Below are 70,589 nucleotides of genomic sequence, written 5' to 3'. Positions count from 1 at the left end.
TGTGTTTTAGACCATTCACCGGCTTCAGCTTTGAAGTTGAGATGGGGTAGGGAGAGGTTTTAGAGCAAGGCAGGTGTGGGCTAAGAGGGTCTCACTAAGCCTGTGACAAAAAGGCACTGAGACGTTGCTCCGTCTCCCCCCACGATCCACAGGGACTGGAAAAGTAGGCCAGGCTCGGTGTCAGGCTGCTGTGAGGATCAGGACGCTCAAGTTGTTGACTTGTGATCAAAGTTGTTTTTCACACTTTGGCTGTTGGAAACTCTTGCAGAAATAGAGATTTAAAATATATATATATATCTCACATAAGGACAGATGCAAGTACAAAAATGTAGGTCACATTTTTATTAAAAATGTTTTTTCCAGCTGAACACTATGTCATCTACCTTAATACTGTTTTAACAAACCTTTTTTTTGTTTGTTTTTTTTGACAGAGGTTGAACCGTTCTCTCTGCCTACATCACCAAACAGAAACATGAACATAAAGCACCAGAAAAAATGGTCTGATAAGACACTGATATTCTGAACCTATTAGACAAAAACAGGACCTTAAGTGGCTCCTGCCACTGGAGACCACATTCGCTGGCTAAACATTGGACTCCATCTGCTCATGCACTGCACATATCATTTCACTTACTTCACGTCATGGAGTCATTGGTGTGAACTGTGCAAACATTTCAGTGATCTGTGTGCAACGCATCCTTCTTGAGTGATAACATTATATATATTTAATCCTTCCTACATTTTGTTATGTTAAATGAGATAGCCTAACACAAAGTAGTGAATATATGTGAATTGTAGTGAAAATGATTATGCTTTTTATTTTATTTTTGTAATAAAAAACTAAAAGCTGTGTCATGCATTGGTAGTTGCCCTCGTTACCTTAATACCCCTAAATACAAAAAGTCATCAAACTAATAGACTCTTCTGTGAAGGTCTCGAAGAAGAATTGGTTCTTAAAACAATTTCCCAACCTTTGAATGTTTCATAAAGCAGTCCTTTCTGGAAACTGAAAGGACTGTGACAAAACTGAAAGCCTCCAACACTGACAGACTGGGAAATAAAAGTAACCATAAAAAGCAGCAAAGTGTCCCAAAAATCTCAAGGATTTTAAGTTAAATTTATTAGTTCTAAACTCAAGAAATCTGTCAAATATAGAAGAGTGGCAAAAAGCCTTAAAAAAATGTTACTTCACATTTTTCTGAGCAAACTATCTCTAAAGTGAAACATGGTGCCGGCTGCGTTATGCTGCATTACTTCAGCATGGACAGAGCAGCTGGTCAGAATCGATGGAAAGATGGATGAGACAATCCTAGCGTGGAGGTTCACCTTAGAGCAGGACAACAAAGCCAAATGTACGACCAAAGTTAAAATGGAATGGTTTTGATATAAAATTATTCATTTTAGAATGGCTATTTCTAAATATAATTAAAAGTTTGGCAAAGCCTAAAAATTGATCTTTGCAGATACATCAAACCTGACTGACCTTGAGCCATTTTGTAAATAAAGGGCTGAACATTTCTAGATGTGCAAAGCTGGTCTCAAAAGACCTGGCAGCTGTGGCAAAACGTGATTATTGTCTCACGGGAGAAACAAATGCCCGCCACACTTTCCAGACAGAGTTTAATTACTAAACAAACAACTGGAAAAACGTCCCTTTTTCTTTTCACTTCACTATCATGTGCTACTTTCATGCAATCGGGACGCTCTCATCTGTTGACAAACTGTGCGGCGGCTGGATGTCCCTGAGAGAGACGGAGGCACCGAAGCGACCAGGAGAAACTCACGCTCGTCACGTGTAGTTTTCTTCCCCGAGTCCATCGCCGCACGTCCTCAGACGGCGAATCACGGCATCCCGAGCCGTGTGAGCGCGCTCCGAGTCCGGCGGTGTCTGGGATTGGGTGGAGGGAGGGAGTGGTGGCGGAGGAAGGAGTCACGGGATTGGTAGAGTTCAGCGCCAAACTTGTTGACTCATAACTGAGCTGCTCCTCTCCGTCCATCTCGACACGGAGCTGTCCGGGGCCAGTGGTGCTGAAACTGTCAAGCTATCCGACGCGCCTCCAGGGCTGATAGCACATTCCTCTGATTCCAGGTTCAAGCATTTCCCAAAGTTACGCTCATTTTTTTTTTCTTTTGTATCCCTTTTTTGCGTCAAGACTCAAGGCGTCTGATTTGAATTTGGAAGAAATCTCCCCACAACCCCGCCGCTCTCTCCAGGAGCGCACCGAGTCTGTAACGTCAGCCGCTCAAACCGAGGACTCTCCGGACCGCAGCCATGGCTTTCATGGTGAAACACGTGGTGGGAGGGCAGCTGAAGAACCTGACAGGCGGCCTCACGGAGGAGAAATCCGAGGGAGAGAAAACAGAAGCCTCCGCGCAGGGAATGACTCAAGAGGAATTTGAACAATATCAGCAACAATTAGAGGAGGAAAAGTAAGCGCTGACTGAAATATGTTGTGTGGAATAGCAATGAACAGGAAGTTAATTTATTGTTGTTTTCCTTTACGAAATATGTCAAAATTATGGCTTATGTGATTCTATGGGTAAAAAGCGAGGAGCGCTCTGTGCGCGGCGCGCTTTTTTACGCACCAGTGCAATAATAGGAGCGCTCCTCACACAGCTGCTCCTCTCGCCCGGAGGAGCTCTCCATCTCTATGCTCGGACAAAATAGAAAAAAAAAAAACCCTCACGTTTACATTTATTTATTTATTTATTTATTTCGCAGAATACCTTTACTCTGCCTGGGGCGAAAGATGTTCCTGATTGTTGTGCGATAGGACGCATGAAAAATCAGGTGGAACCAAATTTGCATAACTTACGTTAATTAATTCAGAGGCGACTTTCGTCATTTCTGTGTGAATCTTTGCTCTAATACGTTTTAGTGTGTGTAGTTTTCCACAAAACTAAAGCCACTGATGAAGTCATGAGATGTAAAAATGCAAGAATAAAATATAGCAAGCAGGTCGTCAAAGTTGCCCCAGCCTTTAAAGCTGGACTCTACGAAGCCCTGTTAGATGATCAGTGTTTGTTCATGATGCTGCATATTAGGACAGAGAAAATGTTCCCTTTTCCTCTGCTGATTCTGGCTTCCTATCACCATCAGCTAGCACCTCCCTTCTAACACTTTCATCAAAACTGTCTTTTGGGACCATGTGCAGACATTTTAAGAGTGAGTGGGAGGTGAAGCCATTAACACTCAGCAGAGCCCACTGAGCTCCACAGGAGAGATGCCTGACACTCTTCCATCATGACGTGACCTTCGGTGGGAAAGAATTATTAGTCAGAAGGTGTTAAGCTTGAACATAGATCAGGAGAAGCTCCTCCTGCTTAGGTTAAAACAGAGTGAGACTTTTGAGGTGAAGTGTGGGCTGCTCACACTGCTATGATGACACATACAGACATTTCATCACCCTGAGTCGCCAGGACACAACAGTGACACCCTGGGTCAACTGATGCCCTTGAGAGACAGAAGACACAGAAGCTGCACATTGGTGTGCGCTGCATGGCCTTTCTATGTTTGGCATGTTAATCTGAAGTGATCTCCGGATCACACGGAGAAATGAATGCTCCATCTCAACGAGAAGAGGACCTTTCCTTTGAAACAATGCACGTCACTTCTAGTGTTTCTTTGAATTTTGATGCTGCTGCTGATTTTATCCAAGTGTTCACATTTCAGCCGTATCGATGGATCATTTTGTCCTAAGGACGCACTTGGTTTTCTGATCTTGCACAAAATGTTCTCATTTTGTTGTTGTTCTGACTAGATGTTTGACCTCTGGCTGTTCAAGCAAGTTTGATTCAGATTGTGTTGCCCGACTGGCTCGCAATGTCTGTGGCTCACAGCAGATTTACCACTTAACATTCTAGCAGTTGGAAGTGGAGAAAACACTTCCTGCCTGCCCCCTGCTGGAGGCAGCACAAACTGAGGAGACAAATCCTATCTATATGGCAGAATGTTGGAGGGCACTCCAACTGTTAAGGTTAAGAAGGAGGAGGATTGAGGGCTTGTTAAGAGCTTCCAAGTGTTGAAAAAGAAATATGTATATTGGAGAGGCTTTTAATTTCCTACTTCTTTCTCATTTCCTGAAGTTGTCATTTTCCTTGCCCTGCTAATGTGGTATTTAGTGGCTAAAATATCTCACTGCTAAATGAGAAATAAATAAATATATCATATGGAATAAAATTTTCCCAAACACATGACTCAACATATAGTGAACTTTTAAACTATTTTAAGTATATCTGATTACAAGTGTACACTTTGTTATCCACAAGTATAATATATTAGATTATGTAAAAATCCAACACAATTTTTCCTTTTTCGGCTTGCTGGGAAGAGCTGAAACTGAACAAATGTTATACATTAAACTACGTCTTATAACATTTTTGTTGACCTATTTTAAAATGTTGCAAATTAGACATGACCACTGAAAATACCAGTGTAAAGATTTTTAATTCTACATTTACTACTCCTTTGTTTCCAAATGTGTGCCTCAAAGCTCTGATTCTGGACATTTGGACAATTTTACTGTGAAGATAGAGAAGCAAACATGTCACCAGGAAGAGCAGAAAATCAAACAAAACTACCATTTCAAGATGATAAATTAAGGAAGGTAATTTTCTTAACACATTTTAACAACATTTTCTGCTCTTTTAAATCATTTCAAATTGCTGCAAAACTAGTTAGTCTACAGCTTGAATCGTGTGAGTTTGGTATTGTTGTGCACAAAAAGAGGTAGTCTTGTCAGCAGAAAATATTAATAAATGTCTAAAAACTATTAGTAATTGATCATCTTTAAGACATATATTTATTCATTTCAACATGTGAAAAGCAATAAAAAAATGATAACATTTGCATCGGTTTTCTTCTAGCCTGTATGAATTAATCTATCGACATCAGATGCTCAGTGAAGGTCTAAATTCAGGCTTTTCAACCAGCAGCTATCATACCACACACACATATCACAACACATGAAATTTATTTGCATCACAATAATGACTAAAATATATTAAGCTTAATATACATTGATGTCTACCATGTACTGTGCTACTTACAAATCAGAAAATATCCAGTGATCACCTCAGTGAACGAGAGGAGGTTGAAAACACAAAATTATTTCCTAAATGACGATGACATTCTGATTTTGTGACAAGGTGGTTGCTGTGTGTAGTACATAGAAATGAGTTACAAGATGGAGGATCTGGTGGAGCACATGTTGCATGTTTGGCCATGTGCTCTCGATCTATTGGTGCTTCATCACACTGGTAAAGAGGACAAAGGATTTCGGAGGAGTGGGATTTGCAAATATCTCCAGAATTCTATTCCTGGATCATGAGAACGATCATTCATACGAATGATGTTCCAAGATAACAAAGAAGGATTAGTTGACAAGAAAAGTCGTAACTTGTCACAGACTGTCCAGACCAAGTTAAGTTTTGGGTTAACTTTGGGTTCATTAACAAGTAGCTGGAGCAGAAGAGAAAAGATATTACATCCTTCCTTCAGTGTGGCAGATGTGGAAAGGGGTGAAGAAATCTCCATTTTGTTAGTCCACAACAATGGCACTGTTGTTCCACATTACCCTCCATGACCCAGCCTGGTAAAAACAAGCCCCTTCTTCTATGCTTTGCTTGGTACAGAGCAGAATCTCTTAGCTATTGAGAAACGATTGCTTGCTGGAGGTCTGGACTCTGTTGAAATCTTTAATTTTACCCAATCACTAACGTTTGGCCGTGACGTATGAACTGAATGGCTTTGTTCTCTTCCACCTGAAACTACAGGCAGACTACAATTCTAAAACACAGCGGAAAATCGAAGTTATCGTTTACAACTTCTATTTCTGTTCACTGGTTGGCCTGGCTGAAATTCTACCACAGAAATCCAGCTCTATAGGAGAAATCCCATCGCGTAGGAAGGCAATGATCAGGCTATCCATGACCCAGACCAAGTTAGAAACTTGAAACTCATTTTTTCCATGTTCAGATTAATTGATAGAGGCTTAATATGAAGGAGATATTGCGACTGGCATGGTAGGTTCTGATTTTCAAGAAGCCTAATAATTATTAGGAGGCAACCTTTCTTTGCCGTGTTTGGTTCAAAGTAGAGCTTTTTCTCAAGCTTTTACTCCTTACAGAACATTCTGCCTGAAGGCTGTAATTTTCTTCCTGTCTTGCAGACAAGAACGAGAAGCTAATTTTGCCCAGAAGAAAGCAGAGAGGGCTACAGTCAGAACCCATTTTCGCGAAAAGTACAGACTACCAAAGGTAATTTAAAGAATGCATGTACTTCAGCTTCTCAGACAAACATGTGAAACTAACATCGGCATGTTTTCTCTTCCTGTGTTTCTCCACCTCAGAATGAGCTCGACGAGACCCAGATCCAGCAGGCAGGGGACGACGTAGTGCTGCCCACAGAGCTGGCCAAGATGATTGCTGAGGACAACCAGGAGGAGACGCACAAGCAGTCTGTGCTGGGCCAGCTGTCCAACATCCAGAACGTGGACATCGACCAGCTGAAGGACAAAGCCCAGGCCACACTGGAAGACCTCAAGAAGCAGACGGAAAACTGCAATCTCATGTGAAGTGGGTCTGACCTGTTCCACAGAGTTTCACTTGTGCAGATATTTATCAGAGGCAGAGCTTCTCCAGGTGTAGACATTTTCTCATTGCTCTGGTTGAATGTCAGTTAGCAGAGTTGCATAATTATAGTTTTATGGAGATCAAAATCAGACTGGAGCCTACGAGATCTTTGGCTCACCTAACCAGTTAAAACCATTTTGAGTCTTAATCATCCTGAATGTTGTTCATGTTTTACAAAAAAAGAAAAAGTAAGAAAATGAGCCAATATGCACTCTGATAAAACTGAAACCAGTGAGATCATTTCTGCAGGTTTGAGCAAGTTCTTCTCTTGGTAAATTTGTACAGTGCACCAGATCCTTCATTCCCTGTATTCCCATTCTCCTTCGCTCTCTGTACCTGGCCAGTGACAACACCATGCAGTTCTGCAGCAGAGGTCGTAGCAGTGTGTATGTGTGTGATTTTTCCTCAGCAGAGGAATTTTATTGGCTAAGGCGTGCATCTCCAATAAAGTCAGGACCGCTGGGGTCAGCTGCTTGGTTGGAACAAGAACACACATGCACAAGCTTAACACTCAGGGCCGGCCTAAGTTAGAACTGGGCTCTAAACAAAATTTGATTTAGAAGACCTTCACCCACACGCCAGAGTTTCTACAACCACTTTTAGTTTGCATTACGTCTTCATTCTTTTTAATGAAATATTGGTTGATAAAAAGTGTTTTAGAAGGTGAAAACAGCCAGTAGACCCTGGATATTGGGTACTTTTTCTGACTTACTCATAAGCTTTCTCAGCGTAGTAGAGTTAGGCAGAATGGGTGAGTCTGACTGGTTTTGCTTTCATGCTACAAAAAAGTTGTCAGTTATTTTCAAGTGTATTCTTCAGCCATTGTGTATCAGTTTTGTTTCTGAGTGTAGTTAAGAATTGTGTCGAACTATGACAATTATTAGCCATAGCAATGCTTCAGCGGTTCTTATTGACTTTCTATTGAGAAAGAGGAGCGATTCTGAGCTCCAGTTAAACTCTGAGTCATCTCCTTTTGGGATTAACATTAGCTTACAGTATAACGCAAACATTCATAAGTACATCAAAAAAATATTCTTAAAATTATCAGGTATAAAAGCAGGTACAAAATGTCCCTAGAACGGCATTGAAATACCTCCTACCTGGTCTTGTGGCAAGTAGTTTCATCTTGAATGCAAAAGAGTCGGGTACAAAAGCAGACTACAAAAGTGTGAAATGGTAAATTAACGAATTGACCAGCACTCTGGTCAGAATTAGAGGACTCTTTGAGGACCCTGCAGGCCTGGGGGCCCTAAACAGCCTTGAGCCGGCTCTGCACACCAGCTCATGTTAATTATACAAACAAAATCATACAATTTAATGGGCAACAACTGTTTAGGACAACTAAAAGGTTCATCTTCCATGGCATTTGTTTTTGTTGTTGTTTTTGCAGCCTTTCTTGTGAGCCTTGTTGGTCAAGGCTGAAGCTCCAAATAAATGAATCGCTTTCTGAGCGGTTAATTTATTAAACAATTTATTTCTTTATTTTTAGTTTTACTAAAACCTACAAATAATTACTCACTTGTTTAGGTGTGAAGACTTGCAGTGATGAATGCTTTACATGAACATGTAACTGTGTGCAAAGTTAATCTGGCTTCCATACAATACCATTTCTATCCACTATATATATACAGTATATATATATATATAAAAATTGTGTGTGGATCTGTTTATATGCTGCTTTCTGATGGCTGCTCAGATTGGTAGAAAGGAAATGCTTTCAGTCGTACGCCAAAGCCTTTGTTGATAACACTCTGACCAACACAGAGGAAATGGCACGGATGTCAGATTGTTTGCCTCTGGTGTGTGTATAAATCCAGCTGAGTCTACATGCAGATATTTATGTTCTATGTAGAGTTCTGTGCTGTTTGGCTCCAGCAGGTTGATTCTCATCATTTCCAACAACGCGTTGAGTCTTGTAGTGTCGTCATCCGTCCCGTGATCCTCGCCTCGTCCTCCATCTCATCTGCCATCTCAGTATTCGCGTTTTTCGTGCTGGTGGTTGTTGTGTTGTTAAGCCAGTGTGATGTGCTAAACGGCGTCTTTGTGGAAGGAAAAATAACGAAACCGTTCCTGTAGCTGGGAGTGCTTGCAACATAACAGAGCACACAGTCAGTCAGTGTAGGCTTAAAGTGGAATCCTGCCTGCGATGTAAGGAGGGGATTCAGTGTTGCATTAATGTGAAATACATTTTATTTTATGTGTCCAAATTTTAGACTTTTGTTCCAACTTCTGTATGGCAGGATTTTTGTGTTTTATGTAAAAGAAGCTTACTGCTGTGTGATTTCCCAAAATTAAACGGAAATTTTATTTTGTTACGTGCCACGCTGCTATTGAATGAAGGCCGAGGCAAGACGTTTTGAGTGCAGTGGTTAATTTCTTGTGATAGAGACTATTATATTCGTAACATATAAATAACATAGGAGGAAAGTTGCAATAACTTATTTTTAAACAAAGCTACTAGAATCTGCCATTAAAGATCAGAACATGGTATCAATAGTTGGAAGCCAAGCCATAAATTACAAACTATTTGTTTTATATAGGTGTGAAACTTGAAATTAATAACTCAATAATCCTAATACACAAGTGTAAATTCTGTGCTGTTATTCTGTGAATCTGATTTTTAAGGAAAATGCTGCAAATGGCAGTCTCTTCTTGATCTTTGGCTGTTTCACTGTCTGTCTGTAACTGTGAGAGTTCTTCGGTGATGTTCCTTTTTGAGTTTTAACTGCAATAAACAAATTTTTATGATGCTGTGGTTCATCTTACTTTTGTCTGAACATTTTTGGTAAAACTGCAGCCGCTTGAACACCAGAGGGAGACAAAAATACACAATGCACAGTGACGGCAGGCAAGGTGGAGATTTTTACTCCCATTTAGCATTGGATAATAAGAATTCACAACATGGTACATGTCCTGTGAAATAGAATTTAATATAGGTGGAATGTTAAATTAATTTTAGTTTATGCAACAAATTACTTTATATAGAAATTAAAGAGTCTACAGCAAATCCAACAACATTCCTTCACTTTAAATGCAAAACATCCAATTTGATCCAAATAAAATGCAGTTCTAGACAATTGAAGTATATAATTATTAGCAAGTTGTTGTTAAATGAAGGAAATTAACCAAATTTTTATTCTCTATGTTTTTAATTAAAAAAAAAAAACAGAGAGAGCTATGAAGTTTTTATCAAATTCATGAGTCCCTGGTCATCATGCCTCTCTACAGAAAGAGAAATATTTGCAGTTTACCCATCAAAGTCAAAAGTACTAGGACATAAATCTCCATTACTTAGTTTCTTTGTTTTTCATTTACCATTTGCAAAAGTTTTCACATACACTTAACTTTTTCACTTTTTGCCACATTGCAACCACAAACTCCAGTGTATTCAATTGGAATTGTGTTGATATTCAACTACAAAACTGAAGCTGTTTGTTCACTAATGATTAACAATCTACTGAGGGATTTCACAGAACAGTGGTACTTAGATTAAATTAGACATAATTATACTCTGTTTACTGATTACTTCTGAAGTGCATGTTTAAACATGCAAATTATTTATTCATGTGTTTGTTTGTCTAAAAGAAGTTATTGTAGCCTTGGGTAAATTTCATCTTGGGCATCCAACTGTTCTGGGCAGCTCCTGCAAAAACTGGCACAAGCTACATGAGGGGGTAGACGTGGACCAACTTTACCCCCTCAAAAAAAGAAGTTAGTTACCATTTCAATGGCAGGAAAGCCTGAGCTATTGCTGGTTTTCAAGTGTGGTGTGAAAGGGAATAGCTGTAAAATATATTGATGCTGAACCCCTCCCTATTGATAGGCTGCAGTGCGTGAACAATCTTCAGCCTGGAAAGACACTGGGCCACTGCATGGCCAATCTGACACAATTAGGGTGAAACGGGCCAGAAAATAGCATTCTCCCCTATTCTCCTCTCTCAATCGGGGCTTAAAACTGAGCAGAATGACAGAGAGGGAGGGGTAGGGTGACAATTAGCGAGGAGCTGTAAGAGAAAGCAGCCATTCCTGCTCTGGTGAAAGCTGGAGCAGAAAAGTTGCAGATGTGACCTTTCTGTAATGGAATGCATTTTGCAAGCTCCCCTCCTGGCTGCTGTGTTTTGCGAGAGGAAGCCAAGGGGGAAAGACCACACAGATTCGTGGTTTTGTGCAAGCAAAATTATAACCAGTTTTCATCCAGCCTGTCTCTTCCTACAGTGCCTGGTAAAAATCTGCATAGCTCTTGAACATTTTCACAATTTGTAACATGCCAACCCAGAACTGGGTACACAAATGCATCTCAGCCTTTCCTGGATTAATTATTTGAAGAACCACATTTAGCAGCAGCTACAGCTGCCATATTTACAGCTACGGTGTCTGAACTGGATTTAGGTCTGGACTTTGACTGGGCCATTCTAACAAAGGAGTGTATTTTGAGCGAAACCATTTCAAGATTCAAGATTACGTTATTGATCCCCACAGGGAAATTATTTTGTCCAAATAGCACAGAATAATAAAAAAAATGTCAGAGTTAAGAAAATAGGAGATAATCAAAGTTTACTCTCACATGTTTGCAGTAAGTTGAACTTGCCTCAGATGTTGTTGTTGTTGTTTTACTGTGGTGCCTTGTATGTAGCTCCATCTATCTTCCCATCCACTATGATGAGCTTTCATGTTCCTGATTAAAAAAAGCATCCCTACAGCATGATGCTGCCACCACCAAGTGACCATGTACAATGTTAATTTCCCTTACTTCCTTCTACATATGCTCTCTATTCCCTATGGCATGTGGCTACATACTACAAATGTTATATATATATATATATATATATATTCTTCAGAATAATCATTGGCTTCTTTGCTTCATGTCTGACCTGTCATCATTCAGTAGGTTTGCCGTTGATCCATATCCTTTTACATGGTTCTGAATTAAAAAGTGGTCCTTGAGATGTTCAAAGTTTAGAATCTCAACCTGCTCTCTGCTTGTTGTTCACAAATGTCCTCTAATACAGTGGTTCTCAAATGGGGGTACGCGTACCCCTGGGGGTACGTGGAGGTACTGCAGGGGGTACGTGAAGCTTTTCAAAATATCTTTAAAAAATCAGTAGGCTCCTCATAATAAGTCTTGGGAAAAATTATTTTGTAAAAAGTTCGATAAAATATAAATGTGTGTTCATGCACTGAAATTTATATTCAGTACTTAGTTTCAATATCCTTTAAAATAAAACGGTTTGACTGGTTTTATACCTTCCTGGTGGTCACCGTCTTCTGTTTTTCTTTTTTGTTTAACCATGCAATGTTTGTAATATGGATGTATTTGTCAGGTTCACTGATATAAGTTGTTTGGCTTTAATAAATCAGACAGTGATTTTACAGCACTGTACCTCTTTTTAATTCCAAAAATGTTTTGCCCGTGTCAGGGGGTACTTGACTAAAAATATATTCTTAAGGGGGTACATCACTGAAAAAAGTTTGAGAACCACTGCTCTAATAAATCACCTTCACAGAACAGCCGTGGTGATACAGTGGTTAGGAGTTGATTTTATTCACTAATTTGGCGACTTTTGAAGGCAACTGATTGCACTGGGTTTTTTAATGAGGTGTAAAATTAAAGGTAAACACAAACGCCACAAACCTGACAGACTTTTTTTTTTTCTTTTTTTGCGATAAATAAATAAAACTTATATTAATTTCCTTCTAACTCCACAACTACGCACTACTTTGTGTTGGTCTATCACATAAAATCCAAGTAAACCACACTGGAGTGTGGGCTTGAATTTGACATGTCAGACAGTCTGATTACTTTAGCAGTGCGCTGCAGTTTTCCGGATTTGTGGCGCTGGAAGTGGGTTTCCAATCTGCGACCAATCATTGACCAGGATAGTAAATGAAAGAAGAGAAAAGGAGGGGAGCCAGAGAGGGGGGGGACTTTTTCCTTTCTTTTTTTTCGACAGAGGGAGGGGTGTTGTGGAGAAATGCTCGGCGAACCGTGAAGCGTTACAGCCAGAAGCAGGACAAAGACGCGCGTAGCGGGCAGCATGATAGAACTATGTCTTCAAAAACAACTCTGGGAAGCGTGGATGGATGCTGAAAGTTATATTTTTGTGTGAAACGAACCGAGGAGTTGTGAGAAACATTAGTACTAAGAGCGGAACTCTTGCTGACTTTGGATAGCTCTCAGACTGCAGCCCGGAGGATCCCGGTTTGGAAAGCGCACACTTCCAGAGATGACTGTTTCTGCGCTCTTTCTCTACTTCGCATCCGCTCCTGGTTGTTTCTGCTGTTACGAAGCCCAACAACAGGAAGCAAGACCAACACGGGTGCAAGTTTGTGGAACATTTGTACAAACACCTCGTTGGTAACAAAACCTCTGTCGGACCTTCGCTTGTTTGACTTGTTCCGATCCTGATGTGCACGTCACACGCCTCAAACTTCAGCCAAGCATGAGATGTCAGTGCAGCTCGCTGGCGCTTCTCCTGTGGCTGCTGGTGGCTTTGGACGCCCAGCTAGTCTGTTGGCAGGCGATCCTGAAGTGCCACAACGAGCCCGAGTGTGAGCTCGCCTACAACCAGTACTTGGCGGCATGCGAGGGGAACATCCACGGGACGAGGAGCCAGTGCCCGAGCCACTGCATCCAGGCGCTGATCCGGCTCAACAACACCCGCAGCGGGCCGGATCTGGAGACCTGTGACTGCGTTCAGGACCCGGACTGCCTCGGCGCGAAGCGGGCCATAGAGCCGTGCCTGCCCCGCAGACACCCCAGCGATGCAGGGGGCATCGGCTGCATGGAGGCCCGCCAGCGGTGTGAGGAGGACAGCGGCTGCCACGCCTCCCTTTCGGCCTACCTGTCGTACTGCGGGCAGCTGTTCAACGGCAGGCGGTGCACCTCCAGGTGCAAGGCCACCATCCAGCAGATGCTGTTCATCCCGAACGGCATGCTGCTGAACCGCTGCGTTTGTGACGGCGTGGAGAGACCTTTCTGCGAGGTGGTCAAGGACAACATGAGCAAGCTTTGTTCCATTGGGGACCACAGCGTTGCTTCTGACCAACCTGAAGTTGAGATCTACGACTATGAGGATGATGATCGAAAAGTTGACAGAGAGGAGGGTTACACTGACAGCTCCTCTGCGTGCCAGAGGTTACCCAGCTTCATGATGTTTGTCTTTCTATGGATATTATTCTGAGGAGATGGATTGCCGACTGGAATGTTCGGATTTATCAATCAAAGGGAGATCTTTTTCTTTGAGAGTGCAAACCCCATGATGAAGGTTACTGCTGGGCTTCTCTGACATAGAGCGCAGAAGTGTTGTCAAGAATACCGTAACTATTTTCTTTTACGTGATAGGAAATGACCTGAAGCAGACTTTGTTGGGAACATTTTGAGTGCCTTTAAACAGCTCTTGTTTACTTGGTTAGCTTTCATTGCTTCTTAAAGTGTGGCTTTATTAAGACTTTAGGCAAACACTGGAGCCATCCAGCCTCTGTTTGCTCTCCTCTCCATTGCAGAGGCCTTAGCATTGTTGCAGTAACCACACTTCAAATATTTGTGGGAACCTGGACAGGCGAGGGTGTGGGTCTGACTACTTAAATTAACTGAAGTGCTTCTCTAGCACTCCTGCTTGTCCCCCTCCCCCATCCGAGATTGTTTTATTGAACTCTTCCTGACTTTTCCCCACCCTTCTCTTCCTCCTCTCTGCAGCCTGGATCCCCTAAAAGCTTGTAAAAGCTCCCTGACGTTATTATTGCTTTCACACGGCCACAACACTTTGAGAAAATCTGTCAGCTGCCAAAATGGGTGAACATAAAATGTCTGCATTTTGTTCTCAGCATTTGCTGACGTCATCAAATAGCAGAATTTTCTTTTAACCCAATTTGTAGTTTAAAGCACAAGGAAATGTCTTCATTTAGTGGAAAACATGACATTTAAACACAAGGGGAGTAAAATCATTATCTAAAACACACACTTCACAATTACATTAAAAAGTTATGCAAATATAACATTTTAAAAAATGAGCAACTGAGACATCCAGGCACCGTGGGGAGTTAAATGTGTGTTTCTGCATCTTATTTAAGGATATCTTAATAGATTTTTTGTCACCAGTTTCTTTTGTAAATATCTGTAAACAGGCAAAGCCCAAACTAGCACAAGAGATTGTTACTTGCACAAATTCACAGTGAGGTTTATTGCTTTCAAACACGTGCCTTGAATGCTTTTACAGTACTAGTTTTAGGCTGAGTGAATTAGCCACGCACCACATTTAAACCAAGGTGCTAATGTGACCCATATAAATGTCTGCACCAATAGAAAACATGATTCAAACCAGACATTTTTTCACTCTCATCCCATCTCTTCTTTGTCCGCCTTATTTTTAGTCATGGAGGGAAAGTTGCAGTGATGCCGCCATCTTTGCCACTTGAAATTAAATCTTGAACCATGTTGTATGTTAAGTTATAAATCTAGAATATGAAGAACATGTATCTATTTTACAATTGTGTGCAGCAAAAAAGGTTTCACCTACATCCAGTTAGGATAAACACACAAATGTAGATCAGATTCAGTGTGAAGAAGCCAGACAGTTTTGCATTGTTTCTAGAAAAGTAGCAATAACATGAATTCAGAGAAAGCTCTTCCACATGGAGGTTTTATAATAAAATATGTATGACCTAAACAAGTGTCATGTTGTGTTTTGACAAAGGAATGAATCAATATATGGAGTTTTAAAGACAATATGTCTGGGTTATTATTTGTTTGTCATATATTTCGTCAGAATCCAAGGAGGATTTTTAATCTGTAGCAAAGCCTGTAGTGATTCCACGGACATTTGGAGCTGATTGGAACAAAAGGTAGTTCTACAAGGTTTTGACTCAGTGGGGATAAACACAGCTGCACCCAACTCTTAATTTTTTCATGTATTATTTCCCTTTTCACTTCACAATTATGACTTTCTTTGTGTTGCTTTATTGCATTAAACCACAATAAATAACAGAGGTTTGTTGTAACATGAGAAAATGTAAAACGTTATACAGGTGCAGCCACTATTGCAGGGCATGGTGAAAGGATAAAGCAACGAAAAATACATATTTTGTCATCCATCTATCATGTGCATTCATTTGATTTATTTTGTAGCAAACAAAACAAGTTAAAGATATGGCACCAGATTATTTTTATTTAATAGTTGGACTATTGCAACTAACAGATCATCTGGTTGGCTATTTTTTAAAAACATTTTCAGTAACATTCTAGATATTCAAATTGTTTTTTAGTCATGTCATTGAGTTGTATCTGATTTCCCTGAGAAAACCATTTGAATGCCCAGATATTATTGTCCTGGAAAAAAATCACTTCATCAAATCTTCTACTTTCAATCATTGTAGCACAAGAGTTTTTTTCCATCACCGCCTCTCTTTAACCCACTAGAATGTTGTTTTGTTTCTTTTTAGGTGGTAAGGATTTTTCTAGTCTGACCTTTCTGCCATTAATTACTGCAATTCAACTTCTAAAGATTCTGTCATATCTGTGACTTTTTATTCAAAGTAAAACAGCTGATGTCTTCCAGGTAAAGGATTTATACTTCTTTGCACGGGGTTTGTCAGTATATCCTCATGCTCTGATTGACACCATGAAATACAACAAATGACCACCAAAAATAAGAATTTATTGTTGGTCAAACTGTCTGTCCTGTTTCAGTGTTACACTGTCTCACTAAGCCCTGCATGTAGTTGTTTTCAATGCTGATTCTTAAGGGATTAGGTCAGTGTAATTGAAACCTAGTGAGGAATTTTAAGTGTCTAGTTATTGCTCAATCCACTTTTACTGGAAACAAATGGCAATTCAGGAGTCTATGTTAAAGCTTCAGTTAAAATGATACCATCAGCCCTGTAAGAAAATCTGCTAAAAGCTTTACTTGGCATTTCGGACGCCAACAATATGACCCACTTTAAAAGCGAGTTGCCATTTGGGGCTTCTTCTCCGCCTTCTAAGATATCTACAAGTCATTGACCAACTATAAAAGAGCCATTAGGTGTTGCTGCTTAGTGTGAGCAACACATCTGTTCTATACTTTCTGTCAGAGCGGAACAAATGTGAACGGGGAATAGCAGGTGGGAAAGAATAGTGGCTAAACCATCATTTGTTTGAAGGCTGGTATATTGCCTTGTTAAAGTATTTATACTGTTTGTACTTTTTCACAGTCATGCCATCTTAAAATCAAAATCTACAATATATGTTATTTTGATATTATGTGACAATCAAGCATTAAGTAGTGGATAATTGTGAAGTGAAAGGGAAATGCCATGAAGCTTAAAAAATGTTTATTAATAAAAAAGTAGTCTGAAAAGTGTGGCATGCTGTCTAACCAGCTTGTTGAAAATGGCAAAATATGACTTCTTAAGACTTTCTTTCAAAAACAGCTGCATGTATAATAACCATAAATTACACACAGATAGACTCTACCAGTTCTGAAAGTTACTGGTTGCACTGGTTTATTTAGGGGGATCAGAGTAAACAGTACTGAATACACAGGCACTCCACACTTTTCAGATTTTTATTTGTAAAACAAAAAAGAGAAAATGAATGCCAGAAATCCCTCCATCAGAATTACATGTTACTTTGTGTTTGTCTATTGTATAAAATCTTGATCAAATACTTTGAAGTTGTTGGACTAAATGTATATAAGTTGATGCTGTGAGAAGACTTTTGCATTCCACTCCATGTGAGCAAACAGGTGGTAGAGTTTTGTGTCTTCAGCATTGAAAAGATTGTCTTAATTTTGTTTTAGCTGAGGGATGGCTCTGTGACAGTGAGAGTGATTTAAAGTGACTCATAGCTACAGAGCAGCATTATTACATCCAGTTTACAGAGGCTGTCTTCAGTTCAGTCTGTCTTAATCACTGCCATGCATCCCAAGGTTCTCCAAAACAACCAGCCCACCCCCTCAAATCCCTCCTGGCCTCCCTCCAGCCAATTCTGGGAGCAAAATCAAAACAAACATGGCCAGAGAAGCCTTGGGGACTTGAGTGTTTTTGGTGGGGCTGAGGGTTACAGAGGCAGCAGTGTGCTGGAGCCCATTTTCTAAATTATCTTTATTCAACATTCCTTTAAAACAACCCTCAACCCAACCACCCCAGCTCCATAGACCCACACTCTTCTGTCCACGGCTCCAGAGTGAGAGCCACCCCGGGGATTTCAAGGCTCTTGTCTCGCAGAAGAACAGAATGTTTCCTTTATGACAGCTGTTGGAGCACAGTGTATGGCCAGCCTGCTCTGTGTGGAGATCATGAGGTCCAGGTTATCCAGTCCAAACTGCAGAGACCTGTCTTTGTGCAGGACACTGATATCAGGTCCACTCAGGGAAGAGAAAGGGGGGATTCTGGTGTGATTGGAGCTGAAACAAAATGGAGGCCAATCAGAGCCACAGAGGTACAGGTTGCGGTTGAGGGTAAAACTGGGTTATGTTTTTCATCTCTAGATGCTCCTCCCTGAGCTGCATTACTGGAAGAGCATTCACAAAACCTTTTTGGGTTTTTTTGCAGGGCAACATAAATTGGCAGCACTCCCAGAATTAAGCAACAAAGAAATCACAAGGGTCACAAATGAAGCCAAAGTTTTCCTGGCAGCAACTAGGTCATGTCCTGATTAAAGCAAAGAAGCCGAGCCAAACGGTGATGGCACCCACAGCCAATTAGAGCTACGAGCCGAATGGTTCTCCGTCCTGGATGTTTCAAATTGGAGCTGGTAGCTCTCTCTTTTACAACAAAAGCTTTTACAGCTGGCGTGACAGGTGGAACATGTCTTGAGTTTTCTGGGATTTCATCAGTTTTTGAGCCAGTAATTTCAAATGTGAGTTCTACACGGACAAATTCCTCCAGAAATGACGAAGATTATTTAACAACATACAGATTGACAGAATTTAAACATTAATGAAACAAATGGGGGAAGCTTTCAAAGAAAAGATTTTCAAAATGTTTTGTGCTGATTCCTGTCATTATATGTCAACATTTTTTTGCTTATTTAGGAACACATGAGGAGCAGCGAATACACAAAGGTGATTGACAGTGCCAAGATCTTCTTCTTGGCTCTTATTAGCTGTTTCTGACAGTGCAGTGTATTTCTGCAGATGACAGCATGCCCATAGGCAGAGGAACTCCATTTTTTCGCAGATGATATGTCTCATATTGTAATGTCACAACATACTAATAGTTCTGACAAATATGTAGAAAGCATTTCTTATAAAAGTTACATACCGCAGCTTTAAAATTCAAAGTGTCATTACCTAATAAAACCTTAATAGGTAAGAGCATAGTAGGATTAGTTCATCGTGGCTCTGATTCTAGTCATGAGAAATATACTTAAATCTGCTTGTGATTTGTTTTACATTAAAGTTATTCATAAAAAAGCACAAATTTCTTCTTCAGTTTGATATAGAAAAATATCAAACTGATTAGTCTATGAAGTTAAATAAAATTTATTGTGGAAGGTTTTAGTTTCAGGCTATGTCCATTCAAAACAGTCATATATTAGTAATTTCTCATAACATCTTTGTTTTTCCAGGATACTCTGCTTACACCATGGAGTCCATGCTTAGCTCTGGCATATGATCCCAGCCGTTTTGCTTTCAAAGATCGACCAATATGCAGACATTTAAAAATGTAACTGTTAATATGTGGTGTCGACAGTTGGGCAGAAAATAAAACACTAACTTTGAAGATCAGATTTTTTGCATAATATGCATCTTTATTATCATTTTGTCTCCCAATAAATACACAATAAAAACAGATTTGGTATTTTATTAAAAAAAAAAAAAAAAAAAGTAAACCATACAGCAGTGTGGAAATTGCAGCTGCCTAAAAATCTTCCCTTTAGGAAAATTTTTTACAGCTGGATCCAATGTACAAAAGAACTCAGCATATCTGTTCAACTTGTTAATCTTTAACAGAAGCCTTGAAGGATCTGTGAGGAGTTCAGATACAGATCACCACCCAAACCTAAACACAACGCCAGTGCAAGTGAAGCAGGAGCCACACCTCTGATGAGGATTCAGTCAGGGATGAGAGCATGATGAGCCTGTGGTTGACCCACAATAAAGGCAATGGAGAAGTGCTTGCACAAATCTGACTAGTTAACAGTACGTTTCTAAACACCAGTGATTAAACATTACAGTTCATATTTGATTGTGTTTGCATTTTGTGCAACTCCTAAGCATGCTGAAAGGACCTGTAGATGTCGTGTGATAACTAATGCAGCGGTCTCAGTTTAACTCATTTAGCATAACAGTGTTGGTATTGTCAGACAAGCTGTCCAGAATTTCCATATCAATAGTGTGTCTGGAGGAGGGGATTGAGGCTCAGCTCGCTAACAACACACAGTAAAAGGCAGGAAACTTTCACATTCACCAGTGTGCAAATCCAAAATTCAAGAGCTACTTTCAGGACTTTAGCACCCTCCGGTCTCCCTTATTAAAAATGAAACAACAACATTTAAACCAAATCCCTTACCTGCCAATTCATTTGGTTTAGGGACCTTTAAAGCAGCAGCCAAAACATTGTCCACCTTTGGTTGGTAACCGTCACATGCCACCCAGATAGTGAGCTCAGTTGGTTAGGATACAGTGTGCTTTGGCCCCTGCAAAGGCCTGGTGTGGTGAGGTCGCCATGTCCATCCTGAACACTGATGGACGACCTACAGGGCATTCCCGGGTTTCACAGCTGCTGCTCCGCTCACTGCAAGCTGCACGCTGAAGAGGAACAGGAGACTCATGTTATTCATCAATGCCACACGCTCCAAATAAAAAGGCTTCCCATCATATTTTAGGTAATTCATAAGGGCAGGGTGGTAATCACATTTGTCATCATGTATTATGTGATGATATCTTTGAAAAGTTAATTGATTTCAGTAATCCAATACAAAAGCTCATTAATTATACAAATTTGTTATGCACAGTGATGCTTTCTGAGCATTTATCTCATTTGATTTTGAGGATTATGGTTTACATTTAATGAAACCCCATAATTCAGTTTATTAGTAAGAATACTTCATTTGACCAATAATACATTACTTTTGTAAAGTGACACGGTGGACAAACACCAATAAGGTTTTTAAACACTTATGTGAGAGGAACTTTGTGTTTTTGCCCATTCTGTTCTTTACCCTCAGTTAACAAGTCTTTGAGGGTCTTTTGTACTTTAGAAGAGGCTATATTCGTAATAAAAAAAGAACACTGCCTGCTGCTCTGCCGTCTCAGGGTTACAGTGTGATGATTCTCAGCATTTTGCTGCATTTTCTGGTGTAGTCCCAGGCCACCAGACAGGCATGGGCGTTGCTGCGACCCACTCTGGAGCAGCTGCTGTTGGATCCAGGCCAGCTGGTAAGCCCGACTGTAGTTTGGTTTCATTAAAACAACAGCGGCAGGGTAAGAAGCTACATTCTTCATAAAGCTAGAGCAGCCTGCTGACTTCTTAGTGCCCTGCCTCCTTTCCTTATTTTTTTAAAATTCATAATTCCTGAGGAATTTATTCCTGAGAACAGGATATTGTCTGGGCTTTAGGTATCCACTAGCAATCTTGGAGTTAAGCCCAGAAAATACTCTGAATTAGGACTTTGTCTATATATGTAACCACTGTGGAGATCCAGGTACCGTATATTAAAAACCAAGTAATGGTACGCTGTGGTCCGGCTGCATATGAAAATATGTAACAACATCCAGCCGCTGAGTATTTAATAGAAATAAAAAACTATTATTTCTCCAATGGTTTGTGTTTTAAGGGTCAGTCTTTTTTTTGCATCATATTTTATTTTCAAAAGTTGGGCTTTACAAGAGCACCGAGCTGCACACGAGCTGCACAGAGCTGTCCAAAAGCAAAATCAAAGAGCCTGAACGCCCTACAGGGTGGCAAGCAACACAGTAAGACGATGGCTCATATTTAACCAGTGGAAAAACCGTTAATGAAAGGATATTTTATTGCAGTTTGTGGCACCAAATGCTTGCCACATTCCTCTAACAGCCCCGCTATGTTTTTACTTATCAGCGTAGCTGCAAACACTAGAGTACAACGCTGTTGGTTTATTGAAATGGTTTACTCAGCGTAGCAGGGAAACTCACAGCTTCTGACAGATTCTGCAAGACATTCCCGATCCAGAGACACATCCCTCTCACTCTCTTCCATCTGAAAATGAAGACAAACAACAATCTACTGAAGTTCATCATCAGCATTCTATCAACCAGTTTATTACCATTTAAAAAGAAGTCAAAATAAGTAATTATCCTTAGATAATTTCTTGATAGTAAAACCAGTATATTTTACCTTGATATGCTTCTTGAGGTATTCAGCTCGGGTCATGAGGCTTTTTATCTGACAGGAGACATAAAGGTTCCCATAAATAACATTATGCGCCTTGAAAGCAAGGGTGTGTTCACTACAGGTTTCTAACTTTTATAGAGAGCACAATTTTTGCTGATGTAATTTTAGTGATGGCTCCAGAGGCAGATGTGGGGAATTCATCTAATGTAATCAAATATCAGTGCAACATGTGACTCAGAGAAAGTGCAGCTGGCCCAGGTTTTATTCCCATTCCTGGGTCATTTACTGCATGGCCTCCCCTTCTTTCAAACTACTAATGAGTAAAGGCCACATGTGACAAAAAAAAACACTTAACCCCCCACAACTTACTAAAATATCCAAGCTATATTTAAATATTTTCACATATATTGTCAGAACAAAACCCCCAACAAGTTTAACATACAATACTTTGCAAAACAATATTTTTTTTCAAACATTTATTAGGTTATATTATTGGTATGTGTGACAAAGCAATACAAAGTAGTGCATTATTGTGAAGTAGAAGGAAAATGATACAATGGACTATATCTGCTATATTTACTAATCAGACTACTAGGAGGGAGTGAACATATGTGCACACCACACATTTAAGATGCTTTGTTTTCCTTCCACTTTCAAAAAAATCCCAGAGTTTGAACAGTATCAATAATTTTGCATAAAGTGACTCTGACTACAATCTGACATTCTAACTCTTGCTAAGGTTTTCCGCATTTTTTGCAACTGGTAACAGTTGTTGGCAGGTTGCTATAAATCCTCTGGTGATCCAGAAGGTTCTTGAGTCTGTAACACCTGCATGCATCATCAAACCTTCTTGGGTTGGGGCATGCTGTGGTGGCGCAGGGGGTTAGCACACCCCACGTTTGGAGGCCTTAGTCCTCGACGCGGATGTCGTGGGTTCGACCTGTCTGCCTACTGTACAAAAAATACGAGCCACTAGCGCCGCAAAAACTCTTTATGGAAAAAAAAAAAAAAAAAAACTTCTTGGGTTGAGCTGCAGCAACATTTAAAGTTTGAACTAACAAACTGCAAACACCTAAGAACTCTGCAACGTTCCTTCTAGAATCATTAGATGAAATAATCATTTTAACCGCCGGTTCTCAGGATCCGGTACCGATCCTGATATTATCTCACCACAGGACTTTAATCAGGATCCCTCTAATCAGCAAGAACAACAAATGTGGGAGATATATATGTGTAAGCGGAACCTGACACTGAAAGACACCAGGACAATAATAACTATGAGAAGCCAGACTAAGAAACTCTAAAAGCAGGATTTTCTAAAATAGTTGTGAACACAAACTGAGGCAGCGTGTGTCGGCTGTTTCGGGTTCTAACAAACACACATGCTTTTAATTTACCCCTCTCTTCCCGAACACCGCCTCCCGATGCTGCATTAGATTATTACAACCGCATCTGAATTTACTTAAGGCAAGCACCCATAAAACTTCAAACAGGGAGGTCCATGAGGTCCACTCAGCGCCCTGCCCTCCCTTTTTTTGGTTGGTTGGTGAAATATGATGTTTTGTTGGTTCAGCTGCTAGATAAACAATGGACCAAAAGAAAACACTTACAGAGCATCAACAGCAAACCTACACAGGTAATAAAAGACTCATTTGAGGGTTCTGAGGGATTGTTTCTGTTCTAATGTAATCTTTCTAGATTATGAAAATGTACAATCATGCAAGAATTTTCTGATATTTTCATTCGATTCTAAGAATTTTAAATTTTTCTTCATTATATATAAATTTATACAAAAAGAAATTTTCTCACCAAAGAGCTCTATAATAATGCAGCTAAACAGTTTTGGAAACTCAAATTTAGCATGCTCTAGATCTGCTATAAAAGCCTGAGATGTCATATTCTTGAGTAAAATTCGGCTTGCTGATTACATGTCTGATAAAGGTCATTCATGCCTAATTACTAATTTTGGCTGGGCAGTCAAATCGAGGATGGCAGCTGGTGGTTCTCTCCGCCATATGAGAATTATAGATGGTGCTGTGGTGTTGGCAACTTTAACTGCTGCAGAAATATCTCAGAGTTGTGTCATTATATTCATAGCTTGGTTTGTCTTGTTCATGTCAAATCTTATAACAGAGTAAAAACGGACAGGTTCTCATGTTTTCAGTATCTGAACTTTTAGAGGACACAACCAGCTGTAGCTCATAAAGCTGCGTTGACAAGATAGATCTGATATGACAGCTGTGTCTCCTTAACTGTCTTCAATAAACTTCAGTAGGCACATATGTATGTATTAGCAGAAAGGGAAGGACCTAACAATGAACCATCCCTATACTTTTTCATGTGACATAATAGTTGAATGTGTTCAATTTAAGAAACTGTAAGAAACAATTTAAGAAACAACAGTGGCTCATTTTCACTGACAGACTTTACTGGCTCCATGAAATTCATTAGTGATGGTGTGTTTATTAGGGGTGGACCGATTTCAGTTTTCTGGCTGATCAGCAATTGCTGAAAAGCCTGATGCGATTTTGGATGATACCGATTTTTTTGTTTGAACAGTCGCTAAATAGAGCGACAAAGTCGATAAGTTGGCAACAATGGGGTTACTATTGTTAAGCGCACACATGAAAAAGTGAGCTGGTGGGTGAGTCTGTCAGTCAGCCCCCTCTCATAGCAGAGCAAATGTATGATATGTAGATAGGTAGATAGGTACAGTTTCCAGGAAACTGCAAAGCAGCCAAAACACTGAGTTACTTTAAATCAAGGCTAAACCCCACTTGTTTAGAGCTGCATTTGATTAAAAACAACTGGAACATTGATTAATACATCTGATGATTACTCTTGATGATTTTGATGATGGCATTTGACAAAATGTAATGTCTGATGCTTGTTTCATAGTTGGTTATGTTTTTATCATGTGAAGCACTGTGAACTGCCTTGACTTGACATGTAATGGTTGCTATGGGGACTCAGTGATCCTAAGAAGCCACTCTTTGCTCTATTTTCCAACAAAAGTCGAACTGAATTGAATATTTCTGCCTTGCTGACAATTTAGTTTTTTTTTTTTTTTTGGTTTTCTATATCTTCTTAAATGTGAAGGCCTCCATGGTTTATGGTTGCTGTTGTCTGTCTGTTTTGTTTGGTTTGCTGTGACAAAACACAACCTGATTAGACCAATCATGGTTAGGAAAAACAATAAAGTTCCTGAGTTGTGAAACTTAATTACCTGAATAACTCACTTCACGGATGTAAAATATTGTCCATAATTGTACAATTTAGTTTAGGCAAGAAACTATGATTGCTTTCACACATAGTTAACATAAATATTTAAAATCATAGAGAAGAGATTGATCCAAATGTGTGATTATAATTATGGAGGATGACTTATGTTGTTTTCCCCCTCCTTAATGTTGAGGAAAACAAATATGGTTCATGTGATGGTTATCAGCGAGCTTGTTGGTGCTAAAAGTAGAACCATTGCTTCACCCACTCACCTCATTGTGGAGCAGCTCCCTCCTGCGACCCTGGGGCTCAGCTGGATTGAGTAGAGAGTGGGATAAAAAACAAAAAGAGCAGAGAAATAATGAAACTAAAATAGGTGGGGAGTCTAGTACCTAATCACTTTTGTTCAAGAAGAGGCAAACTACTAGATTGGATTTCACTAGCGTTTTGACTGGAGGCTGAAGAAGTGAAAATTGTTCTAATCTAGGCCATTGTTTTCGCAGTCAGTTGTGCTGGAGGGTAGAGTGGCAGAAAGAGGGGAAAAAGGAGGAGGGCTCTGTGGCAGGGAGGTGCACTGGGGAGCTGAACAGCAAAGAGCTTCTGGGGGAACAAAGAACCAAAGTTTTCTCCCAACAATCACTGTGGTGGAATCTGCTGCACAACATACCCTGACAGTGGAGAAACAGGAATTACTTCTCCACAGACAACTTGGAGACCTTTCTTAGCACATCTAATTTGATGTTGCTTACATAAAGTGTTTCTTCAGTTTCATCCCCACAACACATTTAAGCAATAAAGTTGTGGTAACTGGGATAATAGTTTTTTTTTGTCTCCAGGTTTCAGTAACACACACAGTTGAAATATGGTGTCTGAAGTGGAAGCAGATGACAGAGCTTTCATACCACACACAGGGCACTGGCAGCCCTTCTCATCCCAGCTCAAAGCCACATCTGGATGACTCTGTCCCACCTCTTCCATTAGGCTGATCTCCCAGATGAGCTCATGAACCAGGCCTAATGGATGCCAAGCCACAGAGTGAGTTGCTGGAGTGTCTTCAGTTACTCCCATGTCTGTCACTTAAAAGACTCCAAATCTTCATTACTCCTTCTTAGTGATCTAATCTCACATTTGAAGTTTCGCCTCTTTCTATCTACATACGATTTCTGTAGTATCACATCGTTTGGCAAATTTGTAACCTCATCTCTAACAAAGCAGCCCTTCCCCGCTCTAAAGCTGGACAATAAATCAATACTTTACATTGCAAAAGACTCGTAATCAAAATCAATAGAAAATACATCTGATGGAAAATTCAATATTCAATATAGAGAATATTCATTGAACTCCGATCTGAAATTGCACAGCATTCTAGGGAATATAGGCAGAGGACAGGCTTTAGTCAATCAACCTCTCACGCTAAGCTAAGATGAATGACATCAACTCACTCACTCATTCTTTGGTTACCTAGCAACAACATGTTGAGTAACATGAGCAGGAGCAGTTAAAATTTCGCCCCATGCTTCATAACTACTTAAAAATAAAATGACGTGGACTGAAAACTATGGATTAAACAGGAAGTGTTATGCCACTTGTTCGCCAATATTTCATAGTATAATATTCAATATCGTGATACGTTTTTCAACCCTTCCCCACTCACTAGGCTCATTCTCAGAATGCAGATGAATAATACGTTATGGGAATATAAAATAGTGTACATTTCTTCCTAAAATATTCCTGAACTTAGCTTTGATATCAGGTAAGTTCAGGAATTGAACTTACCTGATAAAAGTCTGTATTTTCTTTATCAGGTAAGTTTACCAACTTACCTGATAAATTAAGTTTAATTTATCAATATTAATGGAATATTAATATTGCATTAATGCAATATAGAATATTGCATTAAATTCAGAACATTATGCAATAAATGCATTTGGTTACCTGCTAATGCCAACAGTAGCTCTCCTAAGCATTGCTGGTACATATCCAAAGCTTCAAGATCATCTGATTCATTCTCCTCCTATGAAAGCAGATTTAGATGATCAGAACCTGATTTGATACTGCCCAAATCAAATCACAATAAACAAGTCCCATAAAAATCACATTATTTATTTATTCATTCTTGTGTTTTCTAAAGGTTCAGTTTGTAAGGACAACATGGTGAAACTGTTGGAAAAGTATTCACACACTATTACATTGGAAATGCATTTGGGATAGAGCAAAATCATGAGGATCATATCCAAACCTTCTTAGTAAAGAAGCTCTCAAAAGTGTGGTGTGCATTTATATTTAGTCTCCTTCATAATTTTTTCTGTGGATTATTTTTATTTTATGTCTTCAGCAGTAAATTAAGCGTGCAGTATTTTATTAAAACAAAGTGAAACAGGACACATTTTCATAGGAGTTATTGCCTGAAAAGGAACCTCAGACAGCTGTCTTAATAGTGGGTGTATTGTTTCCTAACTTTCTGGGGAAAAAATGCTTCTAGTTTAAATTCATCTAGAAAATGACCATTTTCTAGAAAATGGTCTAGAAAATGCTTTTAGTCTATTCCCAGCGACACCAACAAGAACATTCTTCAAAAGCCCTTGATGTTGTCGCTCAGTGTCTAACCTTAGCAATAGCTGTAGAGGCCATCTCCAAGGCAGCAAGGAGACGTGGTTGGTCTTTAGACATTTCTATAAAAAAAAATATATACATTTCTAAGTTCAGTAATAGTGCCTGTGAAGAAAAAAAAAGTAGATTACAGCTCACAGTCATTTAACCCATAAAAAGGACTGCTGAAAACACCAAGGATTCATGATTTGGATAAATTATCAATAACATTAAAATAAGCAGAAAAACAGTGCATAAAGTTAAAGTCAGTAGTTTATATACAGTATTAAATGTCATCAAGATTAATTTGGTGGTTTCAATAATGTATTTGAACTGTCCTCAGGTCTAATAACTGTTTCAAGGGTGGAATAAACAAAAGAGGCACAATCTCAGTGAAAAAAAAAACTGGGTTCCAAAATTTGAATGTAATGCAGATTTTCTCCACACTTCTGCATACAAACAAACAAATATTGCAAATATTACATTTTGAGTAGTACCATCATCAAGATCATCAATAAACGTTGAATATATTGGTCAATGTTCCATTTATTATGGTTTTAAAGCAACTCTAAACCACATTTTCTTTGCAGTCAATAATAAGATCCTGGCACAATTCTGGGGCCAGTCATCTTGCCACATATTTTAGAGCAAAAGCAAAGGCACTGCGGTTGTGGCCTTCTAGACACTAAATGTTAGCATGCTTTGTCCATTGCAAAACCAAATTTGTTGAGTGACTGGAATCATTGACTTGCTGGAACACTGTGCCTAAATTTCAATCATCTGACCCAAACTATCACAACCACTTAAAGGATTTTGGTTAGGATGTTAAAGAAAAACCCAGGAACCTCCAGGGTTCAAGCTGTTGGAAATATTAGTTTAATTATGCTAGTTTTAATTATGTATAACTTTAGCGCATGTTGAACTATTAGACTGATCCTGATTGTTTTGAGTAGGCCTCAGTTTAGATTAGTTTTAGACTCATGGTTTAATAAATATATAACTTAATCAGTAGAACATTTTTCTTGGATATAATGATCCCGATTTGATTAAAATTAGTCTAATCAGTAGTTTTTTATATTAGAACACATTCTTAAGAGTGTAGAAGTTATGTATTCATCTGAAAATGTTTTAGCTCATTATAACCAAAGGAGTTGAAAACTAATCAGAAAATATTGAATGTTTCGGCATTGAAACTGCTCATGTCTGTTTTATCGGAGTTTGAGGATATTATATAAAACGTGTGCTAATTTTTATAGTCAAAATCTGCTGTTTGATGCACTGGGTCAGAGGAGAAGTCAGGAGAGCTCTTTGCAGTACAGAAACCAGTTTGAGGCAGTTTGAAGGGATGAAAAACATGGATGATCAACTTTGGTCTCGCTTTCTTGAGTAAAATGTTTCTGTATGAAATGAACACATCTATTGTTTGTATGCTGGGAAAGTACGCAGGGAGGATAGCTTAGACAGCGGATAGATTCATCTCTTGGCCTTGGTAACACCTGCATGGTCTCTGGGGTGCAAACAGCAATACATCATTACGGGCTGTTTGAGACCACCTCTAAACTGTATGTTAGAACGCATCAGACAGTAGAAACACGCCTTGCTATGAAAGTAATTGAGCTAAAACAGCTGGTCAGATCACTGGGGTGGCATTGTCTTAACTGCCACATGCAGTGGTCTTCGAAGGTGCGTCTTTGTATTTTTGTATTTTTCTAAGGTAATTAATTTCTTCTTTGTGGCTTTGGTTTTCTGATTATTATGATGAGCTGTTGATGTGATTTTATGCACTTGATTGTTTGAATAAAATTCTGGATGATTGGGAAGTTGAACAGTGACTGTTGTCTTTATGGTTTCACTTTTACACACGGACCTGGGGAGACGAGATAACAACGAGCAACAGGTAGAAAATATCTCGTTTTCTCAACAAAGCATATTATAGAAAAGAACTGTCAGTATCCACTGAAGGTTCAAGTTTAACATCAACACGGACTGAGACGTTTACTAGAGGTGTGCCGATCATAATCGGCCGATTTCCGTGAAAAAGTGTATGATCGGTGATCGCCGATCACTGTCTCTGGTTGCCGATCACCAAAACGATCACCTGTATCTCACTTCTCAGCCTGCGTGTGCAGCTGATCTCCTCTTTCCTTCACACTGCGCAAGCGCGCAGCAACAAATCCTGTCGTGTGGAACTCAGGTGAATTTATTACCAGATCATTTTTTAATTTTGCCAGATCACATAGTATCATTTGTAACTAATGCGAAAAATAAACACTCAATCCAGGCGATAGGTAAAGATCGGTGATCGGCAGAAATCGGCCTCATGGGTGATCAGTATCGGAATCGGCAGCAAAAAACCTGATCGGAGCACCCCTAACATTTACCATTTAAGTTTTGACCTACATTTAAGTTTCACTTGAATGAATATAAATTTGGAGCTGCCCACATGGATACGCCTTCTGGAAAATAGTTTTAAGAACTATTTGGAAACAAAGACAAGGGGTATGCTATTTACCTCGGAGAACATCTCTGGATGTCTTGGCCTCCTCGAAGCTCCGCTTGTTGTCCGAAGCGAGAAGGGCTTTCAGTTCCTCAGCTCTCGACACATACTGCCTGACCTGTGGGTTGAACCCTTACAATGACTTCTTTGATCAACAAAACATTTTTCCATTTACACTGCATGACACTAAAAAGGGCCGTTATTGTGGTCTAAAACCAGGTGTTTCAGTTTCATTGTCCAACCCCTGTATATTGTTGTTATTTGTAGTGTTCAGCAACATATCATAATTGCCTTTACGATACCCTATTTAAAACCTCAACAGCTGTTGTGCTCAAAAGAGAAATTTGTTTGAATGCCATCATATGTCAACATCAATGCCATCATATGTCAACATCACTCTGATGTCATTTTATCAATTCAGAATAAAAAACATAAAAGGTTTACAATAATCCTTGCTTAATTGTAACTTTAAATAGTGAGTGATGTGTAAAAACCCATGCTTGAAAAAGAGTGGAGACAGGCCTAGTAACTGCATACTATTTTGTAAAGAGTAATATACTCTGGATATTTGTTCTCTATCTCAGGCTAAAAAATGGGCTTTAGAAAAAGTGATAGAATCCAAGTTATTATTAACTGTCAAATGTGATAAATCTCTTGGGCTACCCCAAGACTGCCTCTGATTGGTTGTCATGACGACTCCTCCCCTGGAATAACACACTGCAAAGAGAAAAGCTCAGTCTGGGTTCTGTAAGTGTTTTGGTTGAACACATTTACTGTTGTCTTGTTTTGCTGCAGAAAAATATTTTTTGCCTTTCTTCCATACGTTGGAGGTTTGCTGTTCATTCATTGGTAAATTAAAACCATGGTGCTTAATTCTTTCTCTAGCCATGTTTTTGTTGCTGAAACCTGAGACGTTTCAGCAACAAAAACTTGAGATTCATCTAACTTTGTATTTCTTTCCCCCACATTACCATTACGTATTTGAACTTAAAACTAGTCTATGTGTTTATTTCTCTAGGATGTTGAAAGATCAATAAAATATTGATAAATTTAGACTGTAATCAGTTTAAGATGTTATTTTGAAAGTTAGTCACAACACTGCCTCCTTTTGGCACTGTTTTTAAAGTAATATTAGAATTACTATCTTCTGTTCTGCTTTTTTGTTTGTGCATTTGTTTTGCTTAATTAAATCATTAGTAAATATACTTTAGCTTGAGCACAACTACTTTTAAATTATTGTCTACTAGCTCATAATGATTCTTCTCATAATCTTAGTTAAATTATTTTTGATCCTACGTAAATCTTCTCCTTGTTTAATCCTTTAGATTAACTCTGAGGTTATGTGGCTGACATAAAAATGATTTGCTTAACTTATTCATGCTACGCATATGAAAAGTTCCTTTAGGCATACCTTCTGCCTGAGGGCATCTTTACGCTGTCGGTCTGTCTCATCTAAGGAAGAAGTGGAAATATTTCAGAATGAGTATTCCTTCTCAGTTTATTGTTTTTGTGCAAAGAACATGCTGTGTAGGAGATAAGCTACAGACAGGATATGAAAGTATATCTTGCCCTTACAGTGAATGGCGGGGACGAAGTGCTCGAGGGCACTGCAGTAGAAAGACAGTGCTTCGGAGCGCTCCCCCTCCTGGTCCTTCTGCACGGCCTGCAGCACCAGCTCTTTCTTAAAATACCAATGAGAAAGAAAAATCTGTCATTGTGAACTATTAAAACCATGTAAAATAATAATCGGCCTGTAGTGTTTGTGGTGCTAGTTTGTCCAGAAGCTGATGTCTTCTCCTTCTCTTACTGCTTTCACTATGCTGTCTGCGCTTGGCATGTGCTCCATATCCAAAAAAGGGTGAGTGAAGAACTCCTCAAAGGTGATCCGGGTATCTGGATTTCGCTCGAGCAGCCTCAACAGAAGGTCTCTGCAGTCCTTGGAGACTCGGGCCCCAGGAGGGAGCTAATGCACAAAACACAACCTTATTATGTTGCACGCACTTCACAGGATGATCCAAGAAAAGAAAGGACAGTGCTTTGTTAGCATAGAACCTTGTGTCTCACATCTCTACGTTCTGACAAAAGATGACCTTTAGAGTCAATGTGGATCCCTGGATAATGCACAACGCTCTAATGTGATTCCACAAGTCAAAGCCTAATGCTTACTTGGGAATTCACTTGGCATGAAAGCACTTCTTCATCAAAAGTAAACACAGTCTGAACTTCCAGATGCCCAGTTCAAACAGGGCTTATTTTGTATGTACCAGAAATCATAAACAGAAAAAACTTTTTGTTTAAAAAATATCTTGCACATCACTAATCTGAAATCATATATGATAAACATTCAGACACATTGTCTTCTAACACAGTGCTTCCCAACCCTGGTCCTCAAGGCACACTGTCCTGCATGTTTTAGGTAATTCCTTGCTTCAGTCCAGCTGATTTCAATTGATGACTGATTAACAGGCGTCTGTTGAACTGCAATCAGTTGAATCAGGCACATTAAAGCAGGGAAACCTCTAAAACATGCAGGACAGGACGCCTTGAGGACCAGGGTTGGGAAACACTGCTCTAACAGATACAACTAGTAGTTTTGAACATCATATCTCTATATGCAATTCTCTTCATTAACAAACCTGTTGTAGATGTTATCCCAAACAGGCTTTCTAAATATAAGGGACGGAACCAGTCCTCTCCACAAATATAAAAACTCTGCCATCTAGTGGTATAAAGGAAGATTGACAAGAAAGAAGCTTCAAACATGACTACACTGATGCCTGCAGGGAATTTTAATTTCTCTCATTCCTACTCAGTCTGATTATGTCTGTATATCGGATTAAGAAATTAAAGGCAATTTAAAAACAATTTTACTTGTACTATTCCAGACTATGTTAAAATCTGGCACTGTTTGGAGGAACAGAACTGACTGCAATTAGTTTAAATTGTAAATGTTTACCTCGACGCGTTGATTGCTTCGTATTTTCTCCTCCAGTTCAGCATATGACTTTGATGCAAATGGAGCTCGTCCAAACAGAGCCTCTGTGTGTATAGAAATAATGGAGAAACATTTACAGATAGGGATAGAATCTTCATCATATCAAACTAAATTAATGACATCAAGCTGATATTACCTGTCAGCAACTTTAAATGTAAAGTTAACAATACTGCTCCCCTCCTGCGTATTTTAAGCTACTTTCAGAATGATCTGTTTTAGGATCTCCTGTCACTTTAAATCAAAACTTTCCAGACACCAAAAAGCATTAACTTATTGCCAGTTTTGAGTGTAGGGGCTGTTTTTACAAGCAGTAGAGACCAAAGTGGAAGTACAAAAATGTGAAATATGTGAATTTTGAATAATATGTCCCCTTTAAGGTCTTTGTTTTGCTGGGAGGTAACCTCTGCCTCGGTCTCAACTCTTCTGCACCTCTGGTAGGTTTTCTATCACAATTTTCCTGTGTCATAGTAACTCATACACTACATATTGAGTGTAGTACTCCCTCTTCCACCAGAAAATGTATTATATTGTTTAAAAGAAAGAACTTCCATAAAGAGAAAAATTGCTAAGTTTTATAAAAGATCTGTAAACTGCTGTAAAAACTGGCTTTAGTTGATCCTTCTAATATTTCCTAAGGTCATTTATCGTATTAATAGGTCTGTCACAATAACAAATTTTGATGGACAATAAATTGTCCCAGAAGTTATTGCAATTGTTGTTTTGAGACCATTTTCAAGTGATATAATAGGAATGGAATAATACAACAAATATGCCCTCTGAAATATCAATACACTTTAGTGTCTGATGAGCATTTAACACTGGAAATGGAAGGCATTTTAAACACACAAAATCTATAAACAAATGTATGAAACAACAAAGAAAATGGGTAGTGAAGTCTTGTAAGCAAAATTGGCCTTCAAAATAGGGAAAGGTTGAGACCAAAGAACTTACCTGAGTATTACCCCTTTAAAGTCATCTACTGTATTGCATCTTTTACATTTACCTGTTCTCAGAGTGCAAATTAGTCACACTTCATTTTCTCTCTCTATTCTAACCAATTTCCACAGTATGTTGCATGTTTAACATTTGAAAACAGGAATAGTCCCAAGAGGCGCTGACTGGCTGCTTATTGTTAATCATCCTGTGGTGCTCATTCAACTCATTGCTTCTCCAACTGGAACATCACTGAATGCAGTAATGCAGAGGAATTAACTAACTAAGTTCAATAGATTGATGTGAAAGTGCTAATTTTTTAGATATTGCATAAAAGAAATTAAATTGAGTAGTGAGTTGTGTTTGAGCTACCTGAAAAATTCCAATTTTCAAACACAATCTGGTGTCAAGAGCTCCAATCAACGGAAACAGCCTAGTTTGTGGCTGCAACATTATGATTTTATTACTGTAATATTAATCCTATAAAGGGCCATTCACCAGCCTGCCATTACATGATTAATGGTGCAATTCTGTTCTGACCTACTGAGCGCGCTCTTTCAAGCCGACAGGTCCATTCGTGTGATTAATCTTTTCTTGTGAAAAGGCAGCCCTGTCAGGTTGTTATTAATAGCCATTAGAGGGGGCTCACACTCCATAGCTCAAGACCTGAGCGGTATATATAAATTCATGTTAGCGAATGAAGATACTGTAAATGGCTAATCTGAAGATGTGCGTTTTTCATCTTGGAGGATTTCAAAAGAGATTTTTTAAACAGCACTCACCGTAAAGAATGACGCCGACTGACCACAGATCCACTCTAGAGTCATACTGGCGTCGGCAAACCATCTCAGGAGCCATGTAGAGCGGAGAGCCTCTCAGCACACTCTTCTCATCCCACGGTGACATGTACTGGGCAAACCCAAAATCTAGACCGCAAGTCAAAATTTTAAGCAATATGTTCTCTGTAAACGTTATTCCTTAAAATCCCAACAAAACACGCCGAGGTTTGTCGTTTTAACCTGCATAATGGTAAAAATTATCAAAGAATCTACATGCTTTTGCAAGGGATAGCTTCTATTAATTGTTTGTGTAGTAAATTCATAAGGGTTTGTGTTCAGTTTTTGGGTGGGAATGAGATCACCTGCCAGTTTGAGGACCGAGCCGCTCAGTAGAATATTCTGGGGCTTCAAATCCAAGTGTGAGATATTCCGCTCATGAAGAAACTGAAGAGCGCAGGCTGTTTGTGCACAAATATGTCACATAAAAAGACATGATCAGAAATGCTACTGGCTCTAAAAAGAAAAGTATACATTTTAAACAAATCATGCAAAATAATTAAAATATATTAATAGCAGAAAAAAGAAAAAGTTTCAAACCATATTTCTTTGCATGGTTGGGCTTAAAGTGTGTAACATTTGAAAATATGAGTTGTTTAAACTTGGAATGCCTTACCCATCTGCTGCAGGAAGCGCCGAGCCACACTCTCAGGTAAAATCCTGCGACTGCGAATAAACCGGGAGAGATCTCCACCTGAACACCATTCCAGGATTAAATAAATGTTCTCCGCATCCCACTGAAAAAAATAAGAGAAGAAAAATATTAAAGATTAGCTACGAGGTCTAAAATCTTCTGATTGCATCTTTCAGCACTCACATCACAACGTGAGTGAGCATAAATAGTGTCTCAATTGGAAACACTCTTCTCCCCCTGGTTAATGAAAAATTTGATAGATAAATCAACAACATGTCTTATGCATGGCGAGGATAGGTAGCTTCAGTAGGGCGTATACAACCAGACCATTCAGGTAATTGAAGGTGCAACTTGTGAGAACAAACTTTGTCAGGTAATAAAATGTTTTGTTTTTAGTCTTTAAAATGTTATGTGTTCTCTGATGTCCAAAGATGATGTTAATAATTAATCACGCTATCCAAAAGTTCCTCCTGACTGTTTACCCATCTGCTATGTATAGAGTTTCAGACATGGATATGAACACAACCATCATAAGGTAAAAGTCTGAAAGTCCACATCTGAAAAGAAAAAGCTGTAAATTAGTGACATATGGCATTCAAAAAGAATGTTAGGCATTCAAACCTCACCATTTTGCTCTACAGAAACACAAAGCTGCTTGATGAGCAAGATTGTACACACTATTGTGTCAAAGTACAACGCATACTTTCACATGCTAAAATTGGATGTGTGATTACAAAGCAATTGTTCTACAAGCACATACCTGGAAGTCTTTGAGTTGGACTATATGAGGATGACGCACAGTCTTCAAGATTTCAATCTCTGTGAGAAGGTTTTCTGTTGAGGCCTTGTTGAGAGTTTTCTTCCCTACAACTTTCACTGCCACCACTTCTCGACTGTTCCCCTGTTAGATCACAATGAAGAGCTTAGATTTCACTCTTTAAAACTCGTAAAGACCATCAAGACAAATCAAAACAGAAAACTTGTAAATTTGAAAAAAGTAATATTAATAAGAAACATTTAACTTATATAGACATACAGAAAGGCTTCCTCTTTCCTAAACCCACCTTTCTGTAGGCTTTGTAGACAGTAGCATATGTGCCGCTGCCCAGGCGCTCTGTCAAGATGAAGTCTGCTAGTTTTGGAGGGGCAAAACTGGAGGTTGAGGCCATGCTCACAGAGCAACATCAGAGGTTCCCACAGTCACTTCTGTGATGCAAAGTCAACATGTTGCTGTTAAGTATTACACACACTGATCTTCAACCTTTAGTTGGCGGATGAGATCAATAGCTTATCCACATCTCTCTGCTTTATACTGGTTAAATTGTCATAATCACTGGGTTTATAGCTCATTTATATTATAGAAGGCTTATCAATACGCAGCACTGACTCATCTCTGTACACAGGTATGTAATATACTAAGTTACTGTAACTGCAAATAGCTGTTGCTTCATGTAGCTCGAAAATATGATACATGTATACGATTTAGAGACGCGTGTTAAAGTCTTTAAAACAAGAAAACAGCAGACGGGCTACTTATAAAACTAAATCTGTTTCAGTTGTTGCTGTTGCTGTGCTGGCTACCCAAACTGCAGCTAGCTAAGATACACCACTGACTGCACTGGGAATACACAACACCAGTGTTTTACGTCTCTTGCCACCTTTAAATGCAAATTAAACACTCATAACGTTTCGTGGTTAATAAAAAAAAATATGTAAGACGTATTGAAACAATTTCCACAAACCTCTTGGCAAATCCACCGCACATGAATGAAATGTTTACATTGCTGCTGACAGGCAGCTGACGAGGAAGTCCGTCTCAAACTTTGTTACTGCCCCCCAGTGGAAGGTTCTGCTATTGCAGCTTGATGGGAGTATTTTTGTAAGATTTGTAGAGTAATGTGATCTAACCCTTATAACCTCACTCAAGGTTTTCTCCTGTGTTTTTATTGAACTTTATTCGTTAAAAAATAACAAAACTATCTATCTATCTATCTATCTATCTATCTATCTATCTATCTATCTATCTATCTATCTATCTATCTATCTATTCCTATGAATTAACATAAGAATATTTGCTAATAAACTATGTGATCACATTTTTTTTTCACAGATTGTTCAGTGTAATAAAACGGCAGTCATCAGAGATTCCTTAGCCTGTTCTCTACATGCTGTAACATTCAACTCTAGTATTTAAGGTTTAATGTCCCCTCCTATTAAATTGTGTATTTTAGCTGCAAACATTTCTGCAAAGTACTTATCACAGTACTTATCAAAATGGAAATAAAATACATCTCTGAATTCAATTATACATAAACCAAATCAATGAAACAATGTCCCCACACCTAAAGGGGTCCAATTTTTAGGTATCTAATATTTTTGGCTTATTTTGCCTTGGAGTTCTCTCAGATGTTAGTTGCTTTTTATTTATTTATGTAAGGATTGTGAATGCTCTAAAACTACTACAGTCAGTATTTTTCTTTAAATTTGTAACATTTTGGTCAAAATATTAATTTTCTCACAGATTTACTGAGTAAATATTAACCATTTTTTTTGCTTATTTTAACTTTTCAAGCGAGTCTTTTATTTTTCCCGGATCCTTGCCGGATGTCATCAGTGGTCATTTAAAGATGGCGCACTGCATGGCTGCACGTTTAAGCGCCCAGGAGGAGCAGATTCGGCTTCTCACCGCTGAAATCTCCGCTCTCCGGGACGGACTAAACGGCGGGACTGACCGCGCCGGGGTTGCTTGTGTAAGTCCGGAGCTGGAAAACCTGCGGGCGGAGAATGAGAAGCTCAGATACCGGCTGCTGCACCTCCGGAGGGGTCTGCAGGCTGAGCTGGAGCTGGAGGAGGCGCCGGGAAGGAAACAACCAGAAGCACAGTGTGGCAAAACCCCGGAGAGGAAAACCGTAAAACCACAACAAACAGACAGCCGAACGGATAACAGGGTAATAATAAATACTGAAGTGTTATAGTTGGATTAATTATTGGGAATATAAAATAAAAAATGGATCAGTTGCAGTGATTAGTCATTGTGAGTGTAGCGGGCCTGAATAGGTCACACCACCCCACGTCCACAGACAGCTGTCCCACTCAGTTACTGTTTGTGTAGAATGACCTGCACTGCAGCGCTTAATGCTGTTGGTTCAGGCTTGTTCATCATGAACACCTGCTTTGTGAGTGAAACTGTTCCAGGTGAATTAAACTATACAGTAATAGAGCCACATGTTTTTTTTTTAAAAAAAACAAGACGTGTGGTTTCTAAGCAGGGACTTTGGCTTTTTTTTTTCCAATTCAAAAAGATGCATGTTGTGTTAATTGTTTTTTTCCTAATTGCTCTGAGGTAATTGTCCGGTATGTCTCTGTGCTCCCCCGTGATCGAATAGCCGTCTAGCCGTTCATCTGTAGCCCACGTCTCCCCAATGACCATTGGAGACAGCAGATGCCAGAGGCATTCAAAAATGCGTTTCTTCAAAATTTGTAGATTTTATTTTATTTTTTTTTACAAAACTGATTTCTAACACAAACTAATGGATGCAGTTGAAAAAGTAATTTCTCTCACTTTCAAACCTGAGGAAATATATCCCCACCTTCACTTCTTTCAGACTGCAGTGTTTACTTTAGATATTCTCCAATCTTGTTGTCTGGTTTAAGACTTACTTAAACCAGACAACAAGTAAGTATTTAAACGGACCTTACTTATACAGCTCTTTGGTCAACTTCTATTTTGTTTTAGTTATAAATTATTTTTGCTTAATTGGTTTCAAAACCAATTTTGTTCTCCTCATTAGCAGGTGCCAATCCCAGACAAGAAACCCAGTGAGAAAAACAAGAAGGAGAAGAAGCAGGATAAAGGAGGAGTGGATGGAGGAACGAAGGAGGTAAATCTTACTGGATCATAGTTATTTTCTAACAGCAAGTTATTTTCTGTGAAATATACTTGCTAATTTATTCATTTTGCTTACTTGCGAGTGAATATTATTTAGTATTAGACATATCTCTCCGGCATCAATGCCTGTTGAGTTTAGAAAAAGACAAATGTGAGAATGCCCTTAATAAATTATGTCCACAATCGAGGTGGGAGGCGATAACGGTACATGGTTTGACTAATGGACAGAACCATTTACTGTAAAATCTAGAATAAACTTCTTCCCTCCAGTGAAATCAAGTTGAACCATGAATATATTAGTTGTATCTTAAACTTGTATATACAGTATATGTTAGAAAAATTATCCTCCTGTTCATTTACTTATGAGTTTATTTTACAAGTTATGTTTTCATATTATTCTTCTCATATTATTACTCTCATATTATTCTTCTTTTTATATTTACTTAAACTTCTCTTTCTTTTGTAGTATATTATTAACTTTGTTTAGGATGTTTGCCTGGAAGCTGATAACGTTAAACATTCATGTGTTATTAGTTCCATATGTAACTGATTAGTTGTGGTCAGTCACATGCCCTTGTAAGGGCATGTCCATAGGAGGTTCCAGAATGTAAAGACGGTTGGTCAATTCTCTGTGTGACTGTGTGAAGAAGCCCAACCTCCTTTTTCTATACAATAAAGAGAAATGCAAAGAAAGATACAGCAGAATTGATTTCAGACAGTGTTTGACAGCGATTCGTCGCGTCTGTTCTCAATTCTCCTATTCTGCAGAAAAGAAATTAAAAGAAACCTAATCTCTGTCTCTGGCTGATTCTTTGCAGGTTATGACAAAATAAACCTATCAGTATATAATTAATATCAGGCAGTTTTTTGATACTGATTGTAGTTTTTTCTTTCTCTCGTTTACATTTATTCCTTGTGAAGCTGAATCCATGGCCTCCGTATGTTACCGAGCGCCTCAGCCTCTACGAGGAGCTTAAGAAGGAGAGTGATGCCCTGCTGGCGAGGAAGGCTGCAGAAAGTAAACCCGTTATTGTTGAGCTGACAGATGGGCAAAAGGTGCCAGGGAAGTCTTGGGTTACGACACCGTATCAGATAGCCTCTGACATCAGGTAATTTTTCCTTTTTTATTGACGGAAAAAAGGAAACTAGTGACATAATTAAGGATGCGGCTTTTCTGAGGGTGTTCTGTATTTTGCCTTTCAGCCAAGGCCTGGCCGACAATGCCGTGATTTCTCGTGTTAACGGAGAGCTCTGGGATCTGGACAGACCTCTTGAGCAGGACTGCTCTCTTGAGATCTTGCGCTTTGATAATGAAGATGCTCAATCTGTGAGTGCAAAAAAAAACTTGCGGTGAATCAGTTAAATTTACCTTCAGTCCTTCTTTTTTAACTTTCTGCTTTACAATAAAATGACAATACCCAAACCGTTCTTTCAGATTTCATAAGAACAGATAACAGGAGAGATTCAATTGAAATTAAACTGATTTTCAATTAAGCAATAATACATTTCTTGGTTGCTCTGATGTAAACCAATCAAGAAGATTGATGTAAGAGTGCGTCGTTTCTTTTTTTCTTTTCAGAAAATTGAGGCCAATCCAAACCTATTTTTGTAAATAGTTTCCTGCATTTCAGGACTGTTCAATTAGTAGTTTATGCAGCAACAAATGCTATTTAAAAAGTAGACAAATAAAAGTTTTCATTTGTCAATTGGTCATAGGTTTAGCCCTTAAACTATTTAAGATTACTTTCATATATTAAGCTACATCTAACAAATTTGAAATTTGGTTTTAATGTAGGGGGAAAAAGAGAGAAATATTACATGATGGGGTAGAAAGACCTTAAGCACAAGATGTTTACTAAAGAGATTTAAAAAAATTATTAAATCAATTCTATTGGAAAGGACAATTCAACAATAAAAAAGTATAATGTTTTATGAAAAGAAACACGTAATCATCAAAGCTGCTTTATATGAAAGGGATCTGATGTGCAAGAATTAAAACAGTTTATAGCATTTATTTGAATGACACACTGAGAGAAGCTCTTGTGAAGAGATGAAACCAAATAAGCAAATTAAGAGGTTTAATAATAATAAAGCTGTTTCTGTCTGAAACAAATTTGAGTGTTGCTGGAAAAGAGATGTTTACATACTGTTCCTTCTCAGACTGATGATGATTATCTGATTTTAGATATTTGCTTTAAATATTTTTCTAACTTTATATATCTTTTTATATCCTTTATAATTGGCTCTCCATGTGTCTTCATTTTACGTTTAGGTGTACTGGCACTCCAGCGCTCACATCCTGGGGGAAGCCATGGAGCGTTTCTATGGAGGCTGTTTGTGTTACGGCCCCCCGATAGAGAATGGCTTCTACTACGACATGTTCCTAGATGGACAGAAGTAAGTACTCTTTGACTATCTGCATTTTGCCACGTTCACATTGAACTTGTAGAAAAATTAGATATTTAACGTATATTTTTAAACTTAGTTGCCAATTGAACAATGTTTCTAGCCCCATTATACGACCTGAGTCCAAATACAAGATCACTCTGCTGATAGATATAGACTGAAATGTCAGAACAGTACTGAACTTGAACTCTGGGTAAATGACCTGGATGTGTTTGGTGTTTCCAGGTCAGTGTCCAGCACAGAGTTTGGAGACTTGGAGGCTTTGTGCAAGAGTGTGGTGAAAGAGAAACAGCCTTTTGAGAGACTTGAAATCAGTAAAGAGACGCTGCTTAAAATGTTTAAAGTAAGTAGTCAGTTAGGGTGGATGTTTCCTCCCTGCCTAGTTCAGGGGGGAAAATGGCTGAGATTATCTAGGCTACATGTATTAATTTAGGCACAAAAGCTTTGAATTTTTTTTTTTTTTTAAAGCTTAGTGTTTTTCATCAAAAGCCTTTTCTCTTTCCAGTACAACAAATTCAAGTGTCGCATTCTGAATGAGAAAGTTACCACCCCGACTACAACAGTCTACAGGCAAGTCCTTTTTTCCAAATTAGAAAAACAATTAGTCATTTTAAATCCATGAATTTATGCAATCATTTATGACGACTGGTGAATATTTTCCAGATGTGGGCCCTTGATTGACTTATGCAGAGGCCCTCATGTCAGACACACAGGGAAGATCAAGGCAATGAAGATATACAAGGTGAGTGGAAATAGCAGAGTTAGTATAGAGTCATTGTTGGCTTTTTTAAACAATACAGAACCTGTTCACATGTTGTCATATTGTAGCCACATGTTTGGATTTTAGTGCTATACCAACCCAAAATAGACCATTATTTTGAAGTAGAAGTACTTTTCAGATAAATATTTCTTTTTTCTTTACTTTATCTCTGTCATCAGAACTCCTCCACTTACTGGGAGGGCCGCTCGGACATGGAGACTCTGCAGAGAATCTACGGGATTTCCTTCCCAGACTCAAAGATGCTGAAGGAGTGGGAACGCTTTCAAGAGGAGGCCAAGAATAGAGACCACAGAAAGATTGGCAAAGTGAGTCAGTGCATGCAGACGCATTTTAGCGTCTACCTCAGCAGATAGAGGCCTAAAATTAGAGATGATTCTCGCTCTGCAATTATACTACCAACATAATTGCTGAAGCATCTTCTTCACATAACAGTCTTTGTCTGTGTTTTTTTGTAGATGTATCAAAGAACTTTAAACCACATCTCACAGAAAAACATTTATTTAAGCTTTTTTCCTTTACCTCAGCTAGTTTACTGTTAGTCAGACAATACAGTTCCCTTCATATCCAAATCTGCTTCCTGTCATAAACCAGCTGGGGGCGCTGTGCTGCTTTATCCAGATATTTAGGACATCTGTGAATTGTCCAGTCACCCCATCTGGTTACTCTGCAGGTAGGATGCAGACGGCAGCTCCTCAGTCAGCATGTTATTATAACAGTTCCATATTAAACGTGAGTTTCAACATAATGTAAAAAGCTTCCATGTTGGGTTAAAGATTTTGCTCAGTGGCACGTTTCTCAGCTTTCATTTATGGCAATGCATCACAGCAACTCAAAAAGCCTCCAGCTGGCCATCTGTTTTATAAAATCATAGCAGGTTAGAGTAACTTAGGTTTATGACATTTAAGTTACTCTATCAGATGTATTATAACTGACATGTTCATCTAAAGGTTAATCTTTTTCTTTCATATCCATTGAAGGATCTCTAACGGAAGACGCAGGGAGATTTGTGTTTGGATTAGTCAGAAGTATTTATATTTTGGCTAAAGATGATAAAACTAAGATTAATTTGTGTGTTTTTTCTTGAGTTAAAATAAATTAGTCTAAAATATGTACTGTAGAAGAAAATGTTTGTCAAGGGAACTGAACATTAAAAACATTATTAAACTGAGTATAATCTAAGCTTCATGAAGAATTGATGTGATTCTTGAAAGTCTGTGGATAGGAACTTTACAGGTTTGTTTTTGTTATGTTAATCTGAAAGGGAAGGGGGAAAAGGCAGGAGGAATTGACAAATTCACCTTTTGATTTGTCAGCTTTCAACACCAGAACCACCAAAGAAATCCCTACTTTTGGTCTGATGAGCTCTTTATGGTCATGGAACCGACCCTCATTTCTTCTCAGACAGTTCCGGGACCTCCTGCTGAAGGGAGAGTTGCCTTTCCAACTCCATCAGCAGTTTTGTCGGCCTGAGTTCACTCACAGACTGCAGCTGTCGGTTCTGGCCCAAACAGTGGGAAATCATGGCGGTTCCTTTTGTTGGATTCAAAATTGGCTTTATTATAAAATAAAGTGACTAAGGGATGCTGGACATGAGTGCAGGAAGTTAAAAAAATGGAGAAACATAGTGAAGAATAAGATTTGAGGTTCTGTCAGAACCCAGATTATCTCTCAACATAATGAATTAGATCACCGTCAGCTTTTAAAAAACTTTCTTTGGACTGGAGAGACGAAACATGTAAATAAGGTCTGATTGTAGTCATAGTGACCTGAATAGTTATCTCCAAAACGAGCAACCTTTTAATTTTTGACATTAAAAATTTCAAACACGTTATCATTCCAGTGAATAAAAGAGCTGTCACATTCACAATTTAACACAATAATCAATGCTTAAAGTTATGATGAATTATGAATTGGTTTTCAGAAAAAATATGAACCTTAGGCATGTATTGACAGGCATTCAGATGTTCAGAAATATATTTTTTACTTAACAAAATAGTTGATAATATAAATAGATTAATATTTTATTGAGATTTTGGAACATCGCCTGCATGAAATTGTTATTTTAGCTGAACCTAAGAGTCCAGAAAGACTTGGTTAGGGACTTGTACTTGTGCTCAACATTCATGTACAAGTGGACTATTAGAAGCCTAAATTAGTATATATTTTTGTCATATTAATATTTAAGAACCTGTTATACCCTAGGTGCCAAAGTACAATCTGACACTCTGTTGAAATATGTGGAAGTGGTGCAAGGTGTCACCATCTGGGAGCCTAATTTATCAAATCAGAGGGCCTTGTCATTGTTATCACTGTGCTCGATTTATTCCTGCTCACTTCAATAAGAATGGTTGACCCTGCTCTCCAGCTGGGAGGTCACCTTGATGTGTGATGATTGGATTGCTCCCTGCTGCGTATGAAAGAGTTTCTCATTGGCTTAGACCTGCAGATGAGAAGTTATTAAAAAGTAATTTCCTTTGTCTCGCTCACAGGATCAGGAGCTGTTCTTCTTCCACGATCTCAGCCCTGGCAGCTGCTTCTTCATGCCGCGCGGCGCCTACATCTACAACACGCTCACAGAGTTCATCAGGGTACGACGGGTTCAATCAGCAACTTCGGTTGTTTCTTTCAAAACAATCATTGCTTTTCAAAGCTCTCGGAGTCCCCTGTGAGGTAGCTCTGTTTACATCCTCAGACTCTCGTTTAGTTTACATGAAAGTTTTGTTGAAAAATTCTCTCTGCTTCTGCTGTAGGCGGCAATTATCATTTTAAAACTGAAACACTGCAGGGGGGCTGTAACACAGAAACACACTCCGTCTGAGTTCAGGAGATTCAGGCTATTCTTAACATTTTCGGTGGGCTGGAGGTGATTGCCACTTCACTACAATACAGACCACTTTGCTAGCAGCAAACTGAATATTTGTGGTCAGTTTTATAAATTTAAATTCACCTCTGGAAATGGGGAAAGTCTTCACACCAACTTGATTGCTGTAGGTTGTCTCAACTGTGATGAAAGCTTTGCAAAGTGTTTTATTTATTTATTTTCATCTATTCAGTGAGTGACGAGCTGGAATTAATGTTGTCTTGCAGAGTATTCATACCTTTTTTGTCTAACATTTTGTCATATTAGACCAAAAGGCTTTAATGTATTTAATTGAAAACAAACACATAATTGTGAAGTGGGAGGAAAAGAATATATGATTTTATTTTTTTTTTAATAAGAAATGAAAGTCTAAAGTACAAAATGCTTTCTTTAGTTTGCAATCATATGAAGGCAGCTGGTTGAGCAAGATTTTATTTAGGGGTATTTGAGTGAATTTGGTTGAAGAAAATCCAAACTTTTCACATTTTTATTTTTAAAAGAAGCCTTATTTTTATTTCACAAGTATTCACTATTTTGTTGGTTTATTAACGCATCCCTGAGGTTTGTGTTTTGTAGAGTGTGAAAAATGTGGATAGGTTTAAGGAGTGTGAATATTTTTTCAAGGCTCTTTAAATATGTTCCAGTGAGTTGAATTGTTGCAGAAACACGAAGGTATCCTCAGTCTGCAGCCGAACATCTAACTTTGTAATTGAAACTTTGGTCTCCAGAGCAACTTCAGTGGACTTTATAGACTCTGCAGGGATCTCTGACGTCTTTGCAAAGTTGAGTTGACATCTCCAAGGCTTTCACAGCAGGCTGCACACACCCACGGGCTCGGCCATGCCAGAGTGCCGCACATAGGCTCCACAGAATCGGTGCAAGATCATTATCACAACACCCGAGCCAGTTCTCACTCTGAAACTATGCATTTCGCATTTTCCTTAAATACATGTTTTCAGAGTTTAGTCAGAACTCTTAAGGAAATGAAGCTCATACACATGACTGACGGCAGCCGTTTGTGGAATAATATGTCCTTTTACTGCTAAAAATAATTATTCAGAAAAAGCTGACTCGGTGTGTGTTCTCGCTACCTCCTTTATGTTTTTCACAGTTTCACATGTTCACAGAAATCTTTTCCACCAGCCTTCAACTGTTGGCAGCAAAGCGGATCTACAGGCTGTTACAGGTTTCTCTTCGGGGTAAAAAAATGGATAAACAAAACGGATGAGACACTGTTTTTGTTCAGTGACTCTGTTTTTGTTGCAGTGGCTGGGGGTTTCAAGCCAAAAGTCGTGGCTCATTTTCTCTCAGTGAAGTACCTGTGCAGTCCATCTGGAACGTTTAGCCTTATGTGGTTTTCTTGTTTATCCAGGACGAATACTGGAGAAGAGGCTTTCAGGAAGTCGCCTCCCCCAACATCTACAACAGCAAGCTGTGGGAGACATCTGGCCACTGGCAGCACTACAGTGAAAACATGTTTTCATTCCCTGTGGATGATGACATCTTTGCATTGAAACCAATGAACTGCCCCGGCCACTGGTAAATTTAGAGCGTCTCCCAGCGGTTTGCACATGAAAACCTTTCACACCGAGCGGAGGTTTGTTGCACGGTTTGATTTGCTTCTTTCTGGTTTGTCTGCCACAGCTTGATGTTCAGCCACAGGCCTCGCTCATGGCGAGAGCTTCCTTTGAGGCTGGCAGATTTCGGGGTCCTGCACAGGAACGAGCTGTCAGGAACTCTGACTGGTCTGACCCGAGTGCGGCGCTTCCAGCAGGATGATGCTCACATTTTCTGCGTGATGGATCAGGTCAGATCTACAATCCAACCTTCAATTTTATTGTTTGCAACAGAATAAATTAGTGAAATTGTATCATAAAAAAGTTACCAAATTTCTACCCTCTAAACTAATAATAATCTCTCTATTATGCCATGAAGGGGGATATTAACCCCATTTTGTAACTATATTTTATCATTGAGAAATGCAGGTTGAAGCTTTAGTTCTGACATTTATTCTAAATAAACTGGATATTAGTTTTAATATTAGATTTCTGAACATCTCTTACAAACATGCCATCATATTTTAATGTCAAAATACTCGCATAATCAATCATAAGTGTTTTAATATATTACGATCTATGTCATTATTTATTAATCTATAATTTGTTAGAATCAGATATTTATGTAAACAAAATATTTTCCAATGCTAACACGTATTAGAATGTTCATGTTAAGCAAAAAGAAGAAAAAGCAAAAACAGGAAATGCAGTGTAATTTATAGTTTGTGAAACATTATTGCACCAAATTTAAAGACACTAGTATATTTACACACCGGCTTGTCTGGTAACTATATTTGAAAATTAATATACTTGTTAAAAGTTTGCTATTGTCAAGCACCTATATAACAAGTACTATATATTTTGTTTGTAGGGTCACATTAAATAAATTAGAATATGCATTTCAATGAGGCTTGTTTGTGAGATTAAATAACTTTTGGAAAAGGAGAACCTTAAGCAGGTTTTAAACTTACCTTTTATTAATCCATATTTGTATAATAGATGTTTTTTATTAGTCAAATGGTTTTATTAGCGGTAAGCAGAAAGTAATTATAATAAATAAATGGTTATATGTTTTGCTTATTTTGATCATGGTTTCTGAAGGACTGCTCAATTTATCACTAATATTTAAACCATTTTTTAAAATAAGTTCTTGAGGATGAGAGCCAACTGGCAGGGACAGCCATATGAAATGCAAACTTGTTAATGGAAAATTGAATGGAAGGAAAAGGTTTGGTAGGGTTTTAGTTTTTTGATGTTAGTCAGATAAATTCGCTGTACCATGGGCGTCTCATTTTTTATTTTTATTTTTTATTTTTAATACAGATTGAGTCAGAGATGAAGGGTTGTCTGGACTTCCTGCGCTGTGTTTACGACGTGTTCGGATTCTCCTTCCAGCTTTATCTGTCAACCCGTCCAGAAAAGTATCTGGGTGACATAGCCGTGTGGAACCAGGCTGAGAAGGTAAACTGTGGTGTGCATCGTGATTACACATTGAAATAAATAAAAAAGAGTGAACTGATCTAATTTTTGTCTTCTTTGCTGCGATGAATTTAGATAAATAACTTCTCCTTCTGAGATTTGGTTCACTGTCACCTTTGTGATCATCTAATAGTATCACATCTGTGAGTCATGTCAAATTTCTTGAATTTCTGTAGGCGGTGTTTTCAGCAAGTCATTACTCATATGTTTTATTTGGATTACAAATGTATGATTTTGTTATATAATTTGATATTAAGCAGGACAGACTGAATGTCCAGTCATGTTCCTGCTTGTTGCATTTACTAATAATCTTTGCAACGCATGCTTCATGTTTGACAGCAACTTGAAAACAGCCTGAATGAGTTTGGGGAGCCATGGAAACTCAACCCTGGAGATGGGGCTTTTTATGGACCCAAGGTCAGGCAGTATTTTCTCATAACCTCCCAGCAAACGCAAGATCGGCTCGATTCTGAGGGTCTGCTATTCTTTTTCTGCCGTTGCAGATTGACATTAAGATCAAAGACGCGATTGGACGCTACCACCAGTGTGCCACCATTCAGCTGGACTTCCAGCTGCCTATTCGCTTCAATCTGACCTTTGTGGGGTGAGTCAGCTAATCAGAATGCTGCTGAGTCTGGGTGCTGTGTTGCACCAAAGCCAAGCAAACAAGACATGTATGCAAATTTGAGCTTTTCATCATGAAGGAATTTTAATAAACATTTAAAGAGAGGAAAAAGATTCAGATTTTCCTCTTTCCACCTCACTTTCTGTTGTTTTTCTGTGATAACAGAAAGGATGGGGATGACAAAGTGCGGCCAGTCATCATCCATCGTGCCATCTTGGGCTCAGTGGAAAGGATGATTGCCATTCTCACAGAGAACTATGCAGGAAAATGGTGAGCTGAATCCCTGTTGCTCAAGCCCTTAAATCACAATCCATAATGTAAAATGCATATGAGTGATGAATTAGATGTTTTCCTCTTATTGTGGGTGTTTTTATGTTCCAGTTTAATTGTACGCTTGCTTTTAATTACATGCCTTTGTGTTGGACAGCAGCACAATTCTCTCACTCTCATCATTCCCACTACAGTGATTTCAGCCTTTTAACTTTCGGTTTTTGAAGAGGTTGGCGTGCTTGTTAGCTTCACGCTACATGAGGATCATCACAAGCCGTCTGTGTCTCTTCAACAGGCCTCTGTGGCTCTCTCCACGACAGGTGATGTTGGTGCCCGTCAACCCCTCCTGTGAGGATTACGCCAACAAGGTGCGTGTTCTATTTCCCAAAATAGACACCGCTGTGTCACTGAAAGGTGTCATATGTTTGTACAGCATGCTGCTGATTACATTAAGTGGTATTTTTCTCTGTCAGGTCTGCAAGCAGTTCACAGAAGCCGGTTTCATGGCAGATGCTGATCTGGACTCTGGCTGCCTCCTGAACAAGAAAATCCGAAACGCTCAGTTGGCTCAATATAATTTCATCCTAGGTGAGAAAATGTGATGCCAAATGTAATTTATTAGTGAAGAGGATGCGAGCTGCTGTGAGGTGTAACAAATCTAGTCAGTTTTATATTTCAATTTCATATTTATAGAGCAGCAGTTCTCTAACTTGATTAGTTGGGAAGGTTGTTCCTTCCATCTTGGAGAACTAACAATATTTTTATAGCTACAAATTCATTGATTGGCTAATTCAAAAATTCAACGTTTTAAGCAATAAAATATTTTATTATTTAAAGAATGAATTGAACTGTTTATTTGCATCTTCCAATGTAATTCTACTTTTGCGTAAAAAAGGCTCAAATAAAATATCCGCAGAATGTTCCAATTTTATTTTTATCCGACTAATCATCAGAATAATTGATAGATTAATCAACAACTAAAATAATTGTTAGTTGCTTGCAGCCCTAGTTTTTTTTTCACTGCACAGCTGCTTAGAAAAGAACCATGAGATGTTGAGTGATTCAAAAGAAATGCCCCTAATTACAGTCACAATTCAACCCGAATGGTTGCTCAAGCTGGCCAACCACCCACAGTTGTTGAAGCCACCAATACAAAGCCGGGACTGTGTTAGGGTAGCTGTGCTCGTGGTGTCATGTCAAGCTGTTGTCTCGTGTCTTGGCAGTTGTCGGGGAGAAAGAGAAGATGACTAACAGCGTAAATGTGCGCACGAGAGACAACAAGGTCCACGGAGAACTGACGGTGTCTGAGGTGATGGCTCGCTTGACCCTGCTCAAACAATCCCGCTGTCGAAATGCAGAAGAAGAATTTTGATGAAGATGGGCAAAGCAAAGCAAACTTTGTCCTTAAGTTACCTCATGCACAGCAGTTGAGTTAAAGGAGCTGTGAATAGGCAGATGATGGCATGTATGTAGATGGATTTTGTAAAGTTATAAATGTGAAGTGGACACAAATGGATCGTAGTCTTGTGTAAGTGCATTTTAATGAATGGGGCTGCAGAAAACAAGTAAATGTCCATGTGATTGTTGGTGAGCTCTGGAGGGGAAAATCTGGTTTTTGGGTCTTTATATCAAATAATTTCATGGCAGTCTAAATCAATTAGAAGGAAACTGAACTGATAACAGAGTGTGAGATCGCTATGATCATTAGAATGATGTGAAATTGACACCTATTCTCACAAAGATCTGCCCTCATGGGGAGAAAAAAAGACCTGAAATAAAAGGGAAAAAATCTGCAAAATGTGTTGTCTCTTCACTTTTCATTCACATTTTACTGTTTCTCATTAAGTCTTCCAGGCATTTTCTATATTATTTGACAGTAATTGTTGATATTCTGTGTAATGTGAAATACCATAATTACATTACATGTTAATGTGTAAGGTTAGGAACATACAGTGTCAGATTGTAAAATATATTTCTCTTTTAGCTGTTACACATGATTGTGCTACTGTCTAAATAAAAGGAGCCCAATAGGGAGATTTACCATTTAATCGCATTTAACTCTTTCTGTTGTTTAAAAAAAATCTAATAATATTTTGTTTTCTGTTTTAATAATTTAAAGATTTGAACGTTTCCTTTTGCTTTACAATTGACCCGGATATCTGATTGGTTAACCTATTCACACAAATCACTTTTTTCTGTGGCAGCTTCTCATCTCGCCCATTGAGTTTGTTTTAGTTAAGGCAGACAAAATTAACTGAAAATTAAAACCTGACCTAAAATACTTACATAATCATAATCGTGCTTAAACTGCGATAATGAAATTGTAGCGAAATATTTTCTTTTTTAATTGTTTTACATTTAATGTCTGTATTTCAAGCTTATTTAAATGATTATCTATGTTAATGTCTATTTACTGAGTTATTCGCGCATTCATGCACTATTATTGAAAAAGATGCCTTCAGAGTCAAGAGAACATAAAAGGACCGCCCCCTAAATCATGCTGCGTTCAAGTAACATCAAGCGAAATGTTCCCTCAATGTTTAGCTCCTACTCAGTAGATCCCGAATTTAATTTTTAAAGTCTTTTATTTTTTCTCATATTTACTATCCTTTTTATTTCTATTAACCAAAAAATTACACTAAGCAGTGTAGTTATACGTTTACGTGCAATCCGTGCTTGTAAACACAAGTAAGAGGAAAAACATAGAATCGCTTGTTTGCATCTAGATTAGTGCTTTGTTCACTGATTAAATCTATTACTTGGTATCATTTATATAAACAAAACACTAACGGTAGGGACAAAAGGCGATCATCTGTAATCGGATACAACAACATGCCGTCCATCTTTCTTGGTTCCTACACTCCGTGAATGCAACTGGTGCTTCTTGTTCCGCAGCAACAATGGCTACTAGCTGTCACATATGGAGACCAGACCGAGGACGGAGCTGCAAACACTATGGAATATTTGTCATCTTGTTTATGGATTTGTTTTTACAGTGCGTAAATGGTATGTTTACAAATACAGCTATATTTATTCAAGAAGAAGGCTTTAGCGTTTAGTTTTGTACCCAAACCTACAAGCTAGCATAGCAAGTTAGCTTCTTTTCCTAGAAGCTGCTTCTGAATGAAAACAATTCTGACTAATATTTTCTGATTGAACCTTTATTTTACTGTAATTAGAACTAAACAGTGGCTGTAACTACTGATTTAGAAGAAGTTACTATACTCTGTTGTCGTCTCGGTAAATTAACAAACTGCTATGCTATGTTTGCCCTATAAGCAATATTTTTTATACTAAATATGATCGCTTTTTAGGATACCTGAGTTCTCCTCATATTGACCAAGAACCTCCTTACGCAAGAGACGCCCAGCATGGAACTATCATCACCAGCCCGGTGATCCCAGCTGTAGCCTCTGGTAAATTCAAATAATATTAAATCTTCATGAGGAATATATCTTTATTTTTTGTTTTAGCACACAATCACATTGGTACAAATATTTTAGACAGCTGTTAATATCTTGTATCTCTGAATTGATAGACAGTTCTTTGCAAGGTTCCTTTCCAGTCTTAAAGTCTGGAAATGTATAGAATTTTCCAAATATGGATACCTCTGTTTAAAAAGATAAATAAAGCACGGGAAATGTTAAGACTGTTCAGCCTTTGTTCTTATGAACGTATATAAATTTATCTAAAAAATAAAAATTAACATTTCATACAGCAAAATTTCTTAAACCACAGATAAACGAACACTCATTCAAAAATACAAAAGGCAGTCTCTTAAATCAGGCTTTTTCAAATATGTCATGTTTAGACACCACACAGCATTAAGGTTCTTTTTTTTTTTTTTATCATTTTCACAAAAGTAAAGGTGTGAAATATCATAGAATCTATGGTAAATAGCCTTCGTTTGGATAGTTGTAGCATTTTATACTACAATCAGTCATACACCCTCTCGCACATTGATGTTGGTAAACTACATTGTAGCCATACCTTTCCTCTGACCACTACAGGCAGGCAAGACAGGTGAAGTGATTTAGAGTAGGTTTAAACTGGCAACCTGCTAGTTATAGGATGAACCCCTCCCTCCAGAATCACAGCCGTCTTACCATGTTTAGTGTAACATAATCTAGTCCAAATTTAAATGGGCTAATTTAAAGAAAAGTCACATATTAAGTACAGGTGAACTTCACACACACACACAAAGAAATGGAATCACTCTTTAGCACCCTGCTGATTCAAAGATCAGCATACAGATAATGAAAACCAATGAATTACAAGTAAATGTAAAACAAAAAAATCATCCTGGAAACAGAAAAAATGTTGTAAAGCTGTCTTTATTGAGTACGTTATATTACATTTTTAAGAGTTGTGTGTTCAAAGGTCAAAACCTTCCCATAGCTGTCTTACAAATTACTATAAAATTTGATAATGATTGGAATTCTTATCTTATATTTTATGTAATTTATCAAATGCTGTTTGCCAAGTATCAAATCCAGCTGCAGCAACCATTTAAAAGATTGTTTTTTCAAGGCATTGGCAATGCCAGGTGGCAAAATCACAAGTTGTTTGATGAGCACAAGAATGACAGCCATGCAGTTATCAAAAGTAACATACCTACAGGTGAATATCAATAAATTAGATCAGAATTAAAAAGTTTGGTACAGTAATTAAGTAAATTTTTTAGATTTTTGATTTTCCAAAAGCTTGCCTATATTTTCTTAAAATAATTTCCCTGCTGGGATGAATAAAGTAATTCTTCTTCTTCTTGTGCAGACTTTTTCATAGAGAATTGTTTACAGTTTAATATATTCATAACTACAGAACCACATTGCATATTTGTTTTTTAACAGTCAACCTACTTTACTTAACCCAGGCAATCATTTTTTTGGTCAACTCTATTAAAGGGTTTTATTTTCAATCCAAATTCAATGCCAGATGTTGTGCAGTTTCCCCAACAGATGAGGACAGCTACACCTCTAAATGTCCAAGTGGAGGTTTGTGTGATCGCCTGCCAGCCAGTTGCATTCAGTGCACTTTCCAACACAACTGCACTTACGGGAAACCGGCATCTTTCACATGTAAACCCAAGAAAGGCGTTCACTGCGTAGTGAGTAGCAGCTTCTGTACGAAGTCTGATTTACACTAAAGTTTGGTTAGAGTTACTCTGAAGGAATGTTTTTTTATTATATTTCCAGGGAAAGTCAGGAGAGCAGCTGAGTAACTTCACTCTCTCCATCACCTGTCAGTTCTGCTGGCAGCTGGACCCATCTGAGTACCGCTGCTCAAACTCCACCAACTGTATGACGGTGTCCTGTCCCCGCAAGCGCTACAACGCCACCTGTGACGTCTTAGACCATGTGCATTGTTTAGGTATGACAACAGATGTTTATAGCATGACTATGCTCGCAGTTTTCTGTGAATTGTGTATTCGTCATCCACTTTGAACTTTGAAGTACGATTTCTTTTCCTGTAAAAAAGGTATGGGCAGTTTAAGCTATTTTTTTTAAAGTTTCTTTATTTCCTTTTAATGGAGCTCTGAGTCATGCAGAACTTTGCATTGTCTACTTCCTTTACATAAACACAGTAATGAATGGCGTGGGATGACTTTTTTTTGTCCTGTCTCCATCCAAATGCTGGCTTAAATTGATACAAATGAATTAGTTTTGCATGCAGGTAGATGGCAGTGTGTAAAAGATTTACACAAAACCACTTGGTGTATTTTGCTTTTAATTCCTTATGCTCATCTAAAGACAAAGCATATGTGGGCTATCTTAAATGACTGAATACAGCAGCTGATGCTGTATTCAGTTTGTAAAGGATGTTCATTTTTCTCTCCCTCTGACTGAAAAGGAGTTACTGTTGGCTAACAAAGATTTGAAACAGCTCTCAGAAAAACTGGTATGCAAATTTAGATGTGAAATTCATTGTTCATGGCAGCTTTGTGATTGCTCTGTCGTGACATAATATGCTTCAAAAAGACAGACTAATTTCCCTGTGATGCTTTTTATTGGATGCCAAATGCTTTTTTTTTGTTTTTTTTCTGGGTAGGAAAAGGAGCAATAATCTGTGCCTGGAGATTCTGTGATGAGATATTCACAATTACTTCTTATTTTTCACTTCAATTTAGCACAAATTTTGTTTTATTTTACCTTCAACTGAGTGGTTTGTAATTTAGAGGTCCTTTACCAAGCTGCCTGATTAAAACTGAATGCTTCCAACAAAGAGAGAAATTGAGCTTCTTCTGCTGTCTACCAGTGCTATCTAGAAATAACCACTCAGAGAAAGGAGACAGGTCTTAGTGCTATCAATCAACTTTCTGTGTGGCGCTGCTCATGCTCCCCTTTTTCTCCTCCTCTTTCTCTTTGCTACTCTGCACCTTGTTAGCATAACCACCCATGATGGTGGATAAGCGGTTTTCCTGTAACGACCTTTAGCACATTTAGCAGCAAGTGCATTATGTTGATTGACAGCGCTAAGACACTACTCTGGGTCTGATTGGTTGTTTTTGGTTGGGATGACTTGGGAGTGGTGCATTTCTTAAGACGGCAATATTACTTCAGGCAGGAAGTGAAGGAGATTGATCTCACAGATTATTTGTCTCATGACAAACTGTCACAACATGACTGTTTTAACAAATATGTAAAAAACATATTTTTTATAAGTTACACACTGCATTTTTAATACCTTTGCACTACTTTGAGTTGACCTGCCAAATAAAATCACAATAAAACATTGGAGTTTGTGGTTGTATTGTGACAAAGGATGGAAGTTGAAGGAGTCTGAATATGTTGGGTGTTTTTTGTCTGTATAGAAAGTGACTTTCAGCTCTTAGTCTGGCAAAGCTAGCAGAGTACAAAACATCTTTTATATTTTTAATTATTTAAATGAGAAAAATCTCTCTTGAAAGTTAATGTTTAATATTAAAGTGACTATTGAATGTTATTTTATTCTTTAGGAAATAGGCGGTTTCAGAAGCGTTTGTTTTGTAACTGGACCGGTGGATACAAATGGTCAACAGCACTCGCACTCAGGTAACCCCGTTTAGTCAGTTTTCAGCATTTTTTTCTCTTCAGTCAGTTTGAATCAGGATGTGTGCTCTCAAATTATCATCCTGTGAATCTGTGCCTCTGCTCTTTCTTGCTGCAGCATCACTCTCGGCGGTTTTGGGGCAGACAGGTTTTATCTGGGCCAGTGGAGAGAGGGTCTGGGCAAACTATTCAGCTTTGGAGGCCTGGGTATTTGGACGCTGATAGATGTTCTTCTGATTGGGGTCGGCTATGTGGGACCTGCCGACGGCTCCCTCTACATCTGAAGCAGCGCTCCCCTAGGGAAAGTTGCTGTCTGCAACCCCTTCCGCCTCACACTACTTTGCTCGCAAAAGATCGAAGATCTGAGATGCCGTGTTCTTAGCACGTTTGCCTGTCCAGCACATCGACACGTCCTCATCCCATCTGCTAAGGAGCAGGAAGTGTTTTCCCCGTCAAGCCAGCGATGATTCTGCCTACAGAACCAACATGCTCAGTTCCAATCGCTCTGCGTCCGAGTCCTGTTGAGATTGGGCAGATGGGTCTGTGCAGGAGGACGAAGAGCCGCCGTTTATGTGCATCCAGTTGGTTTGACTTAACCGGCAGTTTCACTCCAGCATGCTCATCTTTGGCTTCCTGTGGAGCGCTTCTTTCACAGACATCCTGTCACCTTACGCCACTCATTGCTCCTACTTTATTGCAAGGTAGATGCATCAATGTGGGTCAAATGGTTGCCATGGCTGCAGTTCTTTATATGGTTACGTCACTCACAGAAGACTGGTTGAAGGTAATATTTATGTTCTTAAAGCAGGAATATGCTTTGACTGAGTACTGTAATGTGATATTCTTTCCTGAAAACAGCCAGTCTCCTAAAAAAAAAAAAGTAAGTTATTTTCCATTAATTTCTTTTTTCCCCTCTGAAATAAGGCAACTGTAAGGATATTAACCTGAGGGTTTCATAGTTATTAATTATTATAGATTTTAACTACCATACAGTCTTTTGAAATTTAGTTTCAGATAGAAAAAGAGAAAAGATATGCAGCATCCTTCACTTGCTTCAGCTGTATAATCACGTTTTTTGAACACAACAATATTACAGCAACATACAGTGTGTTGGTTCATGGTAAATAACCGAAACACTTCAAAGATGTGTTGTAGTTGCAACACATCTTGCATTTTGTGGTTTTCCTGTAGAGATATTTGAGATTTTCTCTCCATCCTACTGGCAATCTTTGTCAAACACTATTAACTGTAAAAAAAATTTGTTTTTGTTTCTGTTTGCAACTAACAGCATTATGTTCTTGTATGTTTCATTGAATGTTTTTCTCTGCTGTGACTGTAAATGATGTTTTCTTTGTAAGTTATGTAAATAAAATCCTATTATACCCTTCGTTGGCAGTGTTTCGTCATATTTTTACAAATTTGTGTTGGCTATTCTGTTCAGGTGAATAATAAGTCAGTAGATTTTGAGGAAAAACAAAAGGGTAAGCTTGCTGAAGAGTACACACTGAAGGTAATTTAATTCCAATCAACATGTGAAAGTCACAGATTCATTACATGGTGGTATATTTCTGTTTATTTTAATTGACATGATCTACAACTACTGAAAACCAAAACTTGTTTTTCAGAAAAACAGTATTGTGTAATATTTTAAGAAAAAAGTAAACTATGGAAAGACTGATGAGTTGACTGTTTTCCAACAGACTGTTGTTGATGTCCCAAAAGTAGGAAAGTCTCAAGACATTGGTAAGGAAGCTGATTGCTATAGAGGACTTTGTATTATGTCCAAGCATATTGATGGATAATTCAGTTGAAGAAAAAATACACTGTAAAAATGGTGCAAAAGTTTTTCAAGAGGTCCAAAAAGAGATTCTTGAGATCAAAAAGTCAGCACAGAATGCTAACAATATCAAACCAACACTTGGTCAGGCTGCGTAAATTGTTTTATTATACAGCCTGACATGCAGCTAGTCCGGTGACTCATACCCCATAGATTCGCTCTGCAGGTTAGGTCAGGCAAGTTTTCTGGACAATAAATTGCAGTGAAATCAAGGTCATTGAATCAGGTGTTGGTGCTTTGTTTGGGCTGTGTGGGCAGGTGTTAAGTCCACACAGCCACCAGAAAAGGAAATCATCTCCACAGTGATTGCCAGCAGAGGTATGACTGAAGTGAGATCAAAATTTTGTGTTAGTCTGTTTTATCTTCCTCCAGATCTTCCTCCATACTCTGGGAGCTCGATTTCTAAATAAAATGCAAAACTTGTCTGACTCCAACCACAGTCCACATTAAGAATCCCCACTGAGCTCTGAAAAGGCGTTCCCTTTGGTTAATCCTGATTCTTTTTCAGTTCCACTTTTTTCCTTTCACTCAAACTTCCACTATTATGTTTGGATACAGGAAGCCTATTGAGTAAGAATATTTTGTAGTTTATCCTCTCTGTGGAGGGAGTTGACTGTCTGCTGGACAGCTGTCAAGTCAGCTCTCTTCTCTGCTATGGTGTGTGGGATATAACGTCACATTTATGTATTAAAATTGCCCTTGTCCTTGGTCCTATATTTTAAAAATTTTCTGTAGGTAATGAATTTGTACAATAGACCAGTTTCACTTTTGAATAGCTGAAATAAATTAACATTTCAATTGTTTAGACCTGAGCAGAAGTGTAAATGGTCTCCAAGTTTAAGCAGCACTCCAGTCTGTACTAGGAAATCAGAGTTTATTCATGAGGTCAGGTAATTTTTCATAAATTGTTGCCCTGTTTCTTTCACTTTTCAAGCAGCTGGTGGTGCTGGAGCAGTTTGATTCACTCATGTGTAACAGAAGGAGGAGATCAGGAGTGCAACATGATGACAGAGCAGCATTTCCTTCCTGTTCTAACAGCCTAATCAATGCACTAAATTACTACAGACCTCAGAGAATATGTTCGTCAGTGTAGCTGGTTTTGCAGAGAATCAGTTCTGTTGGGTTTTTACTTTTGCTCTGGATTTACATCAATGATTTTTTAAAAATCCTTTCTTTTCTGGTAACTTCTTTTATTTGTATCGACTTTTTCAGTTGGCTGCTCTGCTTTGAGGCTGGAAAGTGTCTCCTCCCTAATTCTAGTTCCTCAACTCTGACACCGCCCCCCACACAGCCTCTACTGCTCCCATCCCCAGACTGATGCAAGTACATTGCAAATTATCTGGGGTAAGGCGATTACTGCTCTGCAAATAGGCATGAATCTTTTATTTTTTGGTTCTATTTGCTGTTTAAATCTCACCAAAAATGTGTCTGCTCTGATTATTACTGAAATTACATTAAAAGAATATGCACACAAAACCATGTTAATATGCTATAATAGTTGTGAAAAACAGTCATAATGTGATGACATAAACCTGAACACTGAAAAGAAAAAGCTAGGCTATTATTTTTCTTTTGATGTGATCTAAGCACCTCATCTTACCAATTACGCCTGAAAATAAAATCCAGTCCAGACTAAATAAGTCAAACAGCACAAATACTATTTTTCTGTTTAAACTTAATAATCAGATCTTGCTGCCCAATTAGAAATAATAGCCAAAGCAGGATTTCAGTATCGTCTCTTTTTGATGACATTTACAGTTGCACCTTTTATGAAAATCATTAAATGTAATTATATCAAATTTTATCCTCTGAACCATTATTTGAATCTTCTGCACTCTTCCCACAGTTATTTTCTCTATTAGTCTTGGGTAGCTGTAAAAAAAAAAAAAAAGGAAGGAAAAAAAGGCCAACACTCTCACGACTTCCCAATTTTGAATTGCTAATAACGCCAAGAGAACAAAAGTTTATTCATCTTTCTCTTACGCAATACCACTTAGTCTCACCATGCCTGTGAGTTTTGGAGCAGGGACCCTGACCTTCATCATCCAACTCAAGCTCACAGATTGCAACTTTTCTCCCTCCTGCTGCAGCTAATAAACCTAACACACAGGAGTGGATAAATACTAAGCTGCCACCACGTGAATTTAAAAGTCAGAACTGTGCACTTCCTTTCTCCCACTTTTGGGGTGGTTGCTAAGGAGAATTTAATACCACCTAAGGACATGGAACAAATTACAGTGCGCAGAGAAGCAATACTAAAAGTACACACCACCCTTTTATCTTTGCATTTGGTTTGCAACACGAGGCTAAACAAAGAAATAATTAAATTCACACTAATCAGAGAGGACTAATTGGTACAAAACTGAAAACAAAGACCTGCAATTTTATTTAAACTGACTACCAATATGAAACAATTGCCTACTCAGTTTTTGCCATGCTTTTGTTACATCCAAATCCCTTTGAGCAGTTGAATTATCCATCAATAAAGGCATGATAAATGAATCCTATTCACATACCTATATGTAAATATGACCTGTTACATTGTCCATGATAAAGAGGAACATTCTGCGTTAAAATAAATAAACCTTAGGAGCTGTTCAGAGCACTCTGAGCACAAAAAGATTACACTAAATGCCTCTCTCCAGTCGGACCTGAAAGAGAAAAGTTCAACATAAATGCAGCTAGATACAGACAAATACAAAAGAAAAAACCTGCTGTAGTCCTCAAAAAAAAAAACAACAGCAACCCAATTTAGACTCATCTTCACAACAACAACAGCTCAATCCAATACAAATCTCAATTCAACTGAAAAGCTGGGCTAGGGCCTGATAACTGCAGCTCACTAAATAGGAAAGCCAGATCACACATGTAGACTGAAAGGTAAATATAACAAAATTAAATAGATAAAAATGAGACCAATATAAATAAATTCAAAACATGTTCTAATGTAGCATTACTTCTAGGGAAAATTTGAAAAAAACAAAATCCTTTGGGGGGAATAAAATGAAAAACATTAATGCTTTGTAGGAGCATATTTTCATTTTATTACAGCACTCACATGGCACAACTAACTTAGCAAACTTAACTCGCACTGCTAAAAGACTCCACACTTTAAGGACATGTTCTGTTCAAAGAGCCCTCTTCAGCTGAGGCTACGGATTTTTATTCTGATTGAAGTCTAGACTCTGGCAGGGGCATTCTATAACTTTTATCTTCTTTTGGTAATACTTTTTTATGTGAATGTATGTTTCAGGTCAGTGGTTTTCAACCTTTGCCTCAGGATCCACCCATCTTTAATGTTGGCAATGTTTCCCTGCTCCAGCATACCAGAATCAAATTAATGCACTACCTCCTCAGCATGTGGCATAAGACTGGTAATCACCTATTTGAGTCAAGACTGAGACACAGAAACTATTAAAATATTCAGGAGTCCTAAGTACCAAAATAGAGAACTACTGCTTAGCTCATTGTCCTGTGCTGATATTAGCATTTTAAACTGTTCATAATACCTTCTACACAGACTCTTCTTCAGGTTGGAAAAAGAAAAAAAAACTCAATGATGCTTCAATATGGACATCTTCTGTGAGTTATTATGCATTTTCATATCAAAAAGTGCTTTTAAAAACACCTGTTTTAGACTGACATGCCTATTGGGAGACTTCAAATTTGGTTTTGCAAAATTGAGTCAGCCTTTCATATTTTTATATGCAGCTCTTAACATTGCTCTTGGCAGCCCCCCATCTATTTTCCACATTTTCAATTTTGGAAGGATGTGCCTGTTGCACCATATTCTCTTTTATTGCCTCCTACTGCATATTTAATATCCATGTTATTTTATATCCTGGATATTATCCCAAATGTACCATGGTTAGCTTCTTTTTACCAATACATTTTTACATAGAGTTGCTTGAATGCTTTCTGGAGACAAAGGCTGTATTAAGGCCACTTACCCAAAGGAAAACCTATTAAAACAGTTTCACTTAGTCAAGAGCTAAACAGAGGCACTTCAAAATAACAGGCATGTAGCAACTCTTTGTTTAGAGAGTTTCACTAGTGGTTCATTCTGAACACTGCCACAACCACATTTATAAGTGTACACCATTATTAATATTGGTGTATTTTTCCCCCCTTGAAAGATTTGCTTATCAATGTTTTAGTTCAAATAAGTCTCAAATGAGGAAAAAGTTCTAAAATAATTAGTTTAAAACGTAAAACCCACCAAAACTTGAAATTTTAATGGTGGTGTGTAGACTTTGTACCCTGCATGTGCCAGAGTGGTACTTCAGGTTACTTAACTAGCACTCATGTTGTACATTATTTTTCACAATTCATTTCAACTCCCACATGGCAGTTTTCACAAGCATTACCAAAACACCAAAAAAAATACATCACATTTTGTTGCTTTGCCATTCTGCTTTAGCATCACATTTATCTCACCACTGAGAATATATCTGAAAAGATTAAGCAGTTGCATAATGATAGTTTAAAAAAAAAAAAAAGCAAGGCAAATGGCAGTTTCAGTGATTTATTTGTACAATAGGAATTTTAGAGTACAAATACCCCAGCTCTGATGTGAAGGCAAAATAAAAGAATCCAAAAACATAAGAGCATCTATCCTTCCTGACCTGAATCTCCCTCAAAAACCCACTGTGGGTTTAGACTGGAAAAATAAAAATAAATAAAGCAGCTGCCTGCCAACCACATGCAGGGCAAGAGGAGAACCCTACAAAGTGCCAAAGCATGCTAACCATAATGAAAGAAAAATAATTAAAACTGAACTAAACCAAATGTGACATTTACCATTTATGGCAGTGAAGCTGGTATGGCCTCAATTTAAACAGCATGTGAAAACAAATGTATGCTTGACAAATAAAGAAAAGGCATATGGTGATATCCCAGTCCATGTGCCTATATGCCACTTAAACATCTAAATGTCATCCAAAGACAATGTTGCAAACATTTACACTGGACAAGACAGTTTACAGTGTGGGGAGGGGGGAGCAAAAGAAAAAAAAGGTGAAATTCTTTTCTCCAGCTTACCTCAAGTTTAGAGAAACTAAAGTTTAGAGAAGTTTAGAGAAAAATGGAGGCAACATGGTCCCTTTCAGTGGCATCTGTAGCTTTCTCTCAAAGCCATAATTAGTTTACATTCACTTTAATTTCCATTGGTAAACCCCTAATGTTACCATGGTAACAAAAAATGTTGTATAAAAATATAACAAAGACTGAAAACCGATGCACTCAACAAAAATATATCTACACAGTCTCAAATGTAGGAGGGGGCTGAGCAACAAGGCCAGGAACCTCTCATTTTGTTTCTGGGGGATGTGAAATGCGTCACAACATGCCACGTTATCAAGTCTGTGTGGCAGCAGTCTTTCCCCTCTCGGCAACTGTGACTCCATGAAAACCACGGGTTCCATCCGGACCCCTCGGTAACCTCATTACTCCTGGCGGCAGCCCATCGGCATTCTGGATTTTTCTACCCAGCATCGGGCTGCCGACTGGACTGCTCTCCTGAGATGCCACCTGCTTGCGCCGCTGAACCCATGGGCTCCCTGAAGGGGTCAGGCTACTGTCTGAGGAGTAGTCTGCCCACCGGCGCCCAGCCTCGGGGCTCAGCCTGCCATCGCCAAGCAAGGGAGACTTGTGGGAGTGAGGGGCTTTCCGCTGGGGACAAGGGCTGGCTCGGGGGCTAGACCAGGGGCTGTTGCGCGGGGATATACCAGGACTTAGATGATTGTTCTGGAAGCTGATGCCAGCAGTGGTGGGACTTAGTTTATTGCAGGATTGGGACTTCCTAGCTAGCCTGGGTGATGTGGGGGTGCTTTCTGTTTCTGATGAGCTGCATGCAGAGTCATCCCCGTGGTACTGAAGCTCTCGGACTCTGCTGTTGAGAGAACGACTTTTGCGCATTCCCCCCTCCTCGCAAGGTCGCTCTTTGAGTACTTTCTTCTTCGGTGGCTTGGTTCCTATCAGGACCACTTTTAACCCCAGCGAACCTGTTCCTCCATCTTCACCCCCAACAGCCTCATTGGCTTTAACAGCGGCCTCCACCTCCTCAAACTCCACAATAGCACACTCCTCATTTCCCAGCTGTGCGTACCGCCCGCTCAGCCTCTTGAGATCCGCAGGCAGGTCCTTCCCTGGCTTTAGGACTCTGACTGAGGCGATGGCACCGTATGTCCCAAATGCTTTGAGCAGCAGTTTCATCAGCTGTTCCTGCTGGGTTGCTCCTCCCTCATTGCTTCCATTATCCTTAGTGAGAGCAGCCAGTTCAGGCCACTTCTGCAGATCGCTCAGCAGTAGCATGCGGCTGGGCAACGACTCGCTGGCAAAGACTGGCACCGCAGATTTGCGGCGTACCTTACGACCCTCATCATTCAGCTCAAGGATCTTTGAGTGTTTTAGTGCATAGGCGGTTGTTCTCCAGTCACGAGTCAAGTGTTTCACCTGGAATGACAAAGTTTATTTCAGCAAGACCAGAGTCTCAGAGAGCCCACTGAGTTTTAAAACTGATCCAATCACTTGCTCATTTTTATAGCTTAGACACTGTTGACCTTTAATTCCTGATCAGTCAAAATTAGCCATGTTTAGCCTGGTTAAATATTCTGGTATAAACAGATTGAAACAATTACAAGCCAACAAATATGCATGAGCCTAAAGTAGCACCTGCTGTTGTGAATCAATGTGAGAACATCATAACCAAAAACAGCAACAGCTAGTCATGCTGACACTAGAAACATCCAATCCCACGGTAAGCCTCCATGTCACAGGGAAATACAATCAAATGCTTTTGTTAAATGTTGCAAATATAAATTGTGGTTGGATGCTTTATACTACCCTTTAGAAGCTTGAGAACAAAAAGACAAAAAGAACATTAGGATAAAATGTGTACAAATAGCCTGCAGTGAGGTATTTAGCATGTTGAAAATACACAGTAATTCAGGTTATTATAGCCTTATTAATCTACCTTAGTTTGCCTATTCAAATGATTTTCTGCTGTGTTTTTGCATACCAGTCTTGCAGTCATAGTTACCTTTTTGAACGAGGTGAGCAACTTGACGCTAACAAACCCAAGTTTATTGCGTCTGACGTGCTTGAGCAGGAAGGCGTCGTGCTCCAGGTTCTCATCAGACAGGTAAAACTCAATCTGAGTGACCAGCTTTTGGATGAGCTCCGTATCTGGAGGCTGCCAGCTCTCCTCCTCCAACTCCCCTCCACTGGTGCCGGCACCACTGTGTGTGGGAAGAGAACATGGATCACAGTCAGGAGAGACTTGCTGAGTGCTGTGAAATCTAAGTGTTTCATGTTTTAGACTAAGCACCAACATTAAAACTGTTGCACATTTTTCTTTACTTTCTTTAAGCCTATAAGCCACAGGCTTAAATGGCTGGCAGAGATGCAGCCTCATCCTGATATTTCTCTACAAATCACCAATGACTCCCTGCTTCCCCCTCCTACTTTCAGATTTTTCTTTACAGCCATCAACAAGCTGGGTCTCAGCGGCAGATCTTGTGTCCAACCAAGCCTTGAAACTGCCAAGGGCTCTCCATCTGAAGGGTGCAGAGTCACAGACTCTCCCTCCCACAAAGAATATGGTGGCTCACCACATCAGCCTCAATTAAAAAAAGCCACATAAACATCCTTCATTTTGTTACCCATTGTTTAATTTCTAACTTCAAAGAAGTTTGGTGCCAACCCTCAACTAAAATCATCCAAGTCTACCTTTTTAGTGTGTTTAACAGATTTAGTCTCAATATTTGTCAAGTCCTCATTCATACAGTCTCATGATATTCTCACAAGGAGATTTGAATACTGGTAAATGTTTTTTTTTTTTGGCTTTTCATATGTCCACTTTGAATCATACCTATTAAAATGTTATCAGTATGTACTGTTAAATCAATTCAGACCTCAATATTTACTCAAAAATCAAGAAAATTACTGGACAACCTTGAGCATCCTCTTTATCAGACCATCGTACAGAGAGTCTTGTGTCAGAGGCTTCGTCAAGACCACTGTATTATTGACTGCTACAAGACGTCCTTCCTATCCACAGCCTACGTCAATTTTGAATAAAATTACATGAATTGCAACACTTAATTTCCCTTTGGCATCAATTGAGTATTTTTAAATTTAATTTTAATTGTGCTTCCAGGGTTCCATCCTTCATATGGTTTGTTATCCATTTTCTTCCTCCGTCACATTTTAAAAAAAAAATGTTGGACACAATTCATTTGTGTGCAGTCAACACCTGGCTCTACAGAATCTTTTTCCTCTCTCAACAACTTGAATCATAAGCACAAAGCCCTGCCAACTTCCTTAAGACCAACAAGTCAAAAGTTCTAGTAGAAACTTGATCTGTTTTTTTGGAAAGTTCTGACAATTCTTTATTCTAGTAAGTGTGTTAGGTGCCAGTTTTGATAGGACTTTGAATATTAAAAAAAAAAAAGATCAATAAGATCACTCAGTGTTTGTGCTTTGATTTATGCGACAGTCTTCAGATATGCTAACTAACCCCTTCTTGTCAATATTCTTTTCCATCTATGGTCACATTTGATTAACTATTGTAATTCAATTCTCTGAATGCCCTTGCACCTACATATCTCAGGTCTTATGGAAACCACTCCACAAATGTTGATTCTGAATTTATCTTGCTGCCCTCAATTCTCCTGTCAACAACCAGAACTCGTTCATAACATCTGATGTGTTCCTTAAGGCTTCACTTTTATCCAATACCTATATGCTCACCCTAGTGCAAATCATATTGTTTTGCAACATTTCTTATCTCGCATATGACGATGACTTCCTGTCACATCACAGGGCCTAAGAGTTAAGAGTGTGTCTGCAATATAAAAAAAGTCAGTGGATGGGCAATAATTTCCTCAATCTTAATGCAAACACACAAGTTATTGTTTTGGTCACAAAAACAAAAGATTAGAAAAACAAATCAGGAAGGTCAAAGTTAAATTGACGATGCCTCCCAGAAACCTATGTGTAGTTAAGGTGCATGTGACTGAACATATTGTTCCTTTTAGGATATGAACCATGCAAACCTAACAGACCTAAGAGAACATGACAAGGCGAGGTGTTCAGTTTCTATGCTCATCAGCTTTGAAACAAGCTTCCTGAAAACCAGGGTTGTGCAGAAACTCTCTGCTCCTTTAAATGAAAAACATTTACTCCAGTTTTTCCACAAAGCTGGAGGCCGCACTCTTTTTACCATGCCTAATTTGTTTGAGAACAAAACGTTCCAATTACTTTTTTATGAAATATTACTCCTTCAATGTTATCTTAATTTTCACTGTGTTCCTTCTTCTTGCAAGATGACTATAATTGGTCCTACACGGTTCATCTAGACTTGTCAATATCATCATCAAGCAGCTGAGTCTCTGATGGTACCAAACCCACCAACACCTGGCTCAGGCTGTGAAGCAGAGCAGTCGGGTAGTTTTGCAGACTGGAGTGAGGGGCTGAATGAAATTTGTGTATGACTCATCACCTCCTCCCTCACACACACACACACACACACACACACACACACACACACCCTCAGTCAGCTTGCCAGCAGGCTGACCACGCAGCTAGTAGGGGCCCCACATCCACAAGACTTCGGACGCATACGCCCTCGAACGTTTAGAAATCACGCACAAGATTTGGATGCGAATTACACTCTTGATCCTGATAAAACTGAAATAAAGACTCTGAAGGAATGTTGTAGTAATCAGCGTATCTATACGATACAGGGTCTGAGTTCTAGACTAAGGAGCAACTTGCGAGTAAAAAGCAAACCCCTGGACTGAAGCGCGACCCATTTTCACCTTTGGCCTATCTACCACTGACTGACTCACTGTTTGCGCACACAGGATGGGGACCTTATAGAGCAGAGGATAAAAATAGCAAGCCATGACGCAGGGGAATTGGATTAAAGGAAGGTTGCTGTCCTCAGCCAGACTCAGGTGTTTGTTTAACAGCCTTGAAAACACTTACTACCCGGCGAAAGCAATATCCATCAAGTGAGGCTGAGTTTACACACTCACCCTGCCGGAGTCTACCTATTGTCTCAGCGTTAGGCTGTTTGGCGTGTTTTGCCATCACACCTGTCGGAATGTCGGTTTCTTTTGTTCTGCATCTTTTTATACTCTTTACAAGATATAGAGGAGTGCTAGATCATGTGCTGTCACTCCACCGGCTAGTCAGCTCTCAATGAATATGTGAAAAGCTTAAATTTCACTTAAAACTCGAATGGGTAGAGTTTTGGGGGAACTTTACAAGTTTAGATGAATTTGTATACAATCACACGAGTAAACCGAGCAGCCAATAAAGTCGGAAAAAAAGTCCCACCTTGATTTGTCGTGTCTCCCCAGCTCGTCCTCGCTGCAGCTGCCTCGGAGGCACTCAACATTACCGGGGTGCTCTTCCTCCGGCTCCTCGTCCTCCGCTGCCTGAATCGCCACGGTGATCGTCACCGTCCCCATCTCTTGCGAGTGCTGGTCCACGGTGATTACCTCATCGACGCTCGGGTCCGCGGGCGCATCCGAGGCTAGCTCCGCCGGGTTCACGCCGGGGACCCCCACGGCTCCGCTCATGTTGCTCCACTGGGTCCAGGCGGCTCCGCCGTGTTCCTCCCAGTCCCGGATGGTAGTAACAGAAGCAGCGGCAGCGCTTGCTCCCTGGAAGCTTCTAATCTGTTTCGGCTCAAAAGCGCTGGCAGGACAAGGAATGCGCAAAGCTGTTCGACGCTTCTTCGGACTCCAGCGATGGCGGAGAAAGACCCAGGGGGCTCCAAAGATGCGCTCCACGGCTCGCCAGAGAGCCCCGACCCAGATCCGAGCCTTTGGAGGGCCCTGAAGAGCAGCGGGGCTTGTAGCGGCCAGCGAGACGCAGCCTGGACCAAGTGAGACCGAGGGGCTGGAGCCTCCTTCTGCTGCCGCCCTTACTTCCTCATATGTAAGAGGCTTTCTGCTTTTGAAACGAGCTCTCGGATTGGGCCGCTGCAGCGCGTCTTCGCAGTCATTCCCAACCCACAAGCAAGAGCTGACACAAAGCCAAGAAGGAGGCAGGAGAAAGAGGAGGCATCGCATGAAGGCGTTCACTAAAGCGTGCATATTTCTGCTTGTCGTGTTTCGCTTACACACGCTGATTTTATTTAGACATTCGGAGTGTTGTCTGTATCTGTGAAAACACGCGTGCCCCATTCGCCCATCTCTAAGTAGGGGAGAGGGTACACGTGTTTGTGTCTAATTGGGAAAAGGTTGTGCCAAGGCCGACCCTTTGGCTAACACCGTTAATTGAATAATTGGCTTTTTGCCTCTGTCAGCGCGTGGAGAGAAGGTTGCGCAAGTGCATAAGAGCGTCAAGGAGCCAAGTTAAAGAGAGAAAGTAAGAATTAATGACAAGAGGTGCCATTAAGACGGGATTGCTCCACCCCTACAGATTTGTATATCCCCTCTCTGACCGGAGGGTCTAACATGCCGAATACATTTTCAGGCAATTGACAGCAATTGTATTCAAGAAAGCACAGACACATCTTTGACAAGTTGCAACTCAGTCCTGCAGCCGTCCTGGATGACATATTTAGGTCAAAATTGGTCTACTTACAGTATTTAAAGTCACAGACACTAAATTAGTTCAGGGCTTTTAAAAAGCACATTGCCACTTCTATTTGGTGTTTTGGTTCATAAGTTACAAAAACACCACATGCAGAAGGTATGTGGAGGTGTTTTACTTCCTATCAAAATAAGAAGGTAAGACAGACTCAAGCTTAGGTTGGTACATTTGTATCACTGTGAAATGTTAGTTGTGTCCTATTCCTGCAATTGGCAGGTAGTTGTTAAGTCATCCACTTGATAATAGGACACTCCTAAGAAACTGATACATCATCACTTCTCCCTGATTGCTATGTAAACCAACATGACTTAATACACCTCTAAGTGTTGTGTGAACCTAGAAGTCAGCATGTTGTATGCTTGGTAAGGAAGAAAACATGATCATACAAAATTGACTCTTTTAAATTTACTTTAAATCATTTTGATCATATTTTGACTATTTTGTGACGACACAAGAACCTATATTTTTTTTTATAAATGGCAGTGTGGCAAATAAAAACTTTTATTGTAACATTCTGTAGTTCTTAGTTTAGGAACTTATTAGGCCTCACATTCCAGAAGCAGTTAAGAAAACCCATTGTTATTCAATGTTACTTTTTTGCACTTTTATTAATTT

The 70,589-nt window shown here is 39.0% G+C and overlaps 6 protein-coding genes across 7 annotated transcripts in view; 4 read left to right on the top strand and 2 right to left on the bottom strand.

Annotated features, from left to right (window-relative positions):
• Positions 1-1,800: 1,800 nt before the first annotated feature.
• On the top strand, positions 1,801-9,381 carry cplx3b (complexin 3b). The gene is made up of 3 exons (XM_028015455.1): positions 1,801-2,430; positions 6,171-6,258; positions 6,351-9,381. Exons 1-3 carry the CDS (start codon positions 2,273-2,275, stop codon positions 6,573-6,575), a joined length of 471 nt encoding a protein of 156 aa, XP_027871256.1. The 5' UTR covers positions 1,801-2,272; the 3' UTR covers positions 6,576-9,381.
• Positions 9,382-12,425: 3,044 nt separating this feature from the next.
• LOC114143565 (growth arrest-specific protein 1) lies at positions 12,426-15,299 on the top strand. The gene has a single exon (XM_028015722.1). The coding sequence runs from the start codon at positions 13,074-13,076 to the stop codon at positions 13,812-13,814; it is 741 nt and encodes a 246-aa protein (XP_027871523.1). The 5' UTR covers positions 12,426-13,073; the 3' UTR covers positions 13,815-15,299.
• A 4,124-nt stretch (positions 15,300-19,423) lies between these two features.
• On the bottom strand, positions 19,424-37,486 carry ulk3 (unc-51 like kinase 3). Its single transcript, XM_028015729.1, has 17 exons — positions 37,376-37,486; positions 36,698-36,839; positions 36,394-36,534; positions 35,616-35,736; positions 35,305-35,400; positions 34,946-35,089; positions 33,192-33,274; positions 32,043-32,198; positions 31,811-31,916; positions 31,647-31,687; positions 30,251-30,353; positions 27,757-27,821; positions 27,085-27,163; positions 25,422-25,462; positions 21,931-21,978; positions 21,729-21,792; positions 19,424-20,363 (listed from the first exon to the last, which is right to left on the bottom strand). Exons 2-17 carry the CDS (start codon positions 36,800-36,802, stop codon positions 20,347-20,349), a joined length of 1,410 nt encoding a protein of 469 aa, XP_027871530.1. The 5' UTR covers positions 36,803-36,839; positions 37,376-37,486; the 3' UTR covers positions 19,424-20,346.
• Positions 37,487-38,239: 753 nt separating this feature from the next.
• Positions 38,240-51,297, top strand: tars3 (threonyl-tRNA synthetase 3). Of its 2 annotated transcripts, none has more exons than XM_028015795.1 (19): positions 38,240-38,581; positions 39,428-39,514; positions 40,444-40,631; positions 40,726-40,849; positions 41,795-41,919; positions 42,154-42,271; positions 42,434-42,498; positions 42,592-42,670; positions 42,868-43,014; positions 45,199-45,297; positions 46,942-47,108; positions 47,214-47,376; positions 48,449-48,586; positions 48,944-49,021; positions 49,108-49,208; positions 49,395-49,499; positions 49,795-49,867; positions 49,973-50,087; positions 50,723-51,297. In XM_028015795.1, the coding sequence occupies exons 1-19, from the start codon at positions 38,261-38,263 to the stop codon at positions 50,869-50,871; spliced, it is 2,442 nt and encodes an 813-aa protein (XP_027871596.1). In that variant the 5' UTR covers positions 38,240-38,260; the 3' UTR covers positions 50,872-51,297. The 2 variants fall into 2 exon arrangements, with proteins under 2 accessions (XP_027871596.1, XP_027871595.1); XM_028015794.1 differs by having other exon boundaries at positions 39,425-39,514.
• Positions 51,298-52,345: 1,048 nt separating this feature from the next.
• tm2d3 (TM2 domain containing 3) lies at positions 52,346-57,914 on the top strand. The gene is made up of 6 exons (XM_028015737.1): positions 52,346-52,505; positions 52,814-52,915; positions 54,446-54,606; positions 54,695-54,869; positions 56,455-56,530; positions 56,646-57,914. The coding sequence occupies exons 1-6, from the start codon at positions 52,400-52,402 to the stop codon at positions 56,809-56,811; spliced, it is 786 nt and encodes a 261-aa protein (XP_027871538.1). The 5' UTR covers positions 52,346-52,399; the 3' UTR covers positions 56,812-57,914.
• Positions 57,915-62,873: 4,959 nt separating this feature from the next.
• The window catches only part of larp6a (La ribonucleoprotein 6, translational regulator a), a 7,962-nt gene continuing 246 nt past the window's right edge, over positions 62,874-70,589 (bottom strand). Inside the window, exons 1-3 of the mRNA XM_028015276.1 lie at positions 68,709-70,589; positions 65,404-65,602; positions 62,874-64,817 (exon numbers count right to left, since the gene is read on the bottom strand). The exon at positions 68,709-70,589 is cut by the window's right edge and continues 246 nt beyond it. Coding sequence (XP_027871077.1) covers positions 63,720-64,817; positions 65,404-65,602; positions 68,709-69,562 — 2,151 coding nt within the window. The 5' untranslated portion in view covers positions 69,563-70,589 and the 3' untranslated portion in view covers positions 62,874-63,719. The remainder of the gene's footprint in view (positions 64,818-65,403; positions 65,603-68,708) is intronic.

The sequence above is a fragment of the Xiphophorus couchianus genome, chromosome 4, assembly GCF_001444195.1.
Source record: "Xiphophorus couchianus chromosome 4, X_couchianus-1.0, whole genome shotgun sequence".
NCBI classification, from domain to species: Eukaryota; Metazoa; Chordata; class Actinopteri; order Cyprinodontiformes; family Poeciliidae; genus Xiphophorus; species Xiphophorus couchianus.
The sequence above is the reverse complement of the archived record's forward strand: the minus strand, read 5'-3'. Positions and strand labels throughout refer to the sequence as shown.

Coding starts and splice junctions, on each gene's coding strand:
- tm2d3 (XM_028015737.1), top strand. CDS start 52,400: ATGGCTACTAGCTGTCACATATGGAGACCAGACCGAGGACGGAGCTGC. Junction 52,916..54,445: donor GATCCCAGCTGTAGCCTCTG/GTAAATTCAAAT, acceptor GATGTTGTGCAG/TTTCCCCAACAGATGAGGAC. Junction 54,607..54,694: donor AGAAAGGCGTTCACTGCGTA/GTGAGTAGCAGC, acceptor TTATATTTCCAG/GGAAAGTCAGGAGAGCAGCT.
- tars3 (XM_028015794.1), top strand. CDS start 38,261: ATGGCGCACTGCATGGCTGCACGTTTAAGCGCCCAGGAGGAGCAGATT. Junction 42,671..42,867: donor AGGCAATGAAGATATACAAG/GTGAGTGGAAAT, acceptor CTCTGTCATCAG/AACTCCTCCACTTACTGGGA. Junction 50,088..50,722: donor TCAATATAATTTCATCCTAG/GTGAGAAAATGT, acceptor GTGTCTTGGCAG/TTGTCGGGGAGAAAGAGAAG.
- ulk3 (XM_028015729.1), bottom strand. CDS start 36,802: ATGGCCTCAACCTCCAGTTTTGCCCCTCCAAAACTAGCAGACTTCATC. Junction 30,354..31,646: donor AAGATGCCCTCAGGCAGAAG/GTATGCCTAAAG, acceptor TTCAACCCACAG/GTCAGGCAGTATGTGTCGAG. Junction 25,463..27,084: donor GCTACTGTTGGCATTAGCAG/GTAACCAAATGC, acceptor TACTCAATCCAG/CTGAGCCCCAGGGTCGCAGG.
- LOC114143565 (XM_028015722.1), top strand. CDS start 13,074: ATGAGATGTCAGTGCAGCTCGCTGGCGCTTCTCCTGTGGCTGCTGGTG.
- cplx3b (XM_028015455.1), top strand. CDS start 2,273: ATGGCTTTCATGGTGAAACACGTGGTGGGAGGGCAGCTGAAGAACCTG. Junction 2,431..6,170: donor CAACAATTAGAGGAGGAAAA/GTAAGCGCTGAC, acceptor CCTGTCTTGCAG/ACAAGAACGAGAAGCTAATT. Junction 6,259..6,350: donor AAAAGTACAGACTACCAAAG/GTAATTTAAAGA, acceptor TCTCCACCTCAG/AATGAGCTCGACGAGACCCA.